The 72,089-nt window shown below is 42.7% G+C and overlaps 5 protein-coding genes across 5 annotated transcripts in view; all 5 read right to left on the bottom strand.

Moving 5' to 3' along the window:
- Positions 1 to 905, bottom strand: part of cox8a (cytochrome c oxidase subunit 8A) — a 5,122-nt gene extending 4,217 nt beyond the window's left edge. The window contains exon 1 of the mRNA XM_080413460.1: positions 681 to 905. Coding sequence (XP_080269586.1) covers positions 681 to 800 — 120 coding nt within the window. The 5' untranslated portion in view covers positions 801 to 905. The remainder of the gene's footprint in view (positions 1 to 680) is intronic.
- A 7,678-nt stretch (positions 906 to 8,583) lies between these two features.
- On the bottom strand, positions 8,584 to 10,515 carry LOC308074129 (diphthine methyltransferase-like; the record flags this gene model as incomplete). The annotated part of the gene is made up of 2 exons (XM_080413461.1): positions 8,584 to 8,591; positions 9,144 to 10,515. The coding sequence occupies 2 exons, from the start codon at positions 10,513 to 10,515 to the stop codon at positions 8,584 to 8,586; spliced, it is 1,380 nt and encodes a 459-aa protein (XP_080269587.1).
- Positions 10,516 to 16,837: 6,322 nt separating this feature from the next.
- Positions 16,838 to 17,909, bottom strand: LOC308074131 (complex I assembly factor TIMMDC1, mitochondrial-like; the record flags this gene model as incomplete). The annotated part of the gene is made up of 2 exons (XM_080413463.1): positions 16,838 to 17,461; positions 17,703 to 17,909. The coding sequence occupies 2 exons, from the start codon at positions 17,907 to 17,909 to the stop codon at positions 16,838 to 16,840; spliced, it is 831 nt and encodes a 276-aa protein (XP_080269589.1).
- An 8,264-nt stretch (positions 17,910 to 26,173) lies between these two features.
- On the bottom strand, positions 26,174 to 26,917 carry LOC308074132 (large ribosomal subunit protein uL10m-like; the record flags this gene model as incomplete). Its single annotated transcript, XM_080413464.1, has 1 exon — positions 26,174 to 26,917. One exon carries the CDS (start codon positions 26,915 to 26,917, stop codon positions 26,174 to 26,176), a length of 744 nt encoding a protein of 247 aa, XP_080269590.1.
- A 6,643-nt stretch (positions 26,918 to 33,560) lies between these two features.
- Positions 33,561 to 33,911, bottom strand: LOC308073913 (NADH dehydrogenase [ubiquinone] 1 alpha subcomplex subunit 5-like; the record flags this gene model as incomplete). Its single annotated transcript, XM_080413193.1, has 1 exon — positions 33,561 to 33,911. The coding sequence occupies one exon, from the start codon at positions 33,909 to 33,911 to the stop codon at positions 33,561 to 33,563; it is 351 nt and encodes a 116-aa protein (XP_080269319.1).
- Between the last annotated feature and the right edge of the window lie 38,178 nt (positions 33,912 to 72,089).

A 72,089-nucleotide genomic window follows, 5' to 3' on the forward strand; every position in this document is an offset into this window, starting at 1 on the left:
AAAAAAAATAGCGGACATAGCTGATCTACAAGGTCACAACACTGACGAGTTGTGAGCTTAAAGATCTGCTATTTCCGCTATTTTTGGAAAATGTATGACACTTTTTCAACATGGAAACGATTCTGACCATTACACAAAAGTTATTGTTGATTACCTAAATAATTATGATTATGTAATAATTGTGACTGTCCTACTTACATTGGGTAAGTCACTTAATTAGGCAAATTAGTACACAATGTTCCATTATGGAAGAACAGTGTACTTATGGAAGAACATATCACTCAATAGATAACAGTGTACTTGGCATGGTATGTTACTGTAAAACGTAAGAATACATTACATAAAGCTAGATAGAGAAAACTAACTATGATTTAAGTAAAGGAAATTATTATTCAAAGACACTTATTAATCTAATAGTTTACATGTTGGCCCTTTTGAACAAAACACAGTAATAATATATCATGAATTGATCACGTTTGTTATCTAAAACTGCGTTTGACCTTGATAGTAAAAGCTCATCTAAAAAGAACAGATCTACAAGCCATAAACGCGTCGCTCCGCCACGCGATGATAGCTTGTAGATCTGTTCTTTTTTAACGACAATCGCGGCACTCCTCGCGAGAACGGAAGATAAACGAAGCGCTAGCGGTGTAGAAGCTAACATGCTAACAGGGACTTACAACGGGGCCCAGGGGGTCCTTGGCCGGCGCGGAGCCCAGGTTGGCCCGGCTTTGGAGCGCTGTGGTCCGCAGAGCGGGAGCCAGGCGGGTCGCCATCATGGTCCTCAGGAAAGAAGACATTCTTTTATAATAAATATATGTGTTGAAGTCTGACAAGCAAACACACGCTGTTCTCTCGGCCAATGTTCTGTGATGATGTGATTCAGAATGACTGGGAGGTCAATGCTACCACATCCTATACTCCGGAGGGACGGCCCGCGTTGTGATTGGCTAGTTGGTTGCGAGGCAAACACTATAGGTTGGCTCGGTCATATCTATGGGCTCGGTCACCCTGACGACCAACAAAGCCAATCATAACGACAGTCCCTGTGGGCTATGGGGTTTATTGGTATTTGTTCTGTATCCGGGCGGACAGCCAGATTCCATTCCCCAAAGTTCGGTCACTCGCTCACTCTCCTCGCTTCCTCCACTCGCGCCTAAGCCCCGCCCCTGCGAGGAGCCGAGGATTATTTGTGAGGACGAGTGGTCGAGTGGTTGCCGTCAAAGGATCGGACTGCACTGGGTCCGTCATTTCAAAGCGACAGAAAATTCCGCGATCACTTATGACGTCTCAAACAGCTGGACCAGAGCCGTGGATGAAAATATACATGCATAGAATAATATGCAGGTATAGAATAATACATAATATAAGAATAGACAATTCATCAATGTGGATGGCCACATTGTTATCTTTATAGTTAACATTTTGTGCAAAGCCATTTATTCCTGAAATAGTGAACGAAGCGCCAGGATGATTAAACATTTATGAATTAAATCCTGACCCGTCCCTCTTTTTGCTCGTACAGTCCCCAGACCCCCCCACCCCCCGCAGCAGTCCCGCACGGCACTGCTGCGTATAACAGCCACCGTATATTACAGAGTATGTCTGACTCTGAATTACATCATTCATGCAGGGTGGCCATACGTCCTCTTTTACCCGGACATATATTCTTTTGGGGGGCTGTCTGGGGGGGGGTTTATAAAATCCTTCAAATGTCCGGGGGTTTGAGAGTTTGGGTGATATCCTCCCCACTTCTGGGACGAAGAAAAAAGAAAAAAACTCAGACGATTTTGTGATTTTGCTTGATATTGTTTGATAGCGAAATAAATCATGACTGATAGACATGAAAGAAGACCCTTCACAGCAAATACAGAATTTTAAAATGTAAGAATCGGTTCAGAATTGAATGAGTACGGCTATAGTTAAATAGCGTAAAGTGTCCTCTTTTTGGGGAATTCAGAATATAGTCACCCTATATTCAGTCTATATATAAATACAATACATTATTTTAAACATAATCTTTGTCACAGTAATTTATAGTAGTCCATGCACTGCATTGAGATGAGGCATGCACGGAGAGAAATGAACTATCAGCTTTTGAGACAGTATAAGTGTGCACAATATATATTACAATGTATATAATTGTATTATACTTTATATCATACAAAGCAATAAAGCCAGTGGCTTGTTGCGTCTTTTCAGTTAATTTACACTCTGTGTGTGTGTGTGTGTGTGTGTGTGTGTGTGTGTGTGTGTGTGTGTGTGTGAGATGGGCAACGAGTGATCGGCGGGGGCGAGGGGGGGACAGCCGGTGTTTTCGGGGCATGGTTTCGGGTTTCAAGCAGTGTGTGTGTGGCCACATGTGGAGGAGGACCATGTATACGTCACGGGAGAAGGGAAAAAACAAAAAAAACGTCTACACGTGATGCGGAAGTCTGCCGCGGAGGAGCTGTTGAGAGTGGTCGAGCCTACACTTGATGTACACTCGCTAAATGCGGAAGTAGAGAGCCGACTCGGCTCCTCCACTCGACTCCACTCGCCTCCTCCAAGAAGCAACTGAGTAATTGGAATTTAGCACATCCGGTTTGGAGTCGGAGTGACCGAGTGGGAGTGAGCGAGTGGCCGAGATTTTCGGGTTTGGAATCTGGCTTAGAGCACCGAAGTCCTGACGTGACTCGTTCATCCCCAGGTTTGCGGAAGTAATTTCTCTATGGAGAATAACATTGGGTCATCTTAGAATCGTCTCATATAAGAATTGTGGTCCAAAAATAAACACCGCGTGTCGGCGTTATTGTCAGGGAGGAGGCTCTGTATCGTTTATGATAGTCAGTCACTTATATTTGATACAGTCTGTTTCTGGCGAAAATGTAACTAATTCGGCGGGGGTGCATTTCTCCTTTCCGACATGTCGCCTTTCCGACGTTGACGAACCCTATACCTAACCCTAACCCTAACCATAACCGCACGCGGAAGCCACTAGTCGGAGTGGTGAGATGTCGGAATGGAAGGAGCACCCCATTCGGCGGAAGTAACATTAGCGTTTTCTCACCGTCAGTTGATGCTTCATATCCATAAGAGTCAACACGCCGGGGTCATTTGTTTATTTTTGGAACACAGTTCTTATTTGACGCGATATTGAATACGTCTATGGGATTCAGAACGGGGGTGGAAAACTGCGAACCAGGTAGACAAACAAAGGATGTGTAAATGACGTCAGACTTCGGCGGTCTATAGAGGTATAATATAACTAGAGGGCGGATTGCCCCGCCCCCAGCTATCATTTCAATGAATGTGCTCAGTGGCGTTTTGAAGCACCCGGAAACCTGCCGGAAGTAGAATTATTGGTTTGATTTTGTACCCCCATAGAGTCATGAGCATGCGCACTAGTGTCCTTTTTGCGTTCTACGGCAGCCCGTGTGTCAAGGATTGAACGTGAGATATTTATTAAATACACTCGAGATGCCTATGTATATGTAAATGCATATGTGTTTATGTATAATATGTTTACATATTTATATCTATATATACAAATATCTCTCAGTATGTTTTGCTCGCGCATGTATTTCTCCCCGCCTGCAGTTCCAGCTTTGGCCACTGGGGTGGCAGCTTCAATGTTTCTCAGCAACTCTGGGGGCTTGGGGCGGACCGGCTCACAGATGTCAACAAAGGAGGCTATATCGCCATCTACTGTTCTGGATGCTGATGACAGTGGGTGGGCGTTCATAATTACGGTCTGTGATGATAGATAATACTTTCCTAAATATTTAAAAACTATGCTTAACCCTCTAAGACCCAGTGATCCCTTTTGGAAACAATTATATTTTATAAAGAAAGATGTTTAAATCTTTTTTTTTTCTGTTATTTTTTCACCTCTAAATGCTCATTGGGTCCTATTGTTTAGTCTTACAATGCCATTGGCCAGGATATTTGTATATAAATACCCCCCACAGAGCCAGGAATCATCACAACTTGAAAAATCTCTGTTGGAACAGATCTCTTTTTTCTCTGGAAGATATTCCTCACAAAAACGTAAGTAATATGCCTGTAATATTTTTTTTGTTGAACATTACAATGTCTAGAACATGTACATATGTTATTATTGTGAAATATATGTCCCAAATTAGAAATTAAAGCATGATTCATACTTGTGTCTTTTTGGAATCGTTGGGCCCTCTTGGTTGCAAAAAATACAAGGGCAGGCCTAATGTTCACCTGCTACTGTTCAGCCTTATATATAGTTTTCACAATAGATTTAAACAGTTATATGTGTATTTCCCCCACTTTTGCATTACTATATATATATATATATATATATATATATATATATATATATATATATATATATATATATATATGAGAGAGAGAAACAGTGAGAGAGAGTAGGCTATATGTGCATTTTTACTTTAATTTCTAATTTCCAATGATATTTGTAACCATTGTTTTAACAGTCAGAACCATACAAGCTGGTTCCTTTGTTCACAAAAACTGAATTGTTTGCTTTGAGCAGTAAGCCTCAGAAAATGTCCACCCAAACTTTCTCTCTCCCCCTAAACAATACATATTCAACCATAGTTTAACCAATATATTCCCTTGTTATTTCTCAGTATGTTTAATTTGCTTTCGATACTACAAGGACAGTGGGACCACTTTGGTACTTGTTGGGGGTTGTGGGGGTTGTTCATTATTCATTCAAGGTGTGGTGGGTACTTAGGGGCAATGGAATGATGCCCACTTAGCGGCAATCATCATCACACAATAGGTTTGCCAGACAGTATTGTATGACTTGTGAAATGTTGTTTGTAAGCACTACTAAATGTACTAATGGTCTTTATTTCATTTCAGAATGCCACAACAACAGAAAGGGCCTCGCTTCTCAGCAAGGGATGTTCTGGATATCGTGATGAACGGAGAGAGTGATGTTGACATAGACATCAATGATATTTTGTTGTTCTTTTAATAAAATTGATTTAAAAATATGGCTTATTGGTGTTATTATTCATAATGTATACTGTTCTGAGGCCAAATATTATTAATAATTGATCTGAGGCCAAATAATAAACCATATAAATGAATCCTTAAGTTGTTTTAGTGAAGTAATTACACATTTGCCATGTTATCCTTAAAAATGGCCTATAGGAAATTTTGCTACCTGATGGACCCAACGTTTCCATATGGAAACATTTGCATAAAAACTTACCAAAACATAAAAAATAAAAAAACATTATATTTTCCTCTCCTAAGTACTCCTACAAGACCATCTGAAAGGTTTTTTTTTTTTTTTTGCAAGTAGAAATATATCCGGGTCTTACAGGGTTAAATGTATCACTTGTACTGTGAAAACAATAAGGTACAAAGTGTTTTACATGAAATAAATGAAATACAGTCAGCAGTAAAATACACATAATGATGACATAAGAAAATATAGTGCAGTCTGTGAGAAAAAAGGAATATGCAGGGAATCATGTGTAGTGTAGTGTTAAAATAGCTCTATGTTGTGACAATAATCATTGAGTGTTTGTTCAGTAACATGTCTCTGTCTCCCAGCTGTCAATTAACAGTGCTCAAACAAACATAGTGTTCAACACTTGTTACAGGAAACAGGCAGTATACTTGGTAACTTGTCCTATCAATACCATAATTACAAGAAAATGCAATGCTCCAACCACATTTATCTATAATAAGCCCATAGACCACTGTAACCCTGAATTTGATCAGTTTTGTCCTTTTTGTCTTTTGTCCTGCCACAGGTCCCAGGCGCGGAGATCCTAGCTTCAGATTGGACCCCCCCAAGTAATTTTTTTTGAATAATAGAAATAAATGTTAAAATAATTAATATTTTGATAATAAATCAGTAAAATCATGCAAAAATAAGAATTAAATAACATAACCCTAACCTAACCCTAACACCGAAATAAAATAACCAAAAACAGAAAAGAAACTAACAAAATCCGCCCCTGACATGTCCCCAGTTCAAATATGATTATTTTGGGGGATCCCCAGTTCAAATCTGATAATTGATAATTTATTGATGATTGATTTAATTAATATTAATTAAATGGGCTATTTCCATTAACTTGACTTCGCCAGATGGAAGAAGCTTGCGTCACATTTGTTTCACAGGCTACTTCCATCTGGGACTTCGGTAGCACAATCGATGAATCAATCAAGCTACTTGGCAGGTGATTGGATGGGACCGTCTGTCTATCGCCGTCTATCAACCAATCATATTGACGTGTCTATGTGACGTATAGCTGTGCCAGCAGTAGTTCTTTTGTATACTATTCAACCATGATGAATCATGAAAGAACTACAACGCAATAAGCGCTTCTTGATCGTGTCACATCCGGTCTCACAAAAATCCCGCCCCTAGCAGCCGCTGATTGGTTCGCACACGCCGCTGTGAGGAGTAGCCGTACTCTCTGAGCGATCCCAGATGGAAGCTGTATTCTGAACCAGTGAAGTCAATACCGCCCTTTTAGGACTTTTTTGGACGGACCTTTTAGACAAAGCATTATAAATGTAATTGTGCTGTTTTCATTTGTTTGCCTAATAAAATATTCAATCAATCAAGCCCCCATCTGGCGGAGTCAGTATATTTTCATTGGCTGGGAGGGGGTTCTCTATCAGTGGTTCCCATGGTTTCAACTCTGCCATCTTCCTGGACCAGGGGTGTCAGTTAGGGCTAGCGTTTGCATCCAAAATAGAATTTGGTCAATTTACGCATATTTTTTCCACCACAGAATGTACGGAAAGTAGCCTATAGATTAATTGCCCTCTGTGTATAAATCCATGCCGTACGCTGCATCTCCAGTAAAGCTTTATTATACTAAATTGAGTGCAAGCTTTGTAGATTGGCTATTTTTGGTGCGCGACACTGCGCGCAGCGCAGTATATCAAGGCAAACCCTAAATCGAAACCAAACCCGGCCATGTGCACATGTCCACTCACAGTGACTCACTGAGCCCAATCGCACAGACACAACGAGTGGTCCGTCTTAATGTGAGACTGATAGGTATGTGTGGACCAAAAAACATAAGTATTATGTGATTAAAGTATTAACAAATAAGTAGGAGCATGCCTCTCTCTCTCTCTCTCTCTCTCTCTCTCTTTCTATCTCTCTCCCTCTCTCTCTCTCTCCCTCTCTCCAATTTGCGAATTTAATTTTGATTAATAAATATATTAATTGATTTTGAAAACAGTAGCCTGATGTGTTGTTGTTTAGTCTTTTTAGCAATTGTAGAAGTATTAGACCTTAATTGTTGAATGTTTAAGCATGTTCTAATCATGTATGCTTCTTTACTTAAGACAATTTTTCATTTTTTTAATTTTTTTTCTCCATTTTGGACAATAGACAATTTTACATCGAGGTGCCCATATGTTCCTCGTGCCCACCTATCCTGATACCTCTCATTTCATCCTGACGCATTATTAGCTCTGCATTATTGTTTTGTCAGTGCATACAGTAGAATCAACATAACCATTTCCTCGGTATTAACACATTGACTGCCAGAGTTTATTCATAATGTACTCACCCCTGTGCCAGCGATTTTTGTGTGTTTTTTTTTTTTTTTTTTTTTTTTTCATTCAAATAGCTTATCTGGTTGCGTTTTTAAACACATACGACAAATCGACCAGCAGAGAGCAGATAGACAACTCGATCACTCGCTGACTCGCTCCCCCCTCCCAAACAGGCTCAAACAGCCCATACGTCATAACCGGATGTGACGTTTCCGACAATCACCGATCGGCCTTCAGACCGTTGTGATACACGACGACGATGACTGTTAGTCACCCAGACCAAAGAAAATAGAAGTGGACCTCTCCGTTCGTTTTTTATACCGTGTGAAAAAACGTGTTTTTCCCTATTCTGGACGAAAATGACCGGGGAAAGAAAATGTGACCCGGAAACGGAATCTGCGTTATGCATCCGGCTCCGGGTGAGTGTGACGTAAGTGGAAAACGAAACTGATGATGAAAAATAAACAGAACAATGAATAATCACAGATTAAACAATGAAAATTCCAAAGAACGAGTTAACTCGTTCTTCAGAATTGCGGCACGCAAGCGATGGATTTGAAAAACGAGTTAACTCAATCTAGGCAATCAATGTGTTAAATTAATTTACTATGGCTGCTTTGAAGCATGGACTGGCACACTTATTCACAATGAAGAGTATTAATCTGAAGAGTGTATTGAGCATATCTACTCAGTTACTTCAGTAATGATATGGGTTATTGCGGAACATCTTCCCTCCATTAGCATAAGACATCACATGCAATGTACTACATTTTGGTGTGAATTCTTTTTTTTTAAACAAACAAAAATGTTGGTGCTGTCAATCACCCAAGCCTGCCACCCTGTACATTTCTCTGAATTTACGCCCTGTCCTGGACAGAGCAAACTCATACTCTGCCTGGAAAATGACCTCTTTAATCTGACTATGTTCTGCTCCAGCGCCACTTGTGGTGACAATGATATGGTAATATTACAAAATAAAGGTTTGTTCCACATGTAAGAAATTACAAGGGTTAGTTTCATTATGAGGAAGGCATAATGCCAGCAGTACAGCATGAACACAGGGATTCAACAAGCTACAAATGGGAACGCATTGGGTATCCCATTCACACATGGCCAGTAAGTGCTGAAAATCTGATATGTCAGGATTGGCGCTGGTAGGATTTTGTTTCCTTAGTCCTTGCAGAATCACAGATTATGAATTAACAGACTGATAGAAGTAGCTGTAATAGCAACAAGCTATAATAAAGGGAAGACTAATACAAGGTTCAGAAAAACTAGATTTATATTGCATCCAAACAATAGCGCTTGTGAATCATACTGTACGTTGTTCCAGTTTAGGAGGACTGATGGCAAACCAAAAGTGTCAACCATCTTCATATCCAAGAGACTATGAATGATATAAGCCCATTTTATTTCAGGGCTGTACACATTATGCTTCACCTCTGTAGATTTAGATATTTGCCAGACCCAGGGGGTCAGGCCTACATGAGGCTTTGTCTGTCCCCTTTTGCTATCGTTTTCGTCCATATATGGACGAAAACCATATATGGACGAAAACGTTTTCTTACATGTCCCTCTTTTTGATTGGCCAAGCTTAGCGTGACGTAGAGCTCCTGCCGGGTCACCCTCTTGGTCTTCTGACTCACTCCCCTCCGGATGCCTGGGGGGAGCCTTCTCAGGAGCCCAGTCCCAGCGCCATACATGCAGCATATGGTCATAGAAAGAACAAGTGGCAAGCAAACAGGACAAGGAGGTTCCAACTGCTGCAGTATTAAGGGATGGAACAGCAGCAGAGCTGGAAGTGGTGGATGGGGTCGGCATTATGGTCTCTGGGATGTAGCGACCTTCGTCGTCTTCCAGTGATGCGTCGAAGCTGGCAGTGGGGGATTCATATTCGATCCTCAAGTGTCCTCTGCCACTAGTCTCCACATGGCTTTTCCTTGTCTCCATTGTCTGCGGGGAGCAGGGAGGATCAGCCTCTTCCAGGGTGGCCTGGGACCAGTCGGCTCCATACGCCAGGGAGTTGTGCAGAATGTAGGAGGCAACGCTGGGACAAGCTCCTTCACTGCCCTCTAGCGCCTGCTGGCAGTCAAGGATGTGAAAGTTGTTGTGCATGCAGGCAGCCAACAGCAGGTGTTCATGGGTGGGGTGCCACTTTAGTCTCCACACGCCCCCCCCAAGGGGGTTCTCACTGAGGGGCTGCCTCATGTTCCTGCCATCCCACAGCAGCACCTGCTCGTCATAGCTTCCTGTAGCTAGGATGTGCTCCCGGTGTGGATTACTGTGTATACTACATACACCCATTGTGTGCCTCATGCTGGTGAAAGTGGGGATGGGACCCATCCGTAGATCCCAGCCCTTAAGCTTACAGTCATCCCCACCAGAGTAAATTAGCCGAGTGTCCCAGTAGGAAAATGCGGAGATCCAGGCCTCAAAGTCATGGGCCCTCCACTGTGACACAGCTGTCAAACTGGATTCACCCAGGGAGAGTACATTCACACAGCCTGCAGAGTCACTGCACACCACCCGCACATCACTGCTGTCCCCCCTGCCAGTGGACCAGTCTAGTGAGAGTGCCAGCCTGTCAGCTCCCACTTCCAGGCTGCTCAGAGCCTTTAGACCCCAGTGGCTTTCCTGACTCTCTGTGAGAGTGTACAGCTGGATGTCCCCAACTGCAGTGGCCATTCCTAACAATGGCTTCTCTGATACTGGTACATGACACCATTTCAAATCTAAAATAGCTGGAGTGTCCACGCGCTGGAGTTCAGTGAGGGGCGGTGTCAGGGAGCCCTCTTGGCGGAATTCAAACAGGTATAAACGGCCAATCCGGCTGGGAGTGGCAGACTCCTCCACTGCCCCATCTGGACTCTTCTGGAGTTGATATGTTCCACATGTCAGGATGTTGTGCCACTGTGGAATAGGGCACCATTCCACAGTATCAGCACTCAGCTCTGTGTCAAACACCTGCAGGCTGCGAGTCCTTGACCTCCAAGACATCACCACCTGTTCAGCATACCGTTATAGCTGCTGCTGTGACCAGATCTGGAATACGTGATGCGGCCTCGCCAGGTTCAGTTTTGACAAGGTGGAAAACGATCATTGACCAGCTGTTCCGTGTACTTCCTGTCGGCGGCGACGTGAGGCATAGTATGTACAAATGCCAGGATCTTAGTGTAGATAATTTGGTCTTTTTTTACACGTCCAGCCATCCTTGCGTGTTGTCAGAGCGAATGTAATATCTGTAGCTCTTTTTCTACACTTATATAAGATTGGTGTCATCATTGCTGATGTCACTTGATCAAACCAGTGAAATCATTAATAATGAATAATTGGTTACAGTAGCATTGGTTGAATAAATGTTCATGTACATAGTAGTAGTAGTAGATAACTTCATTTTAATCACCTATTGTTTCACAGTGTGATAATCATGTGCTACCCAGTGGTTAAAGTACTAAGTACATTTACATAGTAAACTAAGTGCTGTACTTAAGTATAATTGTGGTTAACTTTTGCTTGAGTATTAAAGGGATACTTCACTTTCGGGCCGGGGACACATTTAAAAAAAATATTAAAAATAAATGAAAAAAGTTATGGAAAATTCATGGCCCCCTCACACATTAGTAGGACACTCTAATGCGTGAGGGGGCCATGAATTTTCCATAACTTTTTTCATTTATTTTTAATATTTTTTTTAAATGTGTCCCCGGCCCTAAAGTGAAGTATCCCTTTAAAATGTTTAGATACTTTACACTTCTCCACTACATCTCAGAGGCAAATATTGTCCTTTGTACCATACTTTTACTTGTAATAGAGTATTTCTACATTGCGGTATTGATATGTTTACTTAAGTACAGAATGTGAGTATACTTCTTCCACCACTGGTCTCGCCTGTCCCAACATCTGTTGTTTTCCACTGCTCCGGGTGGGTCCCTGTCTGCCTGAGCATGGATCTCTAAGGATCATGTCATAACAATAATTGTGATTAACCGCAGGAGCTGTGCAATTACACACTCTTACCTTCTTTTTTATTTCTACATGTATTTAAACGTGGGGCATGGATGGATCTCACATATATTAACAGAAATAATATTACAATAAAGTAGATCAGTATTTAGATGGGCCATTTCCACTGGTTGGGAGGGGGTTCAGTGGTTTCTGCTCCAACTACCCAACGCTAGGGTCAGTCGACCACCTCTGTGTACTTCCAGCAAGCTGCGTCCTGAGCAGTGGTGGAAAAAGTACTCACATTGTATACTTAAGTAAAAGTATCAATGCTGCAATGTAGAAATACTCTGTTACAAGTAAAAGTCCAGAATTCAAAATGTACTTGAGTAAAAGTACAAAAGTATTGGCATCAAAATGTACTTAAAGTACCAAAAGTAAAAGTACTCATTTTACCCATTTCAAGTTTTCAAATGTATAACAATCTTTTGAAAATAGCAGATCTACAAGCTCACAATGCATCGCATCGCAACGCATTGAGAACTTTTAATCGATCCTACTCTTAATCGATCCTGTGAGCTATTAATTGATCCTCAGGAGAGTGCACGTCTTTTGCCCAGGCCATAAGGTATTGGACAATGTTGTGTTCTTTAATTCAAGTATGTCCTTTTTTTCTTTATGAAATTCATTCATTCTAGGGCCTTTATGCCTTTATTTGGACTGCACTGCAAATTGCACTGCAAAGTGACAGGGAACAGGGAGAGAGACAATGAGTGACACGCAGGCCGTCGGGTTTGGGAATCGAACCCGCAACTTTCTGTCTGGCTCAAGGGTCATCTCCATGCCGGTTTGTGGTGGACATTTTTGACAAAATAAAATTTTGGCCATGGACAAACAAATGAGTGGACAATAATAATTACCAGAAACACATAACGAGCTATAGCCTTGAATGACTATCTCTGAGAGTGTACAAATGGAACCAAATGGATCCTACAGGTCCATTTGGTTCCATTTGTACAAATGTTTCAACATAGAACATATTATGACGATTAAGAACAATATATGTGACTATCTGAAATAATTGTGATTAGGTGATAATATAATGAGAAGGAGGATGTTTCAGGTATGAATGTGCCATCGCAGAGTCAGCTGCGCTATTTATTCAAGTAAATTGGAAGTGTGGTATCTGAAAACCACAGACTTAAAGGTTCTATTGCACTTTTGTAGTTGCGAACAACGCCATATTGTAGATAATTTGTTGTTCCAGTGGTGAGTATGAAGGGTTGTAGAATGAATTGAGTCATCACTCCAGCAGTGAGGTTTCTTTGCTTCCGATTTATTGCATATAGTACAGAGTTCCACAGCCAGCTCCACAGCCTAACGGCCTGGAGTGGCACACACACACAAGCTTACATTTCAGTATGGTCTATATAGCACATTCAGAGAAAGAGGAGGTACATATATGGGTGTGTCAGCCTTCAAAAGTGAGCCCCCACCCGGCCCAAAACATTTACAACTGTATGGGGCAGGAAGGGGGATGGGAGACACATGCATAGAACCTCTGTCTCCCAGGTAAACAACAAAAGGCAATGCTAAGTACCCCACACCCAGCTCAGACCAACAGTCACCTCTCTGCTTGAATCCACTCCTCTGTCTGTAGGCTACTTGTAAGCAAACATATGACTGAGATTTGTATATTATGATATGAAATATACTACATTACCCCACATGGGAGACATTAAACGTCTTCCACAAACACGTATATTTCAAAAGAACCACAAAGAACCGCCCCCCATGAAAAGCGACTGGAACACCAACTAGGACAAAAAATAAAACATTCAGGAATACTAAAACAGCAAACATCAATACAGAACAATGCACATACAAAAACCAAGATTACATAGTACAGCGACACGGTGAATTACATCAAATAGACAGAAAACTCATCCCAACGCCAGCACTCTTGTACACTCTGTACCCTGTGCCCAGCCCAGCAGCCTTGGGACAGTCAATCCTATTAGGTATTCCCCAATTCCAATTAGCGTGCAGGATCCTCCTGTTAACCTTTAAACTCTGGGAAAAATGTTATACACAATGTGAAGTAGTAATATGAACATGTAAGGTGACTTATTATCCCCAAAAGCACACTCTCGCAAAATAGGCACTTGAGCCCCAAAGTCGCGTGATTGTGACTGATGGAGCTGCATTCTTATTGTAAGATCACTTAGTAACCCACAACCATTAAAATAGGCCCGTTCAGCCCCCAAGTTACATGATTGTGGATAATGGAATTGTATTGTTATTGTAAGGTGACTTAAACTTTCAGCGCATCAATCTCTTACATCAATCTCAGCCGCCGACTCAACGAAAATAAAAAAATCCACATTTAATCCCAGAGACCAGAAAGTAAAAAAATACCCTTGCATCACTTCCACCATGGCCGCCAAACGCCCCACAGGTTAACCCACCATTATCACAAAAATGTAACTTCAGGTCCCACATGCGCAGTGTCCCGCTCGATAATGTCTCTCTTGCAGTCCCCCCAATGTCATCTTCTCACCCCAGCCGTGCCGTCCAGTCAACAGATAGCTGCATTTTCACAACAGAGTGCTCTACGGGCGATCGCAGGCGATAAGTTGTGCAGCCAGACGAGTTGTACAGCCATCCTAGACCTGGTCATGAGGTCCCCTCCTTGTAGATCATTGAAAAGTTGTCGTCATGTCGTGCCGATGTCCATAATCACCTACACGGTGGTCCCCCCACGCCTCAGGAAGATAACACGATCAGTTCACCCACCGCAAGGCAAAGACTTCCCCGACCGTCCGCCGCATGTTCTTTCGACGCCTGGCTCAGTATCCCTGGAGACTTGCGCCCCCAAAAAAACAAACCAACGCGACTGCCGACTTAAACGCCATATGTGCTATCTGAAAACCACAGACTTAAAGGTTCTATTGCACTTTTGTAGTTGCCAACAACGCCATATTGTAGATAATTTGTTGTTCCAGTGGTGAGTATGAAGGGTTGTAGAATGAATTGAGTCATCACTCCAGCAGTGAGGTTTCTTTGCTTCCGATTTATTGCATATAGTACAGAGTTCCACAGCCAGCTCCACAGCCTAACGGCCTGGAGTGGCACACACACACACACACAAGCTTACATTTCAGTATGGTCTATATAGCACATTCAGAGAAAGAGGAGGTACATGAATGGGTGTGTCAGCCTTCAAAAGTGAGCCCCCACCCGGCCCAAAACATTTACAACTGTATGGGGCAGGAAGGGGGATGGGAGACACATGCATAGAACCTCTGTCTCCCCGGTAAACAACAAAAGGCAATGCTAAGTACCCCACACCCAGCTCAGACCAACAGTCACCTCTCTGCTTGAATCCACTCCTCTGTCTGTAGGCTACTTGTAAGCAAACATATGACTGAGATTTGTATATTATGATATGAAATATACTACAGAAGGCAAGTCAGTTAACCCATTAAGACCGGGAACGCTTATTGTGTCATTTTTAGATTTATTTGGCTATTCAAAAATAGCAGATATGCATAGCTTAGCTTGGGAACCCCCTCAAGGACCCCTGGGAGTCCCCAGACTCCACTTTGAGAACCACTGATTCAAAGGGTCAAAAAGGCAATAATATAATATTTGCAATAAAGATGATAATTTAAATGGGCCATTTCCATTGGTTGGGAGGGGGTTCCTCTGATCATTTGTTCCATGCTCGGCTCCAGGGATGAAATGACTGAGGTGGGCAGATGGAAAATGGCGAGGGGGCACATGCTTTTTTATATGGTAAAACAAGATTTACAGAATTTGTAAATGGGGGTGCCAGGCTCCCTCTGGCACCCCCGTGGCCCCGGGCCTGATTTGTTCCCATGGATCATCATTTGTTATATGCACTGATTTCAAGTCTTTAATTCCCTGCATCTAATAAAAGATGTCACTTGTGAATCGTTTTCAATCGTGCGTTCAGCTGTTGAGAGGAACTGATTCAAAGTTGCACATTTGCACTGGAAGTGGAGGCATGAACAAATCCAGCACAAACACTGATGTTAACTCACTGAGGTGCCCTTTAAATTCAAATAAGCCACTTAATTTCATACTTCATCTTACAAAAGTGTCAAACCATGAAATTAGCATAGACAATTATTTTTGACCATTTTCACCTATAATGATGCCCAAAATAGGGAAGCCAGGTTTAAAGTTGTTTTAAATAAATAACAAGTGTGTACATTACAGTATTGCACATGCACAGTGTCATCCATACACATGAACAACCGGTTTAATCTCATTATCGAGTCCCACTCTCATTGTCCATAGATTATCGTCAATCACACAAGTCACAGTCAGTGGTGTAAAGTAACTAAGTACATTTACTCAAATACTGTACTTAAGTAAAACTTTGATGTACTTTTACTTCACTGGAGTACGTCCAATTTTCAATACTTTTACTTCTACTCCACTACATCTCAGAGGCAAATATTGTACTTTTACTCCACTACAATTATTTGAAAACTTGAGTTACTAGTTACTTTGTAGATTTTGATTATCATTACAAAACATACATTAACCACTTCAGCCCTATGCATACTTAGGCCATTTGAAAATAGCCGATCTACAAGCTCACAACGCGTTGCTATGCGATGCGTTGTGAGCTTGTAGATGTGCTATTTTCAAAGCATTTTCATACATTTGGAAACAGACATTCTGCAAAATGAGTACTTTTACCTTCAGTACTTAAAGGTAGGGTAAGTGATTTTCTTTGGTTAAAATAAGTGTTAAATAGCTCTATATTCTGATAGTAATCATTGCTATAGAGTGTTTGTTCGGTAACAGGAGTATCCATGTCTCTCCACCTCTTTATTAAACAGAAAATGAATGTTCAGGTCGGGATACCAATTCTATTAAATCAGGATAGAGAACTCATTCAGGATACAGATTAAACAAGTGAAATTGGAAGTGATGACACTAAGAAATGAGCAGACACAATTGGAACTGTTAAAGTTCCATATCCACTATAAAAGTTAAGCTGATAAATGGGTACTCTCTCCTGATTGGCTGAGATTTTGTCACCTACCTGGAAATGAATTTTCCGTTTATTAAACAGCTGGAGAGACACAAAGACTCCTGTTACTGAACAAACACTCTATAGCAATGATAACTATCAAAATATAGTGCTTTAACACAAAACCTTTTGTTTTAACCAAAAAATATCACTTACCCTCCCATTAAGTATATTTTAATGCGAATACTTTTACTCAAGTACATTTTGAATACCAGACTTTTACTTGTAACAGAGTATTTCTACATTGCAGTATTGATATTTTTACTTACAGTAAGTACAAAATGTGAGTACTTTTTCCACCACTGGTCACAGTGCTTCAGCTCCCTCATTTGGTGGCAAACTCAGCTCAGGCCCATGCAGCAGCTCCGTGATTGCCTGCATGTCCTGGTTGGTTCCCTCAGCCCGGGCCCCAGGGCTCAGATCACCAATCAGTTCATCCGTCAGCTGCAGGCGGGCGGCCCATTCTGCAAGTTTGAGTTGGTACAGTTCTCTGCGTTCTCTTCTCCTCCTCTCTCGGGCACTTTCTCCGGAAAGTGACTGCATGCCGATGATCAGCACTCCTGCAGGCAGTCCCATAGTGGCTCCTATGATGGTTCCTGCCACCAATCCCCTCGGGCCCAGGTTGAGTCTGAAAAGGCCTCCGGTCACAGCTCCGGCGGCAGCATAGTGGCTGAGGACACTCTTGTCTCTGTACGCAGACAGCCCTGTACTCACGGAGTTGAACAAAATGACAAAAGCGGTCACCCTCCAACTCCACCTCCAGCCGTATCTGACAAAGCCCCGGACGGCGGCGTTATGGGCTGAACGCACCGCCTCCACGCGGCTCCTATAGATTTCAGCCTGGCTGAGTTGAATGAACCTCTGCCCTGCGTGACGTGCGGCCGGCAGGCCCCCGTAGATCATCCCTGCTAACGCTGCAGCCAAACCAATCTTTATATACATTACAGTCATTTAGCAGACGCTTTTATCCAAAGCGACTTACAATAAGTGTATTCAACATAGGTAGGGAACGAAAACTACTAATCACCAGAAGTCTTTAGTGCATTTTCTGCAAAAACAAGCAACCAAGAGTATACCTAGCGCTAAGGTAAAAGTGCAATATATCAGCTACCTATTTCCATAAACAGATGAGACAAAATAGCTAAGTCAAATGAGCATGAGCATAAGTCACGTAAGTCACGTCGGTCACCTCCTCTGGGTACTGCTGTGTCTTTTCCCGGTCCAAGAGGTCCTTGATGCGGTCCCACCCCGTCTCTGGGAACTCCGGTTCGCCGATGAGCTTAGGCACGTTGTCAATGTGGAGAATCTTCAGGCTCTCATGTGGATTCTGAGACACCAGGCCCACCAGACCTATAGCCTTCTTCACAAGTCCAGCCATCGATGACTTATCTCAACCTGTTTGTTGAAAGAGACAAAAGCATCTTTAATGCCTTTAGATCTTTTTCTCCTCATAAATAAGATTGGTGACATCATTGATGATGTCACTAGAGTGACATAAATCCAGTGACATCTTTAATGCCTTTAGATCTTTTTCTCCACATAAATAAGATTGGTGACATCATTGCTGATGTCACTGTACTTCTACTCCAGTACATCTCAGAGGCTAATATTGTCCTTTGTACTCCACTACAATTATTTGACATACATTTTGAATACCAGACTTTAAGTACAAAATGTGAGTTTTTCTTCCACCACTGGTCTCACCTGTCCAACATCTCCTGTTGTGTTTCCACTGCTTGTCCATTGTCTGCCTGAGCATGGATCTCTAAGGATGACAATGGAAAACAGAAATTGCACAGGGCAGATATGACAAATAACTGAAACATACAAAATGGCTGACAAAGACACATACCGTACAAATAATCAAAATGAAACATTTACTATGGCCAAAATAAGCCATTTATGCTATATATAACAACATTTATACTCAAATGTTGTTATATATAGCATAGTGGAAATAGCTGATCTGCAAGCTCACAGCTTGTACTGTAGATCTGCTATTTCCACTGTTTTTGAAAATGTTTGAACATGTATGTACCATTTTCAACTATGACAATTATTCAAACTATATGTTATTATTGAAATTCTTTATTAGGAATAGCCCCTTGAGATGTAGCATCTCGTTTTAGAGGGGATCCTAGGTACATGATACACTGTATAGACATTTTCCAAAAACTAAAACTAAAACAAAACAAAACAAAACAAAACAAAAACAAAGCAGAGGGGAAAACAAAACATTAAACAACAATCAATTACAACAACCAATTCAACAAACAATATCAGATATGACAAAACGAGTAAACAACAAGACAGATGACAGGAGCCACAACAGAACAGGACAGACAGACAGACAGACAGGACAAACACATGAAACAACAGAAAATGTAAAGCATAAGAATGGAACATTAAGTCAACACAGACAGAACAATATCGTGAATGTCAGTATATTTGGAGTGATTAATAGAGGTTATATGACAGTGTTATAGTTATGAAATAGTTATAGACATGTACATACATTCTCAAAGTAAGAAGACGGCGTATTTTTGAACAGATAATGAGATGAAATGGAACGAATATTTGCCGGTAGGTTATTCCAATCTGAAGGCGCTTTAAACATAAAGGCTTTCTTGGCTGTTGCTTTTGAAAAAGTGGGAACAGTAAAGTAGAGTTGGCTGGAATGCCTCAAGTGATAATTGGAGGAAAGTTGATCCATGTATTGTTTTAGATATTGTGGGTATTTGAAATGAATACATTTGAAGATAAATTGTAACCAGTGGTGCTGTCTTCTTACAGAGGGAGAGGGCAGATTCAGACTTTCATACATTAAACAATGATGAGTTGTGAAAGAACATCCAAGAACAAATCTGCATAATTTATTGTAAACTGTATTGAGAGGAATAAGATTGGTTTTGGATGCTACCTGATATACAACATCTGCATAATCCATTATTGGTCAAATTAGTTGAAGTACAAGTTTCTTTCTAACAGAAAATGTAAGATAGTTTCTGGAACGGTAGAGAATACCAATACTGAGATTTATTTTCCTCACAATGTTATTGCGAACGCAGCGGAAGGAGGCGCGAGGCGCGCCTCCGCGCAAGTGGAGCTTACTATGAAACCGTGCTCGGCTTGTGTGTCTGTCTGTGTGTCTGTGTGTCTGTGTGTCTGTGTGCAGTATTTTTTGCAGCCTGCCCCTGGGTGAAATATAGCAGCTACAGTCACGTACCATACATCAAATGAAATCTCTTTGAAAACTGAACACACCTGTCAAGGTTGCGTTTAAGCCCGCCCCTTCCCCCGGAAGCCACGCCCCGGAGAAGGCTCCTAAAAACTCCCCATTGAAACCCCATGTTAAATGAAAAGTGCCCGAATCGCTCCGAAACTTTTTCTACCCCCCCTAAGTGGGGGTCTACGAACAAATACTTCGGGCTCGGATTTTGGCTCCGCCCCCCGGAAGTGGGTCAAACAGGCACTTCAAACACTTTGTTGAATTGTTCAAAAACATTCAAAGTTTTTTTTTTGTGAATTTGTATTTTTCTAAGATGCTCCTTTTAATGCAGAATTTTTTGTATTTTTATTTTTTGGTTACTTTGTCTTTTAATAAAAAAAATTCATTAAAATGTCTTTTTTTTTGCGTTCGCTTCCCGCGTTCGCGCGTCTTACTTGTCAATATGGCACTTGAATGATAATCCATCATCAGAGTCCAACCAGACACCTAGGTATTTTGTGTGTTCAACTCGTTGCAGAGGTGTACCTATATGTCAAATAAGTGATTAGGTGATAATATAATGGGAAGGAGGATGTTTCAGGTATGAATGAGCCATCGCAGAGTCAGCTCTATTTATTCAAGTAAATTGGAAGGCAGGAGGGTTAAAATGTCTTGTCACTCACCCATAGTGTTCCAGACCCGTGTGGCCACACTCCTCCCCCCCGCAGACAACCGCTTGACCATCCAATTGAACCCTCTTGACCAGCCTGTTCTTTGTGGCTCTTGTCCTTTGAGGCGTTCAGCTGTTGAGAAGAACTGATTCAAAGTTGCACATTTGCACTGGTCTGGAAGTGGAGGCATGAACAAATCCAGCACAAACACTGATGTTAATTCACTGAGGCATCCATTAAAACCACTTAAGCGACTTCATTTCAGTGACTGCATGCCAATGATCAGCACTCCTACAGGCAGTCCCATAGTGGCTCCTATGATGGTTCCTGCCACCAATCCCCTCAGGCCCATGTTGAGTCTGAAAAGGCCTCCGGTCACAGCTCCGACTGAGGACACTCTTGTCTCTGTACACAGACAGGAAGCCCTGTACTCACAGAGTTGAACAAAGTGACAAAAGCACTCACCCTCCAACACCATCTCCAGCCGTATCTGACTGTCGATGTGTGACAAAACAGTCACACATCGACAGCTAGCGCTAAAACATAAAAGAGCTACTGCCCCACCACACACATTTTTAATTATAAATTACTTGCAACATAATATTACCCTTAATCAAGCACAACTTTCCCCCCAATACTCTTACAATAAACCAAAAAATAACAATATTCAAAATAATTACATTCAGGCTTGAAACAATTACTCTAAATTGTAACTTAAATTGGAGGAGCCTCCAAGAACTTCTATAATCTCATAACTTAAATTCTATAAATCTATAGATGTTCTTAGTTTGCTTCTTTTCTTCAGGAGAGTCTCTTTTCCTGGTGTTTCACCCAGATGGACAGGGTTTTGAGGTTAGGTTTAGGCATCATTTCTGTGTGAGGTAAGGGTTAGGGTTAAGGGTTAGGTTTAGGCATAGTGTTTGTGAGTTAGGGTTAGGGTTAAGGTTAGGTTTAGGCATGGTGTTTGTGAGTTAGGTTTAGGGTTGAGGGTTAGGTTTAGGCATGGTGTTTGTGAGGTTAGGGTTATGGTTAAGGCCCTTTGTCGCAACTATTTTGCAGGCGTTCCATTTATTGATTGATTTCTTCAACTCACTGTCAGCCGGCGTGAAAGCTGTTCATTGGAATTGGAAGGTGAGTGAGTTAAAATGTCTTGTCACTCACCCATAGAGTTCCAGACCTGTAGCCAAGTCATGGGTCTGGAGCCGGAGACCCACGTAGCCACACCCCTGCCCCCCGCAGACAACCACTTGACCATCCAATTGAACCCGCTGATCAGCCTGTTCTCCACAGATGTGCCCAGTTACAGGTCTGTAAGGGTCCATTTGGTTCCTAACTATCAACAATGTAGCTGGGGAACACCCTCAAGGACCCCTGTGGGTCCCCTGACCCCACTTTGAGAACCACTGAGGGTTGAAAAGGCATTAATATATCATTACAATAAATACAATAAATAAAAAACATTTCCATTGGTTGGGAGGGGGTTTCTCTATCAGTGGTTCCAATGGTTTCCACTCTGACATTTTCCTAGACAGAGCCAACTCACACTCCGCCTGGAAAATGAGCTCTTCAATCTGACCACAGTTTATTTAAACAAATAAATAAATCTTCCTTTTTTTGTGAACCAGGATATTATTTATTTGTAATATGACAATGTTACTTTCTTAAATAATCTTAAATAAAAATATAGCTGCAAGCAGCAACAAGCGGTTTCGAGGGATACGGCAAAAGGCGATATGAGGCGAGAGAGAGAGAGAGAGAGAGAGAGAGAGTTAGAGAGAAAGAGAGGCAGTTAGAGAGAGAGAGAGAGAGAGAGAGAAAGAGAGGCAGTGAGAGAGGCAGAGAGAGAGAAAGAGAGGCAGGCAGAGAGAGAGAGAGAGACAGAGAGAGAGAGACGCAGAGAGAGACGCAGAGAGAGGCAGTGAGAGAGAGAGAGAGAGGCAGAGAGAGAGAGAGAGAGAGAGAGAGAGAGAGAGAGAGAGAGAGAGAGAGAGAGAGAGAGAGAGAGAGACTAATGAGGAGTGAGTGAGGGCAGGTGTGATTATGGATTGAGAGGGAGTGACAGCAGGTGAGGTGGGTGGATCCAATCCATGGGAATAGGCAGGGAGTGTTGCACACTAGGATGACTCTTCTACAGGAACATATGTCAGAAAATTGACAAACAAATACTGTCAAAATGCCATTTCATCTTGTCTTTAAAAAGTGAACATGCATTAATTAACAAAGTCATGATTTTTGTTCAGTCAATTATATTTGGACTGGTTAAATTGGGGTTTGAACCAGGGACCTACAGACTTGCAGGTAGACAGTGTACTGACTGAGCCATTGGATAGACAGAATTGGATTTCATGTGTGGTAAGTTATCATACAGCATGGATTGCTTATTATATATCTACAAGCTCATAACGCGTCACATTGTAGACCGGCTGTATGTGGTTACTGTAGGTGTTGTATTAATAATTAAATCTGCAAAGTAACAAGTAACTAAAGCTGTCATATTATGCTGTAATTGTAGTAGAGTAGAAGTAACACAATGAAAAGTAAAGTAAAAGTACCTCAAAATTGTATTGTGCATTGTAATCACTTGTATTGGTACTTGGGTAAATGTAATTAGTTACTTTTTAGCACCATTGAGGAGCCAATGACTGACATGCTAGGTATCACCAGGTGCACTGATTGCTAGAGTGCAGAGGGACATGGGTTGATATTAATGGTCTTAACTCAAAATGTATATATCACACAGCTTAGATTTGTTTTGATTAAATCCGGAGAGTGATGTAAAAAGAAATCTGTAGTGTAAAAGTTGCACGTTCATATAATGTCAATGTATATTGTTTCTTGTGTCTGGGTAGCTCAGTTGGAAGAGCTCTTGACTCTGAAAAGCAAGGTAATGGGATTGAATCCTGGCAAAAGCAACACAGCATATGAGTAATTTAGTTCCCTGGTGTATAGAGCATTGTTACAGGTATAGACTCATGTGTTTGTTAATGTTGCTACCCTTTAAATGCCCATGGCCAATTACGTGGCATCGGGCGCTTAAAGTTAAATATTTGAAAAACTACACATTATTTCAAAGAAAAAGACACCAGGCCACTAATGAGTTGTGAGTGAAGACAGGTGTGATTGGTGATGAGTGAGAGCAGGTGAGAGGGGTGGATCCAATCCATGAGAATAGGGGGAAGGTTGCTGACTAGATGACTCTTTTCTACACCCACCCTCACTAACCTTAACCTCAGTAAAACAACGACCTAACCTCAAGAAACACTATTTGTAAAACTAAGAATTCCAAATGATGATCACCTCAAAGCATTGTTGGGGACAGGGATCGAACCAGCAACTAATGGATTCACAGGCTGCCTCTCTTCTCATTGAGCTAGAGATATGGCCTCCCTGATGGTGTCTGTTGATATCTATAGCTTTTTCCGTCCGTTATGAACCAAGCCTCTGTTTCACTAACTCTAGATCACTGGTTCACAAAACATTTACCACTAAAGATGTTTTTTGTCTTCTCGGAATGTAAACTAGTGAAAATAGTCGATCTACAAGCTCACAACGCGTTGCTATCTGAAAAGTTGTGAGATTGTAGATCGGCTATTTTCACAAGAAAGTATGTCATACATAAAAAACAACTACTCTCAAAAAAGCATTTCATATTATTTTTTTTAAATGTAATGTAAAGTAATGAGTGAGGTTTGAACCGGGGACTTTCGGAACAAGAGTCTAACAGTTTACTGATTAAGCTATTCAATCCACAGCCTAAGTCAGTGAGAAAGGAGAATCCAACAAAACAAAACAAAAGGGGGAATGAAGTACGTCATACATTGAAAATAACTACCCTGCATGAGGTGGGACTCGAATCGGTGACCCTGTGAATGCAAGGCATATGGTTTACCGATCAGCCATTTGACCAACAGACCTGAACTGGTGAAAAAGGAGTTCACACAGATGACACAGTTTCACGCAAATTGCTCAGAAATCCTGGGTTTAAATGTTTTTCAAACTGCTCAAAATTGCAGACAATCTAAGGGCGGAGCTTACTGGTCAAAGTGATAGATGTGTTCCTCATGAGTCAAGGCACATGTGTAAGCAAGTTTCACGGCTGTTGGCCAAACGAGGCATGACTTTTGCCTGTTTAAAGTTTGCATTTTCAAAAAATTACTATAGCGCCCCCCTTTGACCAATTGGAGTAAGATTGGTTTCAGTGATACTTGGAATGACCCTCTACATTACTGCAAAGTTTCAAACAAATGTGAGTCTGCATGTATGTGTTAGGGGCAAACAAATAATTATCATAAAACTGCAATATTCATTGGCTCATAAAAGCTTCATTTTTTCACTTATGGAAAATCCGCTTCCCCAGTTTGTCGGCATAGGTCCAAAGCTCATGCGTAAAATGTTTCGTGCAGATTGCTCAAAGATCCCAGGACGAGATAGATTTTTACTGTTTTTCATATAATTCAAAATTGTGGGAGATCTAAAGGTCAGAGGTCAAAAGTCAGAGTATGAAAGTTGTTAGGCATGAGGAGACGCATGTGTGTGTCGAAGTTTCATGGCTGTAGGTCAAACAGGGCATAAGTTGTACCTGTTCAAAGTTGGCATTTTCAATTGAGTGCTACAGCGCCACCCTTTGGCCAATGGTTGTGAGTTTCGTGTCGTCGCAGTTTGGCATAGCCCTCTACCATATTGCAGAGTTTCGTAAAAAGTTACCACGCGGTTAGGCCAGAACTGAAAAAACGGCGGAGGAAAGAGAAAGCCAAGGAATGCAATAAGGCTTCGAGCCTTATAGGCCTCGAATCCTTAATAAAACAAATCCATGAACAAGCACGGCCCAAACGGCACTGAAATGATGGCATTATAGCTCTTGCAACACTGTACACTGCAAGAACTCAACAGTGGCAGGGGTTGACACAGCAGATATAAAAGTGTACATTAGTTCAAGTCTGCAAACTCCCTAGTTGTTCCAGGAAGGTACTTATATACGGTCGGCTGCACACAAAGACTTTGATTTTATTTTATTTATTTGATAAATTCATGATACAATTCACCGTGGTGCATAGTACAGTAGAGTTATCGGGATGGCACAAAAAGTCGAAAGACTTAATTCCGTTGCGGTCCCAACATAAATAATAGCATCATAGTATCTGTATCTAACTGATAACACATTTGTTATTCTATTTTAACTAAATTAAAATCATTGTAATAATAGCATTCAACAACATAGACAGTCATAAAACCAATGCACAAGAGACAAAATAAATACATAAATAAATAGAACATTACATTTAACGCACCCAATACCAGCCATACCAACAAGGTCCAATGCAGACCAACCAGAGGCCCCTGACTCTATTCTAACTTGCCCATCAGCCAATTTGTCAACAGCTTTTTAAAACTGTTCAATGACTGGGCAAATTTAATTTCATGTGGGATTTTGTTCCACTCCCCCCCCCCCCCCCTGTGTATTGGAATGAGCTTCTACCTACCTTGTTTTGTAGGTTTGGTGATTTAAGATCAGCTACACTAGCCCTGTTCACACTGTGGTAGTTACTAACATTCTGGAAAGGTTTTTCTTTGACTGGATTAAGCCGTCCCACACGGATGTACAAGACTCAATCTTGAAAATTCAGCTGGGACAGCAACACTAGTGCCAAAACAAGGTGAAGACAATTCCAAGTGCACGTCTCAACTTCGGCCTCCTTCTGAGTCACAATTCTGCTAGGCATCAGTCCCAGGCACCTTCCGAGGACCAAAACTCTACACCGTCTCCTACACCTTTGGAGCTTCCGGCTCGCCGGCCTTGGGGCTCTGCTGCTTGACATACTGCTGCAGCAGGGCCGATAGGTGAGCCGGATGATGCTGCAGCATGGCGGCTGTCGGTGAGGTGAGCATGGTCAGGGCACTCACCAGCTCTCCCTGCACCACGGTGACTGATGGCAGCTTGGAGTAGCTCAGCAGCCCCTCTGGACTCAGCAACATGTTCTCGATGCAGGCTCCTTTTGGAACCATCTGAGGGCTGCCTCTCAGTGTCAGCAGCAGTTCCTTTACTTTTGGCTCTTTACTGACAAACAACACTGTCTGGCCGATGAACAGGGGCAACATGTTGCAGTATATGCTGTTTTGGAGAAACAACCTCATTACTTCATTGGGGATGAACTTGATGATTCCATGTTTATGAAATCTGCGCTTTAGTATCAGCATGTCTTCAGCATTGATGGAATTATTTTGGATGACAGCAATCATCTTGCAGTCCTGAAATACATTCTCTACTTCCTTCTTTAAAAGCACCATCAGGCCATTCTCCTCTTTAACTGTTATGGTTTTGGGTGGATAAGTGCCCCAGGGAATAGGTGGTTTGGGTAGAATGTATTGAGTGACAGCCAAGAACTTTTGTTTCATAATGTGCATGGGCTTTTTGTGTCGGGTCACAGCCTTGGACCCATGCCGCACACTCTGTGTCAGGGGCAGCCATCCTTGTTTAGGTAACAGCCTTCCACACAAGGTCGCCGCCATCTTTGTCAGGGAGAACACGTGACCGCTTCCACAATTTATTATCTGCTCCATCTTCCATAGTCAGGCTCAGTTCTGACAAGGTGTAAACAATCATTGACCAGCTGTTCTCCTAGAGGTGGTTGATGTCGCTGACGCTGAGTATTGCCGATGGAACTCTACTGGCCTAGGGATTCCTTTGCCTTTTATGTCATTGGTTGTGGTACTGGTGTCATTACAGTGACACAGTTGTATCCATATATGGAGCGAGCGATGTCAGTCATACCCAAAGATGGGGTCTATGATGTCAGTCTTGGGTGTTTTGGTTAGCTCCATATATGGGGCTCCAGGATACACAACACGTGGCAAAACCACGTTTGGGAAGTTTAGCATGCTGGGAACTGGAGTTATAGCTGTTTAAATCCCAGCCAATAGGAACACAGAGGGGGTGCGGCTTAAGCGATTACAGCCTGTCCCTAGTGGCCGGTTAAGAGCACCTACCAAGTTTAGGAAGTTTAGCATGCTGGGAACTGGAGTTATGGCTGTTTAAAGCCCAGCCAATAGGAATATAAAGGGGGCGGAGCTATGGTGCGCCTGTGTGTGTGTGTGTGTGTGTGTGTGTGTGTGTGTGTGTGTGTGTGTGTGTGTGTGTGTGTGTGTGTGTGTGTGTGTGTGTGTGTGTGTGTGAGAGTGCTGAGCCAGCCTGTGTGTGTGGGTGCATGTCTTTAAGTTGCGTATGTGTTGCACTGTCTCCTGTTAGTGCTTAATTAGTGTAACTGGTTGCATCTTTGTGTTGCAATTAGCTGCAGCTGGCACCGCTCAAAAATAACAACGATCAAATATCGACCAATCAGAAGAGGGGGCGGAGCTAAGAAACACCAATGAAGAACAAGGACTGTGATCTGAGTCCAATGACATCACCCACAAGTCTGTATGGCAATCATAGAGTTAAAAATAATAGAGAGGGCACCCGATATCCCCTCCCATCCACTTGCATTGAGTTGCTCACACAGCGCATTGGCCGAAATCACCCCTTCTTCCGGGTTGTGAAATGTGGTGGGCGAGGCCTATTTGGGGCTTCTGCGCATCACTTCTGTGATGCGTTTTGCATCAGAGAAGCGCGCAGCCCGGTGCGCACGCTCGTGAGTCGAGCCCATTGGTCGAAACCGTTTTCGCTCGTTCGTGACAGAAGCCCCAGGCCGTTTTAAGCTGCAGTACCATGAATGGCCAGCATGTCCATTCGGCTTCAATGAAACCACTGGGTTCTGGGGGCTTGATGGCAATCAGATCAAAAGTTACGGCTATTTTCACTTCCTGTTTGGTGTTGAAATTTTACGCTTCGCCACGGTCACGCAGTTTTACGAAAACTCAAGTTTCTGATAACTATTCAAACTCATTGAGTGCCATTCACGTGTTTCACGTGTTTTTGAAAAAATAAAAAAAATATATATGAGTTCCTTTAAGTACAACCCGTAAAAATGGCTTGAAAAAAACGCCACAAAAACGAAGTCGGGACATGATACAGGTGTGCACCAATTTGCATACATGTAGGTGAAACCGTATTGTGGGGCTTGACGCGCAAAACTTTGTAGGGGGCGCTATTGAGCCATTAGGCCATGCCCCTTTTTGAGACGATTAAAATACGTATTTTTTTGCCACTTGTGATGTGTGTGCATAGTTGCGCAACTTTTTGAGTATGCTTGGCGTCTCACATGCTTCATTATTGCAAAGAATAATAATAATCTTTGCCATTTCAATAGGGCTTCGCACTGTGCAGTGCTCGAAATGAATGTGGGTATATATGTCACAGGTAAATTGGCATTCCAGGTAAATTGGAAGGGGAGCGCTTGTTTTTAGGCGTGGGGCGGGGCTGCGAGGCGGGGCTTTTCGAGACAGGGTTTTTTACGCGAGGCTCGCGAGGAGGAGGAGGAGGAGGAGGCGCAATGCGGGGCTTTGATACGAGGCGGCGCGAGGAGGAGGAGGAGGAGGCGCGAAGCGGGGCTTTGATACGAGGCGGCGCGAGGAGGAGGAGGAGGAGGAGGCGCGATGCGGGGCTTTGATGCGACGCGGACCGCACGTGATAATAGTTATTGTCCATGACGGAGGCGCGCCGACTCAGCAGAGCTTGAGGCCGAGGAGGCGCGCCCTCGCGCCTGAGTGCCCGCGCCGACCGGCCGAAGGTCTGCTGAGTCGAATCAGCGCCGTCCGAGTTGTAACCCGATAGGGGGATAATAGATCTTTTTATGGGTTACTATCATACAGTCTATGGTTACTATCCAGTGTCCACGACGACACACATGTGTGCGTGTGCATGTGTGCGCATGCACACATGCACACGCGTAAACATCAATAAACATGGAACAGGCACAACCTTGCTCTTAAAGGTAATGAGAGCTGACACCCTGATTGGTTTAATTAATGTAACACCCAAAACACATCCATGAGTAACTCAAAAGGTAAATACAGGCCTAATGATGTGCCTTCTAGCAATCAAGTCGCGGACACACCCCTGGACACATTTTGATCCCTACTTTTTAGGCTGTGCACCATGGATCGTCTAAATAGGGCCCCTGCACGTTTTCAAGTGTTTCCTCAGTTTAGAATCAGACACAATGGTAAGGTAGCATGTTTTTTTTTTTTTTTTTTTTTTTCATATTTCCAATATGTTTGCGCTGTAACTTTGGTTTAATTTCATTGGCTACTCTGTTTAAATATGTTCTGTTTCAGCCAATCACCTCTGTCTTGTTACAGATCTGCCCTTTAAACCAAACATCACCATATTACCCATTATAAACGTGTGTTGGAGGGTTCCAACTTCCAGCCACAATACCCAGGAGGCTCCATACATAGACATAATTTGGCTAGAAAGAAGAACGCACCTCCGGCAGGACGCATGGACCGAAGATATTTAATCATCCTTTTTCTTCTCCTGTCGGGTGATATCCACGTTAATCCAGGCCCAGTTACCACCAGGCAAACTTCTGCCCGTTTGGCGAGGGAGGAAAACCTTGCCAACGATGCTAACGTTGCTAAAGCTGCTAGCGTTGCCACCGGCAACGTCGAACAACAACAAAGCCTGGCTACAACAAAGAGCCTCCGGATCACCGGAGCCAACGCAACCACGTTGGCCACTGAAGCTAGCTACGTCGTCAACACCAATGGCTCCCCACCAACTCAACTAGGCGAATCAACCCAAATGATCAACCGAAACACCCACGTTGTTTCCACCGCAGCCGTCGACGAGGACGCTTGCACCGACGTGCCACGGCGATCAACCGGGAGAAGCAGCATAGACGAGGACGCGGAACCAAGGAGTCACCTTGCTGTTTTCCCCGAAGCAGAGGCCCTGATGCACTGTTTTCAACCCACGGTTCGTTCCACGGCCATGGTCCTAGCAGAGGCCGTGCTGGGGCCCCCGCGACCCATCCCCACCCAACCCCCACAGCTGGCTGCTTACGACGGAACAAAGGCTTTGATGGACGCTTACGCCTCAACACCCCCCTCCCCCCCCGATACTGCTCCTCAGCGTTTTCTCTCAGTGGATAAACATCTCTCCATCGAACAAATGAACAAATCTTTTGATGTAGGCTTACACATGATCCACCTCAATGTGAATTCCCTTGTAGGAAACAAGCTAACACAAATCAGGCAGATGTTTTATGATGGTAAGGTTGACATTTTAACTTTCTCTGAAACTAAACTTGATCATACGATAAGGGACTCTGAGATTGAAATTGAAAACTACAAACTCTTCAGAAAATATAGGAGCATTAATGGGAGAAATGGGGGTCGTGTATGCATGTATGTACATAATGACAATGACTGCATCCTTCGCGAAGAACTGAAGGATGCAGCCATTGAAGCTGTGTGGGTCAAGATCATTTAAAAAAATGCCAAACCTGTGCTAGTCGGTACCATATACAGACCTCCTAACCAGACTGATTTCTATGAAAGACTTGAGGAGTGTTTAGCTAAGGTGGAATGTGCGGAGACGATACTTCTTGGTGACTTTAACACAGACATGCTCCGTAAGGAAGCGTCAGTGTATAAGTCATTCAAGGGGTTTTGTCATCGGCACTCATTCCACCAGCTGATCACTCAGCCCACAAGGCTGTGTGTTTCCACTCAAACTACCATAGATCTCATTCTAACAACGGACAAGGACAAAATCCTCAATAGTGGTGTTTCTACCTGTGGCATATCTGATCATAACATGATCTTCTGCACCAGAAAGAAACGTAAACCTAAGACCGGTTACCACAAATCAGTCACGATCAGAGACCTCAAAAACTATATGAGTGAGGACTTAGATCACAGGCTAGAGGAACTGGACTGGTCCGACGTACTAAACAGCACACAGGTAGACGAATCTTGGCTTGGTTTCAAAACCAAATTCATTAACATTTTGGACAGTGTGGCTCCCATGAAAACCATCAGGGTCGGTACCATGGATGAATTCGGACATCCTTGCTGCCATGAAAGTCAGAAACAAAAAGTGTTCTGAGCTTCATAAAGGTAGGATCAAACTCGCCAAGTGTTTTGACAAGGGTCTCGAATCCCACGTAGCTAAACTTGAAAAAGAAAGAAACAAGCTAAGAAACAAGGTTAATGGCATGCTCCTAATAGCAGAAAAAAGCTTCCTCGATGACAAAATTGAGGAAAATCAAAGCAAACCACGAGAGCTTTGGAAGCTATTTAACAACCTACTAGGCTGCAGCAAGAAATTGAAAACCAGGTTTACAAACATAAGCCTCAAGGTGAATGACACTCTCATCACATCCAAACATGAAGTGAGTAAAATCCTCAACATATTCTTCACGACCATAACCTCAGATTTGGTTGAAAAACTACCCCCTCACTCTGGGTGCTATGGTGAAGAGTATGTTGACTCATTTTACGAAAAACAGGGTGTACGCAAAGATGATTTTAAACTCTCCCCTGTGAAAACAGAAGAGGTGTTTAAAAAATTGAGTGCTCTTCATCAACACAAAGCCACAGGCCTCGACAATATCCCCGCCAGATTTCTAAAAGACTCAGCCGCCTCCATTGCTCCAATCATTACCCACATAATAAACCTCTCCATCATACAGGGACGGGTCCCTAACGATTTCAAAAAAGCAAGGGTGACCCCTCTGTACAAAAAAGGAAACAAATTAGACCCTGGCAACTACCACCCTATTTCTATTCTTAGCTCCATCTCGAAAGTCATGGAAAAAATTGTCTATGAACAGGTCGATAAGTATCTTGCCGAGACAAATCTAATCTACAAATTCCAATCTGGTTTCAGAACAAACCACTCCACTGACACATGCCTTCTCTATTTGAACGACTCTATCAAACAAGATGTCGACAAGGGCAAATATTGCGGCATGGTCATGCTGGACCTCCAGAAGGCCTTTGACACCGTTAATCACCCAATTATGATCAATAAGCTCAAAGCAATAGGTTTTGATGATACGTCAGTGAACTGGATGAGATCCTAACTGGAAGGGAGGGAGCAAGTGGTGGAAGTAAACGGCACCCAGTCCCCCCCCCCCTCCCTGTGACTTGTGGTGTCCCACAATGAAGTATACAAGGACCTTTGCTGTTCCTGATATATGTGAATGATATGTCATCAGCCTGCGACTGCAAACTGTTCCTGTTCGCAGATGACTCGGCCCTGCTAGTCTCGGACAGGGACAGGCTGCAGGTTGAGAAAACTCTCAGCTCCGAACTCAACAAGATCTGCATCTGGCTCTGTGGGCGGTGTGGTCATCACAGTGGTCATCACAGTGATGGAAGCTGTGAGCTTCGTAAGCTATGTAAGCTTACGAAGCTCATCACTGTGAGCTTCGTAAGCTATGTAAGCACTGTGAGCTATGTAACTGTTGTTATTTAACAGTGGTCATCACAGTGATGGAAGCTCACCTTTAAAAAAAGTTTTTTTTTTAAGTGCATAGTCCTATTTATATGTTATTAATGTCATCATGTGTCTCACTAGCCAATCACAGTGCTGAATAGTCAGCCAATAGAGTCCGCCAATCACAGTACAGCTAGGGGTGTACTGATGTAGAGGGGTGTACTATTATGGGCCAATCACAGTGCAGGAAAGGGTGTACTAATGAGGTGTCCCAACCCCACTTATAGGGGGCGGCTACACCGCCCAAAAATTGTAAGCTTGTTACTTGTCGTAGGTAAAAGTAGGATGGTTGGGCTGATCCAGAATTCAGCATTTCATGCTTAATCAATTGGCTATAGATGGAGAGGGATATAGGGTCAGTTTTATCCACTATATACATAGCTAATCTGCGTCAAGCTCTGCGATCTTTGATTTAAGCTTGTATAGCTGTATTCTTGGAGTTGACAAAGCCCTCTCACGTATTAGGACAATAGCAGTCACCAGAACCAAGGATGTGTGTTTTCTATGAATCTAACCTAATTAAAATGGAATTTGAAGTTACAATGGGTTTATATAGGAAGGGGTCGTGTCTGACCAAATTAAACTGTTCTGAATACTGAATCTAGCAACTTAAAAAGTGTCTGGGATGCACACAAAAGCCTGTGTATACGTTATAACTACCCCAGACATGTTTGGGGGACTCCTGGGGGCCCCCAGACCCCACTTTGAGAACCACTGATTTAGAGGGTTGAAAAGGCAATAATATATCATTACGATAAAGATGGGCATTTAAATGGGCCATTTCCATTGGTTGGGAGGGGGTTCCTCTATCAGCGGTTCCCATGGTTTCAACTCTGCCATCTTCCTGGACAGAGCCAACTCACACTCCGCCTGGAAAATTACCTCTTCAATCTGACCACAGTTTATTTTCTGCTCCAAAGTCCCAACGTCAGGCTCAGTTTTGACAAGGTGGAAACGATCATTGACCAGCTGTTCCGTGTAATTCCTGTAGGCGGCATCCTGAGGCATGGTCCGTACAGATGCCAGGATCTTACTATAGAGAATCCTCAGGCGCTCATGTGGGTTCTGAGACAGCGCCAGGCCCACCAGACCTGTGGTCTTCTTTACAAGTCCAGCCATCACTGTCTGTTATCGACCTGGCTGCTGTAACAGACAATAGCGTCTGTATCTCTTTTTCTCCACTTATATACAATTGGTGACATCATTGCTGACGTCACTGGACCAGGGGCGGACGCACTGTAGGCACAGTCAGTGCCTTACCTTGAATACACTGTGCCTTCCCTCCGCCAGACAGCTTTTTGTGTATTTATGATTGAATATCGCCCCCCACACTTAAGGCCGACAAACAGCTTAATACGCATCAATTCTCTCTCTACGTCCTGCGTGTCTGGAGGATGTTGGGTCTTTTGAATCCCTTTTCACACTCGAGTGTGAAATGTGTCTGTCTGTGTCCCTCATTCACAGAACCGGTTTTCTACGTCATGACATAAGCACACAATATAAACACCACACACAATGTCCTGGCCTCGTTCTCTTCATTTTTGATTCTTGAGACAGCAGAGAGACAGCAATGGCACCAGCGTAAAAAAAAAGTTTGTCCAGAGCAAACTCATCGACGCGAGGACGCCTAAACGAACGGTCGCCACGTGACCGCCTAAACCGCATTCAGGACGAGCTGCTTGAGGCTGCAGCATCAGTCCTGCTTGGTAAAATAAAGGCTGAACTCAGTGGACAATATTTTGCAATAGGCCTACTCGCGGATGAGAATAAAGATCTTTCCAAACGGGAACTAGTTGCAGTTTGTATTCGATTCATGGATGGAGGACTCATCAAAGAGTGGGCAGTAGAATTTATTGTCACTGCGGATTTGACTGCACGGTGCATCACAAAGCGCTCCTAAAAGAAACCTTTCCGATGGCAGTTTATGTACACTGCAATTCTCACTGGCTAAATTTAGTGCTTTGCACTCTGTAGCCAAAGCATCCCTGGATATTAGCAATACATTGCCAGCTTTGTTTTTGTGTATCAAGTGTTTTTCCCCCCTTTTCTCTCTCATGTACATTATATCTGACTGGCGCAGTGATATGCTTGTGGTTCAAGAAAGTACAAAATAAAAGTCTTTGAGTCGTTGTCATGGTTAATGATTTACCAATCATCTACCAACTATTGTAGGCTACCTATGTCTAAGCTAAAACATAAATATGTAGGTCGCCTACATACTAATTTCTGGTTATTTTAATAGGTTATTCAACTCTCTCCAGCTTTCTATCTGCTGTGAGCTTTTGTAATAAAATAGGATGATCCACGGTGTCGAATGCTTTAGAGAGATCTATAAAAATAGTTGCGCAGTGTTGGTGATTATCTAGACCGGTTGGTATATTGTTTGTGACAAGAGTTGTAGCTGTCACAGTGCTGTGACCTGGTCTAAAACCTGACTGTTGAGGTTGGAGTATGTTATGTGTGTTCAGGAATGCACGTAGCTGTGAACTGACTAGGGTCTCAAGGATCTTGGCCAGACAGCACAATTTTGATATTGGCCGATAGTTATTTAGATCTGACTGATCACCACCCTTGTGTAGTGGTATGACTTGTGCATCTTTCCAAATTGCGGGAATTGAACCTGATGTAAGTGTTAAATTAAATATATGGGTAAGTGGTGCAGCAATTAAACGTGCACTAAGGTGCAGCAGATATGGGCTAATATCGTCTGCACCCTTTGATTTTTTTGTGCATATTTGTGCAAGTGCAATTAAAACCTCAGAATGTGTAATTCGTCTAAATGTAAAACATGGGGGGACAGGTCGAGTGACTTGTCAGTGATTGATTCATCACCATGATCTGCTAGCGCAATATTGACAGACTGTCTGTCAAATAGATGACCAGCTAGTATAAAATGATTGTTAAAAACATCACAAATATCTGGTTTATTTAAAACAACCCCATTTTCACTACTGATTTGTGACGGGAGAGAGGAGGCTGGCCTGGCTTTTAAGGACTTTACGACCATCCAAAAACTGGCCGCATTACCTTGCGTCTTAGCAAAACTGGATAAATAAAAATCGGATTTTGCTTTTCTAACCATAATGATGGCTTTATTTCGCAGCGTCTTAAATGATGACCAGTCTGCTGGTATGCCAGAACTTCTGGCCTTTGACCAGGCCACATCTCTGTGGCGGAGGGCCATTTTGAGATCCGCTGTAAACCAGGGACTCGAACGATTTTTAACTCTAAAGTTCATGTTTCTCAGTAATGGAATAAAAAATATTAAGAAATTGACTAAAAGCTAGCTCAGGGTCTTGAAATGAGTTGACCTTGTACAAGTCAGAATAAAATAAATCATATAAAAAACCCTGTTCCGAAAAAACGTTAAAATTACGTTTTTTAATCACTCGCCCCTTTATTAGCTTTAGCAACTCTGACACATACTATAGGACAGTGGTCACTAACACCTTGGGCAAACACCCCACTATAAGGGTACTTGAATGGCCTATTTGTTAAAATTAGATCAATCAAAGTAGATCTAGGGGGGTTGTTTATATTTGGTCTGGTGGTATGCTGGATGAGCTGGGATAGATTTAAGTCCATGCAAAGCTGTTTCAGCCGAGCAGAATTGCTAGAGAGCCAATCCAGATTCAAATCTCCCAAAATCAAAACCTCCGAAGACACGTATTTGGACAAAATCTTCCCAAAATCCTCCAAGACCACAACTGGCACTGAAGGGGGGCGATAGGTACCGATAACTGTACAGTGGATATCACCACCCAAACAAATGTCTAAAATGACATATTTAGGGATAGATGACATCTCAAGTACATGTGCATTTAAATGTTCACTGACAAAAATTACAAGCCCACCAGCTCTTGAATGTATGTCTATTCTAAAAAGATTATAGCCATTTATGGCAATATCTGAGTCTAATGTGAGCTCTGTCAGCCATGTCTCTGACAAGACAAATACATCGGGGGAGCCCCCCTTAATCAGAATATTAATAAAATCAAGCTTTGGCGCCATACTCCTAATATTTAAATGTACGAATTTCAAGCCATCACAATCTTGCAGCTCTTGTGCAGTCTTTAAATCCACACAATTTACATTATTATTGAGAGCAGAGGGCGTAATTTTAGGAGTAGTATTTATATAGACAAGGTGAGAGGACTGAGGCCGTCTTAAAGAAACTGCTGAGTGATTTGATTGATTGATTGAAATTTGATTGAATATTTCCTTTCCTTCTTCACAGTGGCACCGGGTGGATCCATGCTCTGGGCCTCTGGGGGGAAAAATACATTATTATTGTTGCACTACATATTCAATTAAATGTCATGTTCCATTCAATGTCAGGCAATATTTGATGTTTATTTATGTCTAATTATCCCAAAAGCCCTGGTGTCAAATAACCTTAATCTAATTACCTTCTGTGCTGTTGCTTTCATTTCTGACATCACCCTGGCCTTGATGAATGCGACCTTTTCGCTGCTGATGTAGGTGATTTTGAATCTGGGATCCATGAAGCACTCCATGCTTTTATTAACTTTTTTAGAAATAATAGAGTAATCAAAAGAACAGTATGATCCAAACTGTCTGCATTATGTGGTCTTTGTCGCCCTCCTGTGGACAATGTGAGTATGACAAGTGAGATGTGTCACTATTAAAAAGCATTGTTCCAGAGAAGATCGACTTTTAAAAAGAAATTCTTCTCATAGAGCTGCTATTTATCGGCTATTTATCACTATAAAAAACACATTTGGAAAGATAATTGGCCGAAATTAGGGACCGAACGGTTAATGTGGTTAACCTATAGTTTAATTAAATAGTTAAATAGTGATATTATCAAAAAATATAAAAAAGAAATGCATGTGTCTGACCAGCAGCAGGGATGAGACATATCCCCATTGGACATAACGATGATTTTATTTGATTTTATTTGATAATTTATGGTACAAATTCACAGAGGTGCACAGTAGGCTACAGTATATATCAGGATATCACAAAAAGTCCAAGGACTTATTTCCGTTGAGGTCCCACACAAATGATTACATCATGGTTTCTAACTATCAACACACTTGCCATTCTACCTTAACTAAATTAAAATCATTGCAACAACAGCACTCAACAACATAGACATTCATAAAAAACAAAGCACCAATAAATAAATAAATAACATTACATTTATCGCATGATCGCATCCAATACCAGCCATACAACAAGACCAATGCAGACCAACCAGGGGCCCCTGACTCTAATTTAACTTGCCCATCAGCCATCATTTTTCAACATATTTTTTAAACTATTTAGTGACTGTGCAAATGTTATTTCATGTGGGATTTAGTTCCACTCCTCCGCCCCTGTGTATTGGAATGAGCTTTTACCTACCTTGTTTTTTTTAATTTTGGTGGTTTACGATCAGCTACACTAGCCCTTGTGTTCACACTGTGGTAGTCACTAACGTTCTGAAAATAACCTTTAAAATAATTTGGACATTGGTCTTTTAGAATGTTATAGACCATAATAAGTCTCAGTTGTTTTATTCTGTCTTCCACGGGGAGCCAATTTAATTATTTAAAATGGTTATGGCCAATGTGGCTTCTTGGGGAGAGGTAAAGGACTACCCTCCATGTTAGGCAGGTGTAGTCAAAATGGCATTGGACTAATGCTGAGGCCAGTGTCCTCATGCATGGTGGATTTATCAAGGAATTTGGCTATCCTAGCTAGGAACTTAGTCCTTGCATGGATCTTGCCAATGACTAAAAGAGCCATCGACTCACCATTTATACTCTGTTCTAATATGCAGCCTAGATAGGTAACTGAAGATTTCTCCTGTAGTTGTACTCCGTTACATCCGACTGAAAAGTTGGACACCTCCCTTAACGTGTGCTTTGAAGCAAAGACGATACATTCAGATTTACCCAAGTGCAGGGATAACTTGTTATCACTTAACCATATGTTTACTTTTTTTAACTCGTTTTCAAGCGAGAGACTAACTGATTCTAGGCACTCTCCTGTCACCAGTAATGCGGAATCATCAGCATACAAAAATAAAGGACTGCAGGCTGCATCCATGTCAATAATGTACAACAAAAATAATAAAGGACCTTATGCTTCCTTGAGGAACTCCGCAGGTGAGTTTTTTTGGCTCGGAGAGCAAACCCCCTGTTTCGACCATTTTATATCTATCTGAAAGATAAGACTGTATCAATGACAGAGCCTCCCTTTTAAAACCTATGGCCTTTAATTTATATAATAAAATCTGGTGATTCACTGTGTCGAAGGCCTTCTGGAGGTCAAGCATGGGCATTCCACAGTACCTGCTTCGTCAACTTCCTTTTTGATCAGGTCGGTCAGGTAAAATAGATAGGACTCAGTAGAGTGCGACTGTCTAAAACCTGACTGTAAATCATAAACAATATCAAGCTGGCTAACATAACTTAAAATTTGCTCATGAATTACTCTTTCAAATATTTTACTAAGAATGCTTAAAATAGATACTGGCCTGTAATTACTTACTTCATCCCTCCTGCCTTTTTTATATAGGGCATTGACTCTAGCCTTTTTAAAATCGTGTGGCACCTTTGCTTGGGAGATTGAGAGATTTATGATGTGTGTTACATATGGAGCTATCACCTCTGCTGCATCCTGCAAATATTTTCGCAGGGATGGTGTCTAAGCCTGTGGCTTTATCAGTATTTAGTCCTCTAAGTATCTTTAAAATTGATTCCTCTGATATTTGTGAAAAAGAGAACTGCTCTTTCCCAATCCCTTTGGCCTCATAATAATTATTGACTTGAGATTCACCATATTCACCAGTACTGACAGGAAGTTTCTGGACTAAGTCATTTGCAATAGTGGTGAAAAACGAATTAAAGTTCTCTGCAACACTAGCCTTATCGAAGGTTAAGGAACCATTTACCATAAGAGACCTATCTTATCATTTTTTGTTTTGGGTTTTCCTGTGGTCCCTAATGACTTCAGGGTTGCCCAAAACTTTTTAGAGTCACTTTTATGTTCTTCAATTTTATTCTTAAAAAAATGTCTCTTGGCTTCATCTACCATTCTTTGTACTTTATTTCTAAGATTTTTATATTTACTATATAGATACCTTGGTTCTCTTAAAATCCTTCAATACTTTAACTCTTAAGTAGATAGTATCTAGAATGGCTTTATTTATCCATGGCTGTGTTCTTTGTTTTATTCTGACCTTCTTAATTGGAGCTATTTTATCTAAAACATTAAGAAATGTACTGAATGACCAGAGGGAGGATATCAAAAGCAGAGGCATAGATTATTCACCAGCAAACCCAACCCTGGGCCACACTTGTCCACTACAATTATTTGAAAACTTTAGTTACTAGTTACTTTGTGGATTTTTTTTTATTATTACAAAACATACATTAACCACTTCAGCTCTATACACTTCGGCCATTTGAAAATAGCCAAGCTCACAATGCGTCGCTGTGCGACGCATTGTGAGCTTGTAGATCTGCGATTTTCAAAAGATTTTTATACATTTAAAAACTTGTGAAATGGGACATTCTGCATAATGAGTACTTTTACTTTTGTACTTTAAGTATATTTTGATACCAATACCTTTGTACTTCTATTCAAGTACATTTTGAATTCTGGACTTTTACTTGTAACAGAGTATTTCTACATTGCAGTTATTGATACTTTTACTTAAGTAAGGAAAGGCAGTACTTTTCCCACCACTTGTCAACGTGCGAGGACATCACTGGCCTTGTCAGGGCAAGTAACTTGAAGTAGTCTTGTCGGCCGCACACATAATACTATTGAATGCTGCAGAATATCGTCACAGGAAACGTTCTATGTCCAAAACCATAACTTCCTGTGTTCTAATGTAGTTATTATTTAGTCACAAGCTCTTGTTAATATTTTCATTGGTTCAATATTTATCTCCTGTCACCAGGAAATGAAAAAAACACACTTAACCACTTCAACTTTAAAACATTTTCTAAAACAGCAGAAATAGCTAATCTACAAGCTGACGTGTCGCACCACAATGCATTGTGAGCTTGCATATCTGCTATTTTTACTACTTTTGCACGACAATTTTGTAAGAAGTAGGGCATTAATTTATCAAACAAACTCAAACGTTTAAATATGGATACAAGGTTTCTGCCCGACAGCAACGATACGTTCAGAGCAGACCCTCACTCATCCAGACTTACGAGCCAACTGAACCAGGTCTGCTTTCCTCTGTATTGAACTTTAAATGCCTCAAATACCTTAAAAAGATAGCAACAGCAGTCAAACTTCCTTTATTGAGAGCTTCCCACAGCTCTCAAATAAAAGTGTTCAAGCAAATGCACTCTGACAACTTTACGGATTCCTGTGTAAAGGGTAGTTCACAAAAGTACTGTAAATATAACCATAAAAATCATTAAAACTCAAGTGAATGGAGAGTCCACACCACAACTTTAACACAATGGTGAACGATATATAGCACTCCATTATCAAAGGTGTTGAAAATGATCATTATTTAGAACATGCATGGATCTAATTTTATTTACAGATAATTATCGGATCGGATCAGAATGGAATAGTTAGTCAGGTTGTATATATATATATATATATATATATATATGTATATATATATATGCGCTCATTCAATACTCCTTTTGAATACAACCGGTTTCTTCGACTTTAGTACTTATACATATCAAAATATATCAGTTGGTCACTTAAGATGTTTTGTCTGCACAAGTGTTTATTTTGTTTATTCATAATGTAGGTGAAAGCAACATAACACAAAAAACATATACTAGGGCTGCAACTACCAGTTATCTTCTTTAAGATTATTCTATGGTGCGTTGCGAGCTTATTTAAAAAAAACAAAAAACGTATTAAATTAATTTGTTCGATTAACTGTTGCACCCTTAGCATACTTCACAATTAATTCATTTTATTTCCAAAATAGTGAAAACAGCAGATCTACAAGCTCACAGAGCTTGTAGTTGGGTATTTTAGCTATGAATGTGCCTTAGGAACAAAACGTTTGAAAAGCACTAGGTTAGGACATCTGTTCATTTCATAGAGAAGGAGCACATGTGTATCAGAGGTGGCAGGGCAATCTACTCCTGTTAGAGACACTAGTGTTGTTATGCTGGGGTGAACATTCAGCAATAATAGCATATCTACAACCTTACAATGTGTTGCAATTTGCTTTCTGAGGAGATTTGGTATAGAGTGGGGTAAAAGATGCAGACCAAATATAGAGAGCCGTGGGGGACCCAGGGCAACTAAATATTAGTTTATTAAAGGACCACCCATTTTCAACCTATCTTCATATACTGTAATTGGTACTCACTAATGCTCATTTATAAGATGACACCATTTCTGTCTACTCACTCAGTGTCTCAGAGGAGGGCTGTGGACAGTTCAGACTACCAAATACATCATAGGTAGGCAGGTTTCTGAACTGTCCATAGCCCACCAATGAGGTAGAGTAGATGGAAATCGTGCCATCTTATAATGAACATGAGTGGGGACCGATTATATAAATATAAGGTTGAAAAAGGGTGCTTCTTTAAAGGAGAATACCGGACAAATTAAGTGTTGTCTTTGATGTCTCGTTACTCACCTACCGACGTGAAAAGTGGCGTTCTTTTTTTCCATAGATTCCCCATAGATTTTTTAAACCCCCTCCGTTGTCATAATGGGAGCGTGTGGGTTAGGGAGATTCGTCTATTATAACCGATGCAAAGTTGTTTTTTTCTCTACTGCTAGTCATTGTGGAGTCTCATGATAGTCAAACATGCGCTGAAACTTCCTGCGAGCCCACCGTTAATGGCGAACGATTTAACACTGGATGCTTTCTTTCCAGAACCTGGCAACTCGTGTTGCCAGGTTCTGGAAACAAGTGACTAGCAGTAGAGAAACAGTAGAGAAAAAAACAACTTTGCATCGGTTATAATAGACGAATCTCCATAACCCACGCGCTCCCATTATGACAACGGAGGGGGTTTAAAAAATGACGACAGGGGAATCTATGGCAAAAAAGAACGCCACTTTTCACGTCGGTAGGTGAGTAACGAGACATCAAAGACAACACTTAATTTGTCCGGTATTCTCCTTTAAGTATATAGGCTTCAAAAGGCGTGGTCAGGAATTGTCATTTTATAACCCCCCTTTCTGAATATCTAAAAACACGTAATTTTGTTGACAAAGGGCATGAGGGTGAATATAATGACATAATGTTATTTATTTTTTTCCAATCTCTTTTTTGTCCCAAACTATAAAACTAAAGGGTTTCTATCCTCTATGTATTCTCATGTGTATCTTCAGATATTCATTTCGATTAAAAATCTTGCCACAAACTGAACACCCAAAGGGTTTCTCCCCTGTATGTATTCTCATGTGCATCTTCAGACTTCCATTCTGATTAAAGCTTTTGCCACAAACTGCACACGTAAAGGGCTTCTCTCCCGTGTGTATCATAATGTGCCTCTTCAGGTGTCCCTTTTGATTAAACATTTTGCCACAAACCCTACAACTAAAAGGTTTTTCCCCTGTGTGACTCATGGATGGCGTTTGTGTTGATGACGTCAGGTCATGGAACAGTGCGCTGCTGAAAGACAGTCCTTGTCCTTCCACATAGTGTGTCTGTGGTGATATCAGTGGGTTTACCCTGGTCTCCTCCCACTCATCACTGTCTTCAGTGCCAGATTCAGAACAGTGTGAAGAGAGGAGCTGGACATCACTGTTTGGTTGTGATGTTCCACAGTCCTCTCCATCAACTTGTGTTTTCATGTGTTCAGTTGAGGTGCTGGCTACAGGCTCTGTCTCTCTGTTTTCATCGCCATCTTCACTTTTCACCGCTAGTAATGTCAACCCCTCCTCTGGTCTTCGAAGTAGCTCCTCATGTTCCGCTTTAACGTGTTGAGGATCTGGTTCCTCCTGGACCAGACTGGAGCTCCTCTTCTGCTGTTCAATGGAATCCTCCTCTTCACACGCAGGGAGGAAGTCTAGCAGAATGCAGATTGAGAGAAACAGTGGTCAATTTGATGCTTCATATTCACATACATTTTATCATGCCATTCAACATTTTACGCAGCGGCTCTGAAAGAGGCTAAGCCGTCTGTAAGACGGTCTGTGTGTCTGTCTGCCCAGAGCTATTCTCGCAAAATGCAGGACCATTCAACACCAAACTTAGACTGATGATAGGTTCTTGGTTTACCTATGATCCTAGATTATTATTTCTAAGCATTTGATGTATTACCATGTGTTGTCCTTGCTTACTGTAAATCACTCTGGATGTCTGCTAAATGCCTAAATTGTGAATTGTAACTGTTGTGTACGTTGTCATCAGGCTAACACAAATGTTTGATGACATTGTGACATGTCAGGGATGTTGCTACAGTACGTTTTCAATGTGATGAGTCCCGAGACTCATGGGTAGTCTTTTATGCATCCCAGGGAAATGGTCATTTTGGACAAATTGCAGTGTTTAGAGCAGTACTGTGCAGCAATCACCCAGTGGTTTTATTTTGGCTGCTGGTACCTCCATGTCATCACAGTGTTTGTCAATAGGGAAGGATTGATGGGGGGGGGGGAAGCAGGGTCCTAGCACCCGCAAATATTTAGGTATTTTCTCACAGTCAGGCATATTGTGGCAAAAGCTTTACCAGATCTAGTTAAAGACATTTTATGTGGCAAAAAAAGACAAGAAAAAAGTGCAGCGATCCCTGCAGCCAAATCAATGGATTATGTTACTATTGGGCATTAACTCTTTGACTTCCAATAACGAGATTTCTCTTCATATTCTGTTATGGCCCACACCGCCAATGACGATATACGAGATTTTGTGTTTTCAGTGGTTTTCCACTAGATGGCGCTGTTCGCTCGCCTATAGGTCACCGTTTGGCTCCCTGTGAAGGAGAGAAGCACCCCGCCAATTTTTTATTTTATTTCTGGCAAAGAGTTAAGGTTGGACGATATGGAGAATATATTGGCAACCGGCGATTGGATGAGTCCAATTGTTGTTTTTATTGGACGATTTTTTTGACGATATTTGTCATTTTATTTTGCAAACTAAATGTATCCTAATGGTATGCCTCCTTGAGAATTAAACTCTTCAAATAAAGCACAATACAAAGCGTGAGCGAAATGTTAATCAATTTGGGCCATTTTAATAATGATTATAAGGCACACTCTTTTTGCGATTATTTCTAACGAGGTCTAGGCTACAAAACTCAGTCCCCTTCCCGGTAGGCAGGCTACTGAATGGAGCGGAGGAGAGCAGAGGAAAGAGGGAATAGCTTTTCTAGTTGTCTGTTTATCAGCTACTGTACGTTTGATGATAGCTGTATATACATTTTTATATAAAAACAAAACTGAAACTACAGCTCTACTTTCCTGCAAATCCTCGCTGTGCATTGCAAGCTTGATGACGCAGGAACACATGTCCCCCGGTCTCACAAGAACCAGCACTTGATTCTTAACTTTCGCTGTCAAGTCTGGATATTAAAACTTGTGTCAGTTTGTTTATATCACCAGTCAATCAATGCGATTTGAAATGTGAATTCACTTGCGACCCGACGTGCGTTGCGAGTCCCTTTAGTTACAGGAGAGGGCGGCCCAGGTGGGTGATTTATCCCGCAGTGGCACGATTTATTATTTGTCTGAATATAAAAAAGTAAACTTGGATGGGTGGATGATGTGGCGAAACACGCCACATCATTGCTGCAAACTGAGGTAGGCTTCTTTGCTTCAACTTCATTTCATCTCCTAGCCTGTGATCTTAGCTTAGACCTAAAAGAATATCCTATGGAAGTGATATGTTTTACAATTCTTTGTTGTCTAAACAAGTTTTGGTCAGTGAGAGAGTGAGATTGGTGCAAATACAGTCATGCCGTCTCATCTCGGTTCGTTCATTGACAGTGTGCAGTCTCGTTACTATAGTAACCCGACAATGCAAGTGTTACAGCCGAATGTATACTCCATCGTACGAGGGGGCGTGCGCCGAAAATGACAGATCTACATGCTCACAACATGTCAGCTATTTTCGACACACGACCCGCTGTGCAAGTATAACTCGAGCTTAAAGGACTGGGGAGCTTTTCTCACATTGCTTTTCTAGTGCGAATTTATCGACAATCGACGATTTTTGGGCCGACGATGGCCGAGAGGAATATTTTGGCATATCGCCCAACCTTATTGGGCATGCTAAATAGCATACTTAAGGCATTCCCCATTTTGGAGGCAGCATAGTAGAATGCATGTTTCCCCATGTTTGAGCCAAATTTTGGAGAAACAAGGTCAGACGAGCTTTCTCTGGTGTTATGCCCATGGCCATCACTCATTCTAGAGAAGTAGTTAGACAGGTACATGGGGCACTGTTCTTTTGAGTATCATAAAGACCAGGCCCATTGGAAGTTGCTGTACTGCCTTCCATCTTGAGCTATCTCAGCCTGACAAAGTGAGCAGGGGTCAGGTGAGTTCTGGGTTCGAGGTTTAGTAGTAGTCTTACCAGTTTGATTTGGGGGTTCTGAAGTTTAGGTTTTAGTGACATGGGGATGCAAGCATAGTCAAAATGACACGAAGGCTCCGGCTAGCGTTCTCAGTGTCCACAATGCTATAAATGGCTACATCTCAATTACTATTCAACCTAGAAAGGTGGTTTTGGTGAATGCGACTGAAAGTCCATAGCAGCAAGCTATATAATGCTTTTAATAATTAGATTTACAGTAGGAATTTAGAATTTGTTCAGAATGTATTGACAGGATAGCCCCTTGAGATGCAGCATTTCATTTTAGAGGGGGTCCTATACACAAAAGTAAAACATTACATGCAATACAAATACACAATACACACACCGATACAGTTAGCTTGGTCACGCTCTCCAAATGTACACAAGTAGAAAGACTAAACACTAAAGCTCTACTCGCTTCTCATTTTCAGTGCTTCCGTTACACAGAATGTTTAGGCAGAAGCATTTGAAATTGTGAGCCAACAGTCTGTCTCGAGACTACACTCAACCAGACAAGTACTGCCTGCCCTCAGCCCAGCTGCTCCCACGCCCAAAGATAAACACAAGACTCCAATGAGACATGCTGAGATTGATGTGCTGCACACATGTCAGAGAGAGAATAATAACAGCAAGATGACTAGTTCTGGATTTTCCTGAGAAGGCAAGAGAGTGGTGGATAAAACGACAATGATATGTTATTACACAGTTAGGGTTAACCCAAACATCACACCAGTGGGCTCAGTGTGTGTGTGTGTGTGTGTGTGTGTGTGTGTGTGTGTGTGTGTGTGTGTGTGTGTGTGTGTGTGTGTGTGTGTGTGTGTGTGTGTGTGTACGAGCACGCCTAACACACATGGAGCAACACACACTACATTTCGCCACATCATTTAGGCAGTCATTCACGCCTGATTCAAACAGGGCAAAATTAATAACCATGGTGATTGGTAATTTATTACCCCAGATAATGACATTATCCTGTTTGTATTGCAAAACGAAGGCTTTACGAACCCACTTAATCTAATTGAGCCCTGTTATTCCTTCACGAGCACATAAACAGAACTACTTATTTCATAGAACTATCTGTTTAACAGTTTATATCCTACTTATTGGCAAATGGAGAGTGACAGCGTCCATGCAGCTGTTGAGACAGCACAAAAGAAAGTGCCTGTGTACTCTCCACATGGATACTACACTCTCATTAGGGCTGCCACACACAAACGATGCTGTAGAGTTCATAGGCTTAAAAACTAGCATCAACAAAAAAAATAGGAAAGACAAAATAAAATAAAATGAAAGACGAAGGGCAGAAGGTCAGCTGGCTCAAAGTAACCAACCATAACAAACCATAAGCTGATCTGTCCGATTGCTCGAGTCCGCGTGACATAAACGTCCCAGGCCCACACTGGGCACAAGTCACTGGGGGCGGCACTCACATCACCCTCACCCTAGGGAGGGATGTAAGCCAACAAGTGCAAAGGCCGGTGCTCGGAACACAGCACCTTAGGCAGAAAAGAGGGGTTAGGTCGGAGGGTGACACTCATCGTGTCAGGACCCATCCGGAAAAGCTCACTGACCTGCTTAGTGGAGGTGAACGCCACCTTCCACTAGTGGTGCCTAAGGGAAATAGTGTCCAGGGGCTCAAAGGTCGGCTGAGCAAGCGCCGACAGCACCAAGCCGAGGTCCCAAGTGGGAACCGGGGGAGCTCGCACCGGAAGAAGGCACCTAACGCCCCTCATGTAGCGGGACAGCAATGGGTGTCTGTCTACCCATCGGTCCCTCCAGCCCGTCATCATGACCCGCAGAGATGGCGGCAAGGTACGCCTTCAGTGTAGACGCCGCCCTGCCTGCATCCAACAACGACTGCAAAAACTGCAGCACAGTCTGGACAGTACAGGTCTCTGGAATGGCATCATGGCCGACGCACCACTAAACACGCGCCATCTTTGCTGATAAGCCGTGTTAGTGGTAGGGGCCCTGGAATTCTGCAATGTATGCACAACACTGTCCAGGAGCCCCAGAGGCCAGGCCCACAACTGAAGGCGGCGCAGGTCTGGAAGCCACAGGGTCCCCTGGGTTTGTGAAACCAGAATGGGTCACAGTGGCAGCCGCCACAGCGACCCCAAGATGAGGGACAGCAACAACCTGACTCAGGGGGGCCTCGGTCAACACAAGGCTATCAAGAGCCACCGATGGCTCCACATCTCGACCCTGATTAAGAAAAGACGCAGCTAACTCACCGTCCGACGTCCCTGCGTCCAGGGGACACACATGCACTGTTGTCAACAACAAATTCCATGTTAAGAAAGTCGCAATAAAAAACACCCGGAGCAACGTCTCTGCTCTGTACCGTGTATGCCGTGAGCTGACCTGATTTTATGGGTCACACTTTTAAGTATGACACCCGTCACCGGAGCTGAACTCTATGGAGCTAAAACATGAACGTTTGCGACATGGGCAGTCGCCAAAATCGATTTCTTGTAAATGAAAAACATAAGTGATTGTTCATTGTTGTTATAGTGGTGTAAAATGCAACCATATTTAAATGCCAAAGTATTTAATTTGCAATGTTTTTATTTTCATTTGACTTTACTATATTTTGGTGCTATTTACTTTATATAGCCTACTGTTCTATGTTTGCATACTTTTATTATGCAAACATTAAAGTTGTCAGTTTTAGAATATTGTTTATTTCTTCCAGATACATTTTCTACATTAATATAACCATATAAGATGAAACACAAGTTAAACGCAGCACTTTGTTAAAAATTACACATTTTATTAGGAACATTTTACTTCCCTGGGACTCTTAAAATGTCCCTGGGACCCATCTAAAAGACCACCCTTGGGTCCCGGGACCCATTACATTGAAAACCTAGCAACATCACTGACAAGGTTAATAACGTAATAATGTAACCTTGTAATAAAAAAATTGTAAACCTATAATAATGACACACATGAATCATGATGATCCTTTATTATGCCAGAAAGTGATGATATAAAGAGGTCCATTCACTATCACCAGCGGGAACAGTCTCTAAAGTAAAAAAAAAAGGTTCAAGCTTCAAGGTTGCTCTTTATTGTTACATCTTTGTAGAGGTATAAGACTCTTAAGAGTAAAACGTATTTTTGTTCGGCTCACTTCAGACAATGCAGCAGGATAAGGATAAGGATAATTCCTTTTAACAGGACGTTCATGAAAGTCCTTGCGGGCTTGTTTCCAATGAGGGCCTGTGAGCAGGGGTTAAGAGTCTTGCTTAGGGACAAATTTCATTTCATCGACACAATGCAGCATAGGTGATAATAATAATAATGATTACTATAAATAATAATAACGACGACGGTGGCTTTCTAAAACCGACCTAAGTGTCCTATCTGATTGTATTAAACGACCATAAACTCTATAATATTGCACCTGTACGGAAAGCTTGGGTTATCCTCTCTAGTCTCTGTCAAGTCTTTCATAAAAATCCCCCTTTGTCACGTAATGAGCAACTTTCTGTCAATAAAATCTGTGCAGTGATTATTTTTCTATTGTTTTCAATAACCTGACTTCCTGCTGCCTCCTGCATATGTGCATATGCTGTTTGGAAATTGCATTTTTTTGTGTGCAAAATTGCACTTTTCAAACAGGTGGCGAGTGACAAGCGCTTCGTAACTCTCATAAATAGAAAAAATAATCACTGCACAGAATGTATTGGCAAGAAGTCGCTCATATCAACATGTCTTGTGGGTTTCTATGAAACAAAAGCATAAGACATAAGATAATGTCATAAACATAAGAGGATAACCCAAGCTTTCCATACAGGTGCGATATTGATGAGTTTATCGTTGTTTAATACAATCAGAGAAAACATTAGAAAAAAACAGTGGTGAAAAAAAGTACTCGCATGTTTTACTTAAGTAAAAGTATCAATACTCTGTTACAAGTAAAAGTCCGGATTTCAAAATGTACTTGAGTAAAAGTACAAAAGTATTGGTATCAAAATGTACTTAAAGTACCAAAAGTAGAAAGTACTCATTATGCAGAATGAATGACCCATTTCACAAGTTTTCAAATCTTTTAAAAATAATAGATCTACAAGCTGACAATGCGTCAGCATCACGACGCATTGTAAGCTTGTAGATCGGCTATTTTCAGTTGGCCAAAATGTATATAGGGCTGAATGCCGCACTATGAGCTATTAGATCTGCTATTTTTTCTAAAATCTTGAACATTAGTGATTTTTTTTTAATATATATATATATATATATTTTTAAGCAAACACAAATCTTTGCTTCTGGGGATCCCTGGCACAACATATTTTCAGATGGTGGTCCGCGGCCAAATGTATATCAATTTGGGCGTCCCTGGCATGAAAAGGTTTGAGAAGCACCGCTTTATACCACTGAAAAACAAACGATAACATTAAAAGTTGAACTATGGAGATTACCAGTGGTGTAAAGTAACTAAGTACATTTACTCAAGTACTGTACTTAAGTACAATGTTGAGGTATTTGTACTTTACTTGAGTATTTCCAATTTCCAATACTTTTACTTGTACTCCTCTCAGAAGGAAATGTACTTTTACTCCACTACAATTATTTGAAATCTTTAGTTACTAGTTACTTTGTAGATTTTGATTATTATTACAAAACATATATTACCCACTTCAGCCCTATATACATTTCGGCACATTTTCAAAGACGTATACATTCGAAAACTTTAAATGGGACATTCTTCATAATAAGTACTTTTACTTTTGGTACTTTAAGTACATTTTGATACCAATACTTTTGTACTTTTATTCAAGTAAATTTTGAATTCCAGACTTACAGATACATTTTACTCAAGTAAAAAAAAATTGAGTACTCTTTCCACCTCTGCTTGGTACCAACCTGGCGTAGTGTTGGTGATGGTGCTCTGCAGTATGTCTATGTGTTGTTGGTATTGGACTATAGTTGTAACAAACACTGCTAAAATGTCCTCCGCCACGGCCGTTAGACGCTCGTTGACGAACAGCCTCAGCGTCTCCATATCGCACAAAGTCATTTCTTTCTATAAATGACAATAAACGCTTATATTTACTGATAAGTATTCACTGTGTTGTTGTTGTTGTTTTTCCCACCGTTCTTCTGTAACACCGGAGGAACAATGAGTAAACAATGCAAACTACTTCCGGGTTGACGACGCAACCACGCATGTCAGGTACCGCGAGAGTTGGGAACCAACCGGAGCTTTGGGCAAACCACGCCCCGCCCAAAGCTCCGGTTAGTTCACAAATCATGCGTCATAGGTCAGGGCATAGACATATAAAGGTAGACGCCTCCTCTGGCTCTGAAGCGTCGGCATCTCGGACGCACTTCCGCTTCCTCTATGCTTCCGGGGGGCAGCTGGAAATTTCCTTGTGCGTCACAGAAGGGGGCGTTCAGTAGGCCAATCAGAGGCAGGTGGGGGCGGGACAACTAGATTCTGACAAGTCCTGGGAAAGACGCGCTGTGGTTGGCCAGTAGTCAACACGCTGTGATTGGCCAGTGCCCGTTCCCCCCGGAAATATGGCGGCCACCATACCAAACGGGTCGCTCCAACGAACTGCAGAGGCCAATGAGGTATCTAGGTTTCTATATCTATGGGTCAGGGGGTAACTTTTGTGGTGGTGATTTGAAGCTCACCGCCACCTGCTGGTGGAGGTCTGTAATAGCGCCACTTGTAGCTTGACGTGTCTGTGGACATTATTTTATTTTATGTGTGCAGTGCAGTGGTGGACGGTAATGAAGTAGGCTACATTAACTTCAGTACTGTACCTATTAAGTATTTTTTTTTTTGTATCTGTGCTTGCCTTGAGTATTTATATTTTTGTCTACTTGTGACTTTCCGTACTCTCCACTACATTTCAAACCCAATTATTGTCTATACTTTCGGTTGAACAACATTTCTAAGAAGGGAAAAGGTATCCTACATTATGAATTAGCCATTTAATTTAGCCCCATTTCATTGAGAGTGAAAATCACAAAACACAAAAATCTAATAGCCTACTCCAGAATCTTAGCTCCAATCAACAGTCTTGTAGTGGAGTAATATTTGACCAGGAATATCTATACCGGGCGGGAACCATTAATTTCCCAGTGGTGTAAAGTAACTAGGTACATTTACTCAAGTACTTTACTTAAGTGACATTTTGAGGTATTTTTTAGTTTACTGGTGTATTTCCAGTTTTCAGTACTTCTACTCCACTACATCTCAGAAGCAAATATTGTACTTTAGTTTTACTCCATTACAATTCTTTGAAAACTTTAGTTTCTAGTAACTTTTTTGACTTTTTTATTATAGCAAAACACACTAACCACTTCAGCCCTATACATTTCGGCCATTTGAAAATAACAGATCTACAAGCTCATTGTGAGCTAGTAGATCAGCTATTTTCTAAATATTTTGTATACATTTTGAACTTAATTGTGAAATTGGACATTATGCACAATGAGTACTTTTACTTTTGTACTTTAATTGCAGTATTGATATTTTTACTTAAGTAAAACATGTGAGTACTTTTTCCACCACTGTCATTTCCCAAGCGGCTGCTCTACCTTCGGAAGCCACTGCCACCCCCTCAGTGGACATGAGTTGGCTATATACCTGGTGCCTTGTTCCCTCTACACCAAATCTCTTTGCTAAACACAAGGTCGTTGTGAGCTTGCAGATCACAGTTCACATGTTGCTTCCATCATTGATGCAGCTGTACTCAAGCACTGGTGGGATCACATCAACCTTTATTGATCCCATGGAAACTGTGTCACTGCTGTCATAAACAGTACAGAGTCAACAACCAAATCAAGATCAATACAATGAAATAGTTCATCTTAGACTGAGCTTAGATTATTGCAGTATATAAATGAATGAATGAATCAATATACTGTACATTCGATGCGATGAGCAGTGGTGTAAAGTAACTAAGTACATTTACTCAAGTACTGAACTTAAGTACTGTACAATTTTTAGGTATTTTTACTTTACGGAAGTATTTCCAGTTTTCAGTACTTTTACTCTGCTCCACTACATCTCAGAGGAAAATATTATGCTTTTACTCCACTACAATTCTTTGAAAACTTTAGTTACTACTAGTTACTTTTTAGACTTTGATTATTATCGCAAAACACACTAACCACTTCAGCCCATTTCAGCCATTTGAAAATAGCAGATCTACAAGCTCACAATGCATCACGATAGGACGCATTGTGAGCTTTTAAATCGGCTATTTAAAAAATATATATATCATTTTGAACTTGTGAAATGGGATATTGTGCAAATGAGTATTTTGCTTGTGTACTTTAAGTATATTTTGATACCAATACTTTTGTACTTTTACTCAACTAAATTTTGAATTCCGGACTTTCACTTGTAACAGAGTATTTCAACATTGCTGTATTGATACTTTGACTTAAGTAAAACATGTGAGTACTTTTTCCACCACTGGCGATGAGAGAGTGCGGTCTATAGCCAACACCAACTCTGGCCCCCTAAATCGCTGCCCTCCACACCCTCCTGTCTAGCATCAGGGTCTTGAGCTCTGCAGTGTTGTTAGCTAAGCTGTCACACCACAGTGTGTCTACATAGGTGGTGTGCTTCTTGCCTTTCCTGGCTTTGCCCTAAAACTAAAGTTTTCAAATCATTGTAGTGGCGTAAAAGTACAATATTTGCCTCTGAGATGTAGTGGAGTAGTAGAAGTACTGAAAATTGGAAATACCCCAGTAAAGTAAAAATACCTCAAAATGTTACTTGAGTACATGTACTTAGTTACTTTACACCACTGGTACAGAGTACTGAATCATAATCCAGGCAAAAGTTTGAAATAATTGTGTTACTGATTTGAAGACATATTGCGCATCGCCCAGCCCTATACTTGCCTGTCAAGCTGTTATTTTTACTGAGACAAATAGCTTTATTGTGAAAAAGGCAATCTGGGAACCCATCTACAAAACATCCTTTGAATTTTCCAGAGCTCTGAATCTGTCTTGAGAGATTATGAAAAGGGAGGATTGTCTGAATGTAAGTGTGACTTGTGAGTGCTTTAAAGGTGGTGTAAGTGATATGTTCTGGATATATTTTCTGGAAATAGTGTTTCTGTTCATTTTTCCCCAGCTCATTTCTTTGTGTCATCACTTCCAATTTCACTTGTTTATCCTGTATCCTGCATGAGTACTCCCTTATGATTGGGGAAACATTAGCATCCCAACCTGAAAAAGCATTTTCTTGAGCTGGAGAGACATGGAGACTCCTGTTACTGAACAAAGTCAACAAACACTCTATAGCAATGACTACTATCACAATATAGAGCTATATTCAGTGGGGGGAAAAGTGCTCACATGTTTGTACTTAAGTAAAAGTATCAATACTGCAATATAGAAATATTCTGTTAGTAAAAGTACAAAAGTATTGGCATCAAAATGTACTTAAAGTACCAAAAGTAAAAGTAGGCTACTAATTATGCAGAGTGTCCCTTTTCAAGTTTTCAAATGTATAAACATCTTTTGAAAATAGCATGCGACACATTGTGAGCTTGTAGATCTGCTATTTTCAAATAGCCAAAGTTTAAATAGGGTTAATGGATGTTTTGTAATAATAATCAAAATCTACAAAGTAACTAGTTACTAAAGGTTTCAAATAATTGTAGTGGAGTAAAAGTACAATATTTCCCTCTGAGATGTAGTGGAGTAAGTAAAAGTAGGCCTACGGAAAATTGGAAATACTCCAATAAAGTAAAACATATCTCAAAATTTTACTTAAATACAGTACTTGAGTACATTTACTTAATTACTTTACACTGCTGGCTATATTTAATACTTATTTTGGGTACTGCAGCTTTAAGAGCCGCCCATGTCACTGTGGTCCACAATAAAACCCTTTCAGATGCCCGTTATGTGCGCTCATGTCTCTCGATCTCCAAGCCCACACACAACGCTGGCTTGTAGATCGGGGGGGGGGCGATGATTCGCGCAAGAAACACCTTCGTACGCGAAATATAAACCCTCTCTGGGCTGAGGTGTTCTCCATTCAATGCGTTCATTCAAGGTTTTTTTTTTTTTTGTGGCGTGTGAAGGATGCAAACATCTGCGCGGCTTTCTGTGCGTGCAGGCGCGTGTGTGAGAGAGTGCGGGTGTGTGTGTGTGTGTGTGTGTGTGTGTGTGTGTGTGTGTGTGTGTGTGTGAGAGAGAGAGAGAGAGAGAGAGATATTGACATCTATGCACACGCATAGCAGCACTTCTTTGCGACGCGAGGTTTCTGGACAGCATCTGAAAGCGGAGATTTGATAGTTTTTAGTTTTTAGTTTTTTAACACGTGTTTTGGAAAGGAAAGGAAAACACCAAGGTAGACCGTCTCATTTTAAATAACATATTCTATGCAATCTATAGCCTACCAGTACCTTCTATACTATAATCTATAGCAAGTGGTTCTCAAACGTTTTCATGTCAAGCAGTGGTGTAAAAGTAACTAAGTAGCCTACATTTACTCAAGTAGGCTACTTTATTTAAGAGCATTTTTACTTCATGGAATATTTCCATGTTTCTATACTTTTACTTCTACTGCACTACATCTCTGAGGCAAATATTGGAATTTTGACTCCACTACATTTATTTGAAAACTTTAGTTTCTAGTTACTTTGTAGTTTTTGATTATTTTTTACAAAACATACATTAACCACTTCAGCCTTACAATATACATTTCAGCCATTTGAAAATAGCCGATCTACAAGCTCATAATGCCTCAATGTGATGCATTGTGAGCTTGCTTGTAGATCTGCTATTTTCAAAATATCTTATACATAATTATGACACCTTGTGAAATGGGACATTCTAATCTACATAATGAGTACTTTCACTTTTGGTGCTTTAGGCTACATTTTAATGCTATATTAACTAGTTGTATTTCCTTAACACGTTTTAAATAGTGTCTTTATCCCGAATGTATATAGACAGAGAGAATGTGTATAATACCTAAAAGATACGTCTTATTTATTCTATAGCCCCATTACGAACCTCTCGGAGTGAGAGGATCGTAATGGGGCTATATTCTATGTAATCCACAGGATAATAGACACAGGGTCGAGTGGGAACCTATACATCGCAATAAAAAAAGAAGAAATACAAATAAATAAATTAAAATAAAATGCATTGGAAAATAGTGTCGGCTATATGATTTGAATGCATCGTCCATAAAAATATCCACAGGTTTTGTAGCAATTCGTAGATTATTGTCCAACTCGTTTAATTTCCTTCTAAACACGTTGTGTTGAGTGTGCTTTATATGATGATCATGAATAAGTGTGTTGTTAATATAAGTGGCGCTGCTGTTTATGTTCTATAGGCTTCACTATGAGAGGACAATGGAGCCATCCATTCATCCTGGCGTTGCTCTGTCTCCATGCGCTGCACGCACGGTGAGTTACACACACACACACACACACACACACACACACACACACACACACACACACACACACACACACACACACACACACACACACACACACACACACACACACACACACACACACACACACACACACACACACGCACGCACGCACGCACGCACACACACGCACATGCACATGTGCACTGACTTATATTGGTGACTTTTATATTATTTCAACAACCCGAGTATGATACACATTTATTTTAGGAGCCCTACAGTGTAAAATCCTCAGGGTTAACAATGGAACCAAATGTACCTGGTAAGGCTCTCAGGCTCATGAAGAGCATGAATTATGTGTGCTAAACCCCTGGTGATATCAATCACCATGATATGCATTTTGTAAAATTATGGTCCCATTTATTTTAAAATTGATGATAAAGTAGGGTATGCTGTATTGTGATGTGTGATGTGTGATTATTTGATTGACAAGCTACACAAAATTCCCCACACCCGCTCTGGTCCCAACCAATAGCATTCATTTCCATGCTCAAGATAAAGAAAGATGGTGGATTTGAAATAGCTGAAAAATAGGCTTCATTTATGGTCTGTATAGAGTCATGGGCGCAACTTTGTCCATCCTTTGTTTGTGACTTGTGAGCTTGGAGATTGTTATTTTTGCATTACATAATCATACTACAAGTATAAAATAGGGCTTAAAGGGATATTTAACTTTAAAAAAAAATGTGGGTCATTTTATCGTCTACTCAGGTTTTTTTATCGTCTACTCAGGCTTTTGTGAGCCCCCCAGATAGTTTAAAAAAAACACTGTCTCCTCACATATATAAGGACAATATCAGTCACCAGAACCAAGGACGGGTGTTTCCGATTAACCTAACATAATGGTTAAAATGGAGTTTGAAGTTACAATGGGTTTGTATAGGAAGGGGGCGTGTCTGATAAAATGAATATCAAATATCTAAATACTGAATCCAGCAACTTAAAAACTGTCCGGGGGGCTCACAAAAGCCTGAGTAGACGATAAAATGACCCATTTTTTTTTTGAAAGTGAAATATCCCTTTAAGTGCATGGTTAATAAAAGCAACTAATCAATTAGGATATAAGATTATGATTGCCATGCTTAACTAGATATAGTTGCAACACACCACCACAAAACATGCAGTTTCTCCCTCTCTCTCTGCTGACAGACCTCCAGGCCACTATAGCCTGTGTTGGGCCACTATAGGCTGGTATTCAGATGATAGACAAGCCAGTGGGCCAGTGTGATGTCTCTCTGCTCTGTGGGCCAGTGCTACTCAAGGATTGGCCATTTCAGATGAGAGACAAGTCAGTGGGTCAATTAGATGAGTTCCTTTACTTTGTGGCCCGCCCAGCCCCAACAATGGAATGGAATTATCTTTTGAAATAACGTGGGCCGCCGGCACATTTATTGGTCGGCCCACCGGGCATATGCCCGCTGTGTTAAACGACCAGTCCACCACTGCACACTCCTCTTCACACCTACCAAAGGTAACAAAAGCTAGCGAGTGTCAACAGCGAATGAATATCAATGGTCCATTGTATGCCCTACTCCTAAGTAGTATAGGTGAAGACACTGTGCGTGGATTGCTTTAACTGCAATGCACATGCTACTGTAATGTAAATCCCGTGCGAAGGCCCATGTGGTGGGTGCTCGGCACTTCTCCCAGGTGCTCGGGAGAGGAAGCACTCGCAGGATCTGCGCTTTTGGATGTGTTTGTCATTTACAGAAGGGAATATTATGTAATAGCCTATAGCAGTGTACTCAAACATTTTAATTTCAAGGATCCCCATAACTCTCAGAGTTACAGACCCTGTAAAGGTCCATTTTGGAACCCCTTCAAGGAACCCTGTAAAGGTCCATTTGGAACCTCACTTTGAGAATCACTGGCCTACAGCATTAGGAGGCTTCAAGAGGGTTAACAACATTCTCATCAATTCTTCATAGATATATTATTAATATATAGAAATGATTCTGCTTCAGAGATGAATGCCAAATATACTGATGTTACAATATTTACTACAGGTAATGTAAAGGATACGGCTGAGGTTTACCTGATGTGGATATTATACAGTACACTAATAATAATAATAACACCAATAATAATAATAACAATAAAAGTGGTGTCCATTTCAGGGAGTCCCAATAGAAAATCCTATGGCCCGTGGACAACATACTGCCGGTGGACTCGGCACGGTCCATTTCCCATATTGGCTATGGAGCGTGGACACTCTTAGTGTCCACGAAGCCTAGTCTCTGTGCCGACTACATTTTCTCAATGGGGGGCAGCAGAGAGCCATGGTCTCGCCTACTACAGCCTGGTTGAGCTTCAAACAGCCTTGTACTGCCATGGTTGGTTCCCAAAGTGTGGTTCAGGGACCTCTGGGGGTCCCTGAGGGGTTTCCAAGGGGGTCCATGGCTGGTTCCCAAAGTGTGGTTTGGGGACCCCCGGGGTTTCCAGGGGATCCATGACTAGTTCGCAACAACATAGAGCAGCCATGGCTGGTTCCCAAAATGTGGTTCGGGGACCTCTGGGGGTCCCTGAGGGGTTTCCAAGGGGGTCCACGGCTGGCTCCGAAAGTGTGGTTTGGGGACCACCGGAGCTTCTAGGGGGTCCATGGCTGGTTCACCATAAGTGTAATAGTGTAATAAGTGTAATATTGTAAGAGGTGTAATAGTTTAATAGCGCAATAGGTGTAATAGTGTAATAGTTGTGATAGTGTAATAGTGTAATAAGTGTAATAGTATAATAGAAAATAAGTGTAATAGGTGTGATAGTGTAATAAGTGTAATAGCATAATAGCACAATAAGTGTGATAGGTGTGATAGTGTAATAGTGTAATAGCGCAATAAGTGTAATAATGTAGTAGATGTAATGGTGTAATACTGTAGGTGTAAAAGTGTAATAGTGAAATATGTGTAATAGTGTAATATTGTGATATTGCATTAAGTGTAATAGTATAATAGTGTAATAGTGTAATATGTGTAATAGTGTAAGAGCGCAGTAATAGACCCTGGATTCTGGTGGAGCCTGGTGGAGCCTATTGCAGCCTGGTGCACCCTTGTCTAGCCTATTCCAGCCAGATCCAGCCTTGTATAGCCTAGTACAGCCATCCAACTACCCCCTCTCCTTTTCTATTCCCAGTTGGGAAGGCTAGACTGGGCTGGACTTGGGTGTGCTGGGGAATGCTGTGCTCTGGTGGGCTGTATTGGGCCCTGGTGGGCTGTGCTGGGCTCTGTTAGGCTGTACGGGGCAGTACTGCACTATAGCGTAGAAATGTTCATGTAAAACTATTGGCCGTGGACACAAACTCATGTAAAACTATTGCCCGTGGACACAGTGGTTAATCTCAAGTGCAAAGGGTAAGTTTAGGGTTAGCCATATTATTAGTTTTACTGAGGTTACGTTTAGGAATAAGAGAGCCCACAAGTGCCAATAAGAATAAACCATTTGATAATAGAATAATTCAATTCCTAATACAGTCTCTGCTATATTTTGTAAATGGCTACAAAACATGGTTTGAGGCAGGACAATAATTATTTTTATTTCATGTTCAATAATGAACAATAATCTAATATTCAGAAAATATCAGTGAATAATAATACTTAATATTTTCCTAACAAAATTAATTTTCATGCATAATGTGTGTATTTTCCTAACAACATTAATTTTCATGCATAATGTGTGTAATCTTTGAGTACAGTTTGGATATTGCAAGCAGCTATGTTCAGGTATATTTATAGCCAGACCAATGCTGTCATCTTCAGAGAGGTGTTTGCAAGCTGATCACCTAACATTCCAATCAATTAACTCAATTGTCGCCAGCTGGTGGCTGTGTGAATTAACCACTGTGTCCACGGGCAATAGTTTTACATGAGTTTGTGTCCACCGGCAATAGTTTTACATGAACATTTCTAGGCTATAGTGCAGTATTGCCCCGTACAACCTAACAGAGCCCAGCACAGCCCACCAGAGCCCATTACAGCCCACCAGAGCCCAGCACAGCCCAGGACATTCCAGCACACCCAAGTCCAGCCCAGTGGGAGAATAGCATAGGGTATGGGGGTAGTTAGATGACTGTACTAGGCTATACAGGGCTGGGTCCGGCTGGAATAGGCTAAACTAGGGTGTTCTATGCCTTACTAGACTCTAACAGGCTCTATTAGGCTGTACTAGGCTCTTGTCAGCCCTATAGCCCCTTTGCATTTGAGATTAACCACTGTGTACACAGGCAATAGTTTTACATGAGTTTGTTTCCACGTCCAATAGTTTTACATGAACGTGTCTAGGCTATAGTGCAGTACTGCCTCGTACGGCCTAACAGAGCCCAGCACAGCCCACCAGAGCCCATTACAGCCCACCAGAGCCCAGCACAGCCCAGCACATTCCAGCACACCCAAGTTCAGCCCAGTGGGAGAATAGCATAGGGTATGGGGGTAGTTAGATGACTGTACTAGGCTATACAAGGCTGGGTCCGGCTGGAATAGGCTAAACTAGGGTGTTCTATGCCTTACTAGACTCTAACAGGCTCTATTAGGCTGTACTAGGCTCTTGTCAGCCCTGTAGCCCCTTTGCACTTGAGATTAACCAATGTGTCCACGGGCAATAGTTTTACATGAGTTTGTGTCCACCGGCAATAGTTTTACATGAACATTTCTAGGCTATAGTGCAGTATTGCCCCGTACAACCTAACAGAGCCCAGCACAGCCCACCAGAGCCCATTGTAGCCCACCAGAGCCCAGCACAGCCCAGTACATTCCAGCACACCCAAGTCCAGCCCAGTGGGAGAATAGCCTATAGGGTATGTGGGTAGTTAGATGACTGTACTAGGCTATACAGGGCTGGGTCCGGCTGGAATAGGCTAAACTAGGGTGTTCTATGCCTTACTAGACTCTAATAGGCTCTATTAGGCTGTACTAGGCTCTTGTCAGCCCTGTAGCCCCTTTGCATTTGAGATTATCCACTGTGTACACGGGCAATAGTTTTACATGAGTTTGTGTCCACGGCCAATAGTTTTACATGAACATGTCTAGGCTATAGTGCAGTACTGCCTCATACAGCCTAACAGAGCCCAGCACAGCCCACCAGAGCCCATTATAGTCCACCAGAGCCCAGCACAGCCCAGCACATCCAGCACACCCAAGACCAGCCCAGTGGGAGAATAGCCTAGGTTATGGGGGTAGTTATACGACTGTACTAGGCTATAAAGCACTGGGTCCAGCTGGAATAGGCTAGAATAGAATGTTCTATGCCATACTAGAGTTTAATAGGCTCTATTAGGCTGTCCTAGGCTCATGTCAACGCTGTAGCCGCTTTGCACTTGAGATTAACCACTGTGTCCACGGGCAATAGTTTTACATGAGTTTGTGTCCACCGGCAATAGTTTTACATGAACATTTCTAGGCTATAGTGCAGTACTGCCCTCTACAACCTAACAGAGCCCAGCAAAGCCCACCAGAGCCCATTACATTCCACCAGAGCCCAGCACAGCCCAGCACATTCCACAACACCCAAGTCCAGTCCAGTGGGAGAATAGCCTATAGGGTATGTGGGTAGTTAGATGACTATACTAGGCTATACAGGGCTGGGTCCGGCTGGAATAGGCTAAACTAGGGTGTTCTATGCCTTACTAGACTATAACAGGCTCTATTAGGCTGTACTAGGCTCTTGTCAGCAATATAGCCCCTTTGCATTTGAGATTAACCACTGTGTACACGGGCAATAGTTTTACATGAGTTTGTGTCCACGGCCAATAGTTTTACATGAACATGTCTAGGCTATAGTGCAGTACTGCCTCGTACAGCCTAACAGATCCCAGCACAGCCCACCAGAGCCCATTACAGCCCACCAGAGCCCAGCACAGCCCAGCACATTCCAGCACACCCAAGTTCAGCCCAGTGGGAGAATAGCATAGGGTATGGGGGTAGTTAGATGACTGTACTAGGCTATACAGGGCTGGGTCCGGCTGGAATAGGCTAAACTAGGGTGTTCTATGCCTTGCTAGACTCTAACAGGCTCGATTAGGCTGTACTAGGCTCTTGTCAGCCCTGTAGCCCCTTTGCACTTGAGATTAACCAATGTGTCCACGGGCAATAGTTTTACATGAGTTTGTGTCCACCGGCAATAGTTTTACATGAAAATGTCTAAGCTATAGTGCAGTATTGCCCCGTACAACCTAACAGAGCCCAGCACAGCCCACCAGAGCCCATTACAGCCCACCAGAGCCCAGCACAGCCCAGCACATTCCAGCACACCCAAGTTCAGCCCAGTGGGAGAATAGCATAGGGTATGGGGGTAGTTAGATGACTGTACTAGGCTATACAGGGCTGGGTCCGGCTGGAATAGGCTAAACTAGGGTGTTCTATGCCTTACTAGACTCTAACAGGCTCTATTAGGCTGTACTAGGCTCTTGTCAGCCCTATAGCCCCTTTGCATTTGAGATTAACCACTGTGTACACGGGCAATAGTTTTACATGAGTTTGTGTCCACGGCCAATAGTTTTACATGAACATGTGTAGGCTATAGTGCAGTACTGCCTCGTACAGCCTAACAGATCCCAGCACAGCCCACCGGAGCCCATTACAGCCCACCAGTGCCCAGCACAGCCCAGCACATTCCAGCACACCCAAGTTCAGCCCAGTGGGAGAATAGCATAGGGTATGGGGGTAGTTAGATGACTGTACTAGGCTATACAGGGCTGGGTCCGGCTGGAATAGGCTAAACTAGGGTGTTCTATACCTTACTAGACTCTAACAGGCTCTATTAGGCTGTACTAGGCTCTTGTCAGCCCTATAGCCCCTTTGCATTTGAGATTAACCACTGTGTACACGGGCAATAGTTTTACATGAGTTTGTGTCCACGGCCAATAGTTTTACATGAACGTGTCTAGGCTATAGTGCAGTACTGCCTCGTACAGCCTAACAGAGCCCAGCACAGCCCACCAGAGCCCATTACAGCCCACCAGAGCCCAGCACAGCCCAGCACATTCCAGCACACCCAAGTTCAGCCCAGTGGGAGAATAGCATAGGGTATGGGGGTAGTTAGATGACTGTACTAGGCTATACAGGGCTGGGTCCGGCTGGAATAGGCTAAACTAGGGTGTTCTATGCCTTACTAGACTCTAACAGGCTCTATTAGGCTGTACTAGGCTCTTGTCAGCCCTATAGCCCCTTTGCATTTGAGATTAACCACTGTGTACACGGCCAATAGTTTTACATGAGTTTGTGTCCACGGCCAATAGTTTTACATGAACATGTCTAGGCTATAGTGCAGTACTGCCTCGTACAGCCTAACAGATCCCAGCACAGCCCACCAGAGCCCATTACAGCCCACCAGAGCCCAGCACAGCCCAGCACATTCCAGCACACCCAAGTTCAGCCCAGTGGGAGAATAGCATAGGGTATGGGGGTAGTTAGATGACTGTACTAGGCTATACAGGGCTGGGTCCGGCTGGAATAGGCTAAACTAGGGTGTTCTATGCCTTACTAGACTCTAACAGGCTCTATTAGGCTGTACTAGGCTCTTTTCAGCCCTATAGCCCCTTTGCATTTGAGATTAACCACTGTATACACGGGCAATAGTTTTACATGAGTTTGTGTCCACGGCCAATAGTTTTACATGAACGTGTCTAGGCTATAGTGCAGTACTGCCTCATACAGCCTAACAGAGCCCAGCACAGCCCACCAGAGCCCATTACAGCCCACCAGAGCCCAGCACAGCCCAGCACATTCCAGCACACACAAGTTCAGCCCAGTGGGAGAATAGCATAGGGTATGGGGGTAGTTAGATGACTGTACTAGGCTATACAAGGCTGGGTCCGGCTGGAATAGGCTAAACTAGGGTGTTCTATGCCTTACTAGACTCTAACAGGCTCTATTAGAATGTACTAGGCTCTTGTCAGCCCTGTAGCCCCTTTGCACTTGAGATTAACCAATGTGTCCACGGGCAATAGTTTTACATGAGTTTGTGTCCACCGGCAATAGTTTTACATGAACATTTCTAGGCTATAGTGCAGTATTGCCCCGTACAACCTAACAGAGCCCAGCACAGCCCACCAGAGCCCATTGTAGCCCACCAGAGCCCAGCACAGCCCAGTACATTCCAGCACACCCAAGTCCAGCCCAGTGGGAGAATAGCCTATAGGGTATGTGGGTAGTTAGATGACTGTACTAGGCTATACAGGGCTGGGTCCGGCTGGAATAGGCTAAACTATGGTGTTCTATGCCTTACTAGACTCTAATAGGCTCTATTAGGCTGTACTAGGCTCTTGTCAGCCCTGTAGCCCCTTTGCATTTGAGATTAACCACTGTGTACACGGGCAATAGTTTTACATGAGTTTGTGTCCACGGCCAATAGTTTAAATGAACATGTCTAGGCTATAGTGCAGTACTGCCTCATACAGCCTAACAGAGCCCAGCAGAGCCCACCAGAGCCCATTATAGTCCACCAGAGCCCAGCACAGCCCAGCACATTCCAGCACACCCAAGACCAGCCCAGTGGGAGAATAGCCTAGGTTATGGGGGTAGTTATACGACTGTACTAGGCTATAAAGGACTGGGTCCAGCTGGAATTGGCTAGAATAGAATGTTCTATGCCATACTAGAGTCTAATAGGCTCTATTAGGCTGTCCTAGGCTCATGTCAACGCTGTAGCCCCTTTGCACTTGAGATTAACCACTGTGTCCACGGGCAATAGTTTTACATGAGTTTGTGTCCACCGGCAATAGTTTTACATGAACATTTCTAGGCTATAGTGCAGTACTGCCCTGTACAACCTAACAGAGCCCAGCAAAGCCCACCAGAGCCCACTACATTCCACCAGAGCCCAGCACAGCCCAGCACATTCCACAACACCCAAGTCCAGTCCAGTGGGAGAATAGCCTATAGGGTATGTGGGTAGTTAGATGACTATACTAGGCTATACAGGGCTGGATCCGGCTGGAATAGGCTAAACTAGGGTGTTCTATGCCTTGCTAGACTCTAACAGGCTCTATTAGGCTCTACTAGGCTCTTGTCAGCCCTGTAGCCCCTTTGCACTTGAGATTAACCAATGTGTCCATGGGCAATAGTTTTACATGAGTTTGTGTCCACCGGCAATAGTTTTACATGAAAATGTCTAAGCTATAGTGCAGTATTGCCCCGTACAACCTAACAGAGCCCAGCACAGCCCACCAGAGCCCATTACAGCCCACCAGAGCCCAGCACAGCCCAGCACATTCCAGCACACCCAAGTTCAGCCCAGTGGGAGAATAGCATAGGGTATGGGGGTAGTTAGATGACTGTACTAGGCTATACAGGGCTGGGTCCGGCTGGAATAGGCTAAACTAGGGTGTTCTATGCCTTGCTAGACTCTAACAGGCTCGATTATGCTGTACTAGGCTCTTGTCAGCCCTGTAGCCCCTTTGCACTTGAGATTAACCAATGTGTCCACGGGCAATAGTTTTACATGAGTTTGTGTCCACCGGCAATAGTTTTACATGAAAATGTCTAAGCTATAGTGCAGTACTGCCCCGTACAACCTAACAGAGCCCAGCACAGCCCACCAGAGCCCATTACAGCCCACCAGAGCCCAGCACAGCCCAGCACATTCCAGCACACCCAAGTTCAGCCCAGTGGGAGAATAGCATAGGGTATGGGGTAGTTAGATGACTGTACTAGGCTATACAGGGCTGGGTCCGGCTGGAATAGGCTAAACTAGGGTGTTCTATGCCTTACTAGACTCTAACAGGCTCTATTAGGCTGTTCTAGGCTCTTGTCAGCCCTGTAGCCCCTTTGCACTTGAGATTAACCAATATGTCCACGGGCAATAGTTTTACATGAGTTTGTGTCCACCGGCAATAGTTTTACATGACAATTTCTAGGCTATAGTGCAGTATTGCCCCGTACAACCTAACAGAGCCCAGCACAGCCCACCAGAGCCCATTACAGCCCACCAGAGCCAAGCACAGCCCAGGACATTCCAGCACACCCAAGTCCAGCCCAGTGGGAGAATAGCATAGGGTATGGGGGTAGTTAGATGACTGTACTAGGCTATACAGGGCTGGGTCCGGCTGGAATAGGCTAAACTAGGGTGTTCTATGCCTTACTAGACTCTAACAGGCTCTATTAGGCTGTACTAGGCTCTTGTCAGCCCTGTAGCCCCTTTGCACTTGAGATTAACCAATGTGTCCACGGGCAATAGTTTTACATGAGTTTGTGTCCACCGGCAATATATTTACATGAAAATTTCTAGGCTATAGTGCAGTATTGCCCCGTACAACCTAACAGAGCCCAGCACAGCCCACCAGAGCCCATTACAGCCCACCAGAGCCCAGCACAGCCCAGCACATTCCAGCACACCCAAGTCCAGCCCGGTGGGAGAATAGCCTATAGGGTATGTGGGTAGTTATATGACTGTACTAGGCTATACAGGGCTGGGTCCGGCTGGAATAGGCTAAACTAGGGTGTTCTATGCCTTACTAGACTCTAACAGGCTCTATTAGGCTGTACTAGGCTCTTGTCAGCCCTGTAGCCCCTTTGCACTTGAGATTAACCACTGTGTCCACGGGCAATAGTTTTACATGAGTTTGTGTCCACCGGCAATAGTTTTACATGAACATTTCTAGGCTATAGTGCAGTACTTCCCCGTACAACCTAACAGCCCAGCACAGCCCACCAGAGCCCATTACAGCCCACCAGAGCCCAGCACATTCCAGCACACCCAAGTCCAGCCCAGTGGGAGAATAGCCTATAGGGTATGTGGGTAGTTAGATGACTGTACTAGGCTTTACAGGGCTGGGTCCAGCTGGAATAGGCTAGACTAGAATGTTCTAGGCCTTACTAGACTAGAATAGGCTCTATTAGGCTGTACTAGGCTCTTGTCAGCCCTGTAGCCCCTTTGCACTTGAGATTAACCACTGTGTCCACGGGCAATAGTTTTACATGAGTTTGTGTCCATCGGTAATAGTTAATGCTGGCTGTGTACACATGTCCACTTCCTATAGTTTTGGAAAATAGCCTGCCACCCTGTGGAATTATGCTTGAACTGCAGAAAAGGACCCTAATTACAAAAAAAGGAAACAAAAATCATCCCTGGTACTGATGGGCGAACAAGTGGTGTCCACACGCAGAGGGGGGCCCAGAAGACATTTAGAGTCCCCCCGGTGAATTTTCACGCCCCCACAGACTGTACAGTGGAACCCAGAAATTGGCCGTGTCCACAGGGCATAGGGACTATGGCTCGTGGACACAAAACGCGATAAGTGTAATAATAATAATAATAATAATAATAATAATAATATTTAGTCAGTAACCAAAACCTAATACACCCCCTCATGTAACCCTGTTGTGATTGGACACTGCTCTCATCACATCAACTACTGTAAGCTGCAGACCCCAGGGGTCCGTGATAAGGTTGCAGGGGGTCCCCAGCTAAATGAGGAGTTTAACCATGCACTTTAATCCTATTTTATACTTCAGCTATTCAAAAAATAGCACGATGTGACACGTTGTGAGGTTGTAATTTTTGCTGTTTTCAAAAATCCTGCAAAACTGTAAAAAACTTGGAATAAAAAAATAAAAAATAAAAAAACAATATATATATATATATATATATATATATATACGTAAGTATGTTTGTACGTCTGTAATCCATGTATCTCGAGAACCGTTCGACTGACCGACTGGTCCATCGGGTTGCAACACCTGTCAAATTCCCCACACCTGCCATTTGATTACTTAGTCAGTCCACTTTCCGCAGCCAGTTTGCACTCTTGAGACATTCTCCACACATTCTCCACAGACATTTACCACTGCAGAAGGACTTTACAGAACTGCCGATCCCCCCGATATGCCCATATATGGGCATACCCATATATGGCCATTTACTGATAACATCAGGGAACTCCATATATGGCCATAAAAGGGAGAGGCAGACAGACAGCTACAGAGATCTCCATATATGGGCACAAAAGGGACACAGACAGACAGACAGTTACAACAGGTACTCTGACAACGGGTATTGCATAACAGGGTGGGCATGCATCCCCTATTTGTATCGTTCCCAACTTGCGTCATTCCCAATTAGGCTGTCTAGTATGGCTAACTCTTTCACTGCCAGAGTATATACATTAATGAACTCAGAATTCGACGCGTTAATGCGTCCATGGCAGGCAAAGAGTTAAATTGGTTAAAATGATCGTGACGCTATATTAACTAATTTTGCTGGGGACCCCCCCCCCCCCCCCCCATGGTACCCCCCACCAAGGACCCCTGGGGAGAACCCCACTTTGAGAACCACTGATATGATTAAATCAAGCCAGTGCTGCAGTCTCTCTCCCTCTCAGTGTATATGTGTTGCATTGTGCACATGTGTCACTATGTACGTGTGTGTGTGTGTGTGTGTGTGTGTGTGTGTGTGTGTGTGTGTGTGTGTGTGTTCACACTCACGACACCACTTGAGATGGACTTCACTTGTAAATGTATGGAAAGTACAGAATATTGATATTAACACATTTTTAAACTAATAGGTGTAGGTGGACTAACACTAGGGGGGTCCCCACATTATTTTGGGGGGGGTCCCTAGATGACAGTGAAGTGACCATTTAAGGACTTTAATACCTAATACCTAAAAAAGAAAAGAAAAATTCAATGAAAAAAGGCTATTACATCAAAAGTAATCAACAAACTATATGGTCCAACATTGGCCAAATTGTCGAATAATATAAGAAAGAAGATTTTGAGATTGGCTATTTTCACAATATTTATCTGTGGAACCAAGTAGCCTAACATTAAATGTAACTCCTCAACTCCTACAATTCCAAGTGCTTGTCAGGGTGGGGGGTCCCCAGTTCAAATATGATTCTTTTGGGGGATCGCAGACTGAAAAACATGTTTGCAAGTGCAGCTTAGAAATAGAAATATGTCTACCTAAAAAAAAAAACAGCTTTGAGGATTTTCACATATTATTTGCACATTATTTTATGTATATTCCACTCGACCTATACATGTTATTATATTTGTTGAATATACTGTCATGTAACATGAGTGAAGCCGTGAGAAATATGAACTTTTCCTATTCACACGAGCAGTAATGGGTCTGAGACAGACTGGGAGCGCCATGGAGAACGGCCGCTTCCGTACGCGCTCCGTAACATCGCAACGTTTTTCCATCTTTTTAGTATTTTTTAGCCTTCTCTTTTTTCCCTACACCGTCGCGTGTCTAAGGAGTTATGACAGACAAGCACTTATGGACATCAGCACAGCGATTACACACAGAATTCCGGACTTTTTTGCCGAAAACCTCCCACTCGGCTGGGTGGGGGGAGGGGTCCCCTTTGTTCCGGCTGGAACAACAACAAACCCAAGGCGACGGAAAAGACCTGGACGACGAGGGACAAGAGCGGGTCTCCTCGTAAGAACAACAAAACGTGGATATAAACCTGCACTGCCTTCAATCCTGCTAGCGAACGTTAGATCTCTGTGTGAATCAAGAACAGTGACCACTATGGACGACTTACTAGCGCGTAAAGTATAACAGTGAGACAAGGAACACGTCCATTGTTGTACTAACAGAGACGTGGCTAACGGAGTTAGCATCTGATTCTTCCATCACTCCTCCTGGCTTCACCGCGTATAGGAAGGACAGAGACCCTGTACTGAGCGGTAAGCAACGTGGGGGGGGAGTTTGTGCCTTGATCAACAACAACTGGTGCAAAGATGTTAAAATCCTAGATAGTCACTGCTCACCAGACCTTGAACTTTTAATCATAGCCTGCCGTCCTTTCTACCTACCACGCGACTTCAGCATTGTGATTGTAGCCGTTGTTTACATTCATCCTGAGCTAATAAGGACACAGCTATGAGGGAATTACACCAGGCGATCAGTGCACAAGAAAATCGCCACCCGGACTGCGCAGTCATCTGCCTAGGCGACTTCAACCGGACAGACTTAGGGCAAAAAAGAAAAAAGAAAAAAGGTCTTTCCCAAATTCCACCAGCATGTCGCCTGCAGTACCCGTGGTGACAATATTCTTGACCACTGCTACACGCCCTTCAAGGATGGATACAAAGCTCTCCGCCGCCCACCGCTAGGAAGCTCTGACCACGACGCCATCCAGCTGCTACCTGCCTACAAACAGAGGCTAAAAAGGGAGCCGGTCGTTGAGAAGGAAATCCGAATCTGGTCTGAGGACACAGACGCTATGCTACAATCCTGCTTCTACCAGACTGACTGGGGGATGTTTAAGAACGCCGCTGGGAATAACATCAACGAACTCTCAGACTCAGTCACTGGCTTTATCAGTAAGTGCATAGATGTCATAGTCCCAAAAAAGACAGTTCGGATCTATCCCAATCAGAAACCATGGATGGACAGCGGAGTACGTGCACATATGCATGAACGGGATGCTGGTTTCAAATCTGGCGACGTGGAAACGCGCAACACGACGCGCGCGGCCCTAAACAACGCCATCAGGAAGGCGAAAAAGGCCTACACAAAAAAGATGCAAGACAAACTCAGCAATGGCGACATCAGGAGCACATGGCAAGCGGTACACACCTTGACAGACTGCAAAACAAGAACCAGAAGCGAGGTGAACCCGCCTGCCTCCCTCCCCAACGAACTGAACACTTTCTACGGCCGGTTTGAGATCAGCTCCAACCGCGGCAGCCAAGCGGGGCCATCAGCAGCACCAGCAGAGGAGAACCCTCTAACCATCTCGGAGAGAGAAGTGCGTACAGCCTTCACACGGGTCAACATCCACAAGGCAGCCGGACCTGATGGGATTCCAGGCCGGGTCCTTAAGACATGTGCAGACCAGCTGGCAGGGTCTTCGCTGACATCTTTAACCTCTCCCTCTCCCTGGCTGTGGTCCCTGCAGGGTTCAAAATGTCAACCATTGTGCCCATTCCCAAAAAGGCCAAAGTGACATGCCTGAACGACTGGAGACCTGTTGCTCTCACCCCGATCGTCAGCAAGTGTTTCGAGAAACTGGTGAGGGAATACATCAGCTCCACGCTACCTGCCTCGCTGGATCCGTGGCAGTATGCATACCGCAAAAACAGATCCACCGACGACGCTATTGCCATGGCTCTCCACACCGTCCTCTCGCACATGGACAACAAGCTGCTGAAGGACAAATATGTACGTATGCTGTTCGTGGACTACAGCTCAGCATTCAACACCATTGTCCCAGCAATACTTGACAAAAAGCTCAGAGACCTAGGGCTACACCCAAGCATGTGCGACTGGATACAGGACTTCTTGTCCAACCGACATCAGGTGGTGAGAATGGGCAGCATCACATCCAACCCCCTGACCCTCAACACCGGAGCACCCCAGGGATGCGTGCTGAGCCCTCTCCTCTACTCCCTGTACACGTATGACTGCATAGCCACACATGTCTCCAACACCATCATAA

The sequence above is a fragment of the Gymnoscopelus braueri genome, assembly GCF_963280865.1.
Source record: "Gymnoscopelus braueri genome assembly, chromosome: 19".
Taxonomy (NCBI): domain Eukaryota; kingdom Metazoa; phylum Chordata; class Actinopteri; order Myctophiformes; family Myctophidae; genus Gymnoscopelus; species Gymnoscopelus braueri.